This window comes from the organism of the source record quoted next, unplaced genomic scaffold, assembly GCF_019419815.1.
Source record: "Pyrus x bretschneideri cultivar Hongxiangsu unplaced genomic scaffold, Pyrus_bretschneideri_v1 Contig122, whole genome shotgun sequence".
In the NCBI taxonomy this organism is placed as follows: Eukaryota; Viridiplantae; Streptophyta; class Magnoliopsida; order Rosales; family Rosaceae; genus Pyrus; species Pyrus x bretschneideri.
The window spans coordinates 44,662-116,750 of record NW_025999416.1 but is presented as its reverse complement, the minus strand read 5'-3'; the positions used below and the strand labels follow the sequence as shown (position 1 = coordinate 116,750).

The following is a 72,089-nucleotide window of genomic DNA, read 5'->3' as shown; positions in this document are numbered from 1 at the left end:
AATTGTTATTTGATTTTGATGATGTTCGGTGGTTAAACTCAAAACTGGAAAAGATTTCATCTGGGTTTTGGTTTCAATGGATTAAAAACTCAAAACTGGGTTTTTTTTATTTCACCTGCGTTTTTGGCTGCAGTGACTCCCTTGTAAAGCATGGACATGGACTTTCTGCTTGCTGGGTGAGCAAGCTCCGATCAATAAATTTGCTTATGCAAATTTGATTGGTTGGTGGATGAAGGAAAAGGAAGACGATGATGGTGACGAAAGAATTTATGGTTTTTTATTTGCTTTTCGTTTTTCTTTTTTGGATTGTGAAATTTTATTTTTAAAAACACATTTGTAATTTTTTTTTTTTGGAATTATCAATTTAGAAATATTATTAACAAGTACCAAACACAAAAAAAAAGTACCAAATACAGTATAAATAATACGGTCATTAGTCTGATATTCACCAAACGCCTGACTAATTTAGTTTGTACTATCCGATGACTATTTATTCTATCAGACTGAAATAGTTAGTACAGTCCAAGCAGTGACAGCCCGTCCCGAATTATTCGTACAGTAGGTGTGAAATGACGATTTTGCCCTTGATGGGTGTTTGCCATTTTGGTGTGTTGTTTAGTTATTTTTGGTGGACTCTACAGAACACACACACCCATACCATACACTTCTATGACCTTTCTCTCTTTCTTCTCTCTCAGACTTCTTCCATTTTCTTTACAAAGTGTACGGACCATTTCGAAGACAACTATCCACGCACAGATCGAAGGTCTGAAGGTGGGTTTTGGACTCCTAGCAAGCTCAGGAACTCATCCATACCAAATTTTGGATGTGAAACCCTCGAAAACTTGAGAACCAGGGAACCCCGACTTGGTGCATTGTTCATGCACACGTGATCGTGGGGTTTTTAGATGTTTCTAAGGTCACAAGAAGCTTTAGAATACTCTCACGAAGCTCGGAGAAACATTTTGGAAGAAATTGGACATCAGGAGGCTAGGAGTGGCGAGTTGCCGGTTTGACCTGAATTTTGTGGTTTCTCTGGCGAGATTTCATGAAATTCAGGACTTGAAAGTGGTAAGGTTTTGTTCTACTCGTTGTAAGCTTCATTTTGATACAAATTTCATGTATTTTAGTTGAGAAATGAAGAAGATATGAAGTTTTTAAAATTTTCGAGTTTCTGGCGAGAATTCAAGTTGCGGACGGCGACGATCAGCGAGACTCACCGAAGAAGACAAGGAATATTCCATCAACTTTGACGGAATATACTAACGGCGTCAGGTATATATAACGGTATATTCTATTTTTGGACATAATATTCCCTGACGCCATTAGGGTTACCACACGTGTGCCATGCACGTGCCCGCGAGTGGCCGGCGTGTGGCGGCACATGAGAGGTCAGAAAATTATTTTTAAAATATGGGAATATTCATGAGGTTGAGTAGATCACGTTGGTATATCCAAACACCCTATTTAAGCATTGTATGAGAAGTTGTTATCTAGTTTTTGTTATGTGCTTTAAATTGACGTTTTTATAGTTGTTTCATATATAGGTGAGACCTATCCTGAGGACGAGTGCAGTCACTCAAGGCTCGGGGGTTACGACCCTTCCACATAACGGTGAATGGGCTTTTGGTTTTCCGTATATACTTATATACTTGAGATTTTTCCCAGAAAATGAAATTGAATGTTTATATGTTTTAAATGCCATGCATATCGTTTGCCTATTTTAATTATGCATTAGTAGTTGCATATATTTATGATTGGTGATGTGGACGCATAGGTAAGTGCCAAGTAAGGTTATAGATTACGGTTGTGAATTAGTGGTTATGTGAGATGTATGGAGAGCTCATAAACCTGCACCCCGGTGTTAGTGCTCTCGTCCAGAGTAGGGCATAGTCCTTTACGTGATGTTCACCTCTTGCACCACACGCTCATCTTGGATCCAAGTTAGGTGCATAGTTCTGTCGTACAGACCACTTTAGGTGGTTCCAACTTGTAGGTGACCCACGATTATTCGCACAGTCTTCACGTGATCGTAGCACTTGAACGTATTTATTTACACCCAGTCCTGTCGTACAGACCACTTTAGGTGGTTCCGACTCGTGTGCAGGTGTAGTGATTGAGTTGTGGATTTAAGCTCTAGATTCAACTGTACAGGTCACGTTAGGTGACTCCGGCTGACATATATTCTGCATTGATTGATATTACCTAGGTTACTTACATCATATGCTAAGTTAGTTGACATGGCTTACATACATACATATTGTGAATGTTGCTACTCTGAGCATGGTTGCGATATATTTATATATTCTATTTTCTAGGAAATTATACAGGTTTAACGGAGAGGGGTTAGAACTTTTAAGAATGAAATGATTTTGAAAAGCTTTGTTTTTGCCCCCTCCAGGTTCTAGTTAGAAGCGCTTTGGTGGCTCACGAGGACTTGTCGGTGGTTTTGACAGAATAATACAAATGTAGGATCACCTTTGGGTGTTGTGTAATTAATATTCGTTCTTCTGGACTACACTTAGGCTCTTTGTGCTCTGATTATGTTTATCACACTTAGTCTCGCACTAGTGTGTTACATTAACTAGCTTATTTAGTAGTTTGGTTTTTATTTATTCATACTTTTATTATTATTTTTGCTTCCACACTGTGCACATGGCTACGTTACCCTCACGTGATAGCCATCATGCCTTGATTTTGGTCAGGGTGTGTCAGTTTGGTATCAGAGCATAGGTTTGGCAGTTCTGCATATTTTGTGAGTGTTGTAATTATTTTGGTGTCTTCTGTCAGAACTATGTCGCCTCGTAGGGAACCACGTCTCTTAGCTGAGCCTAGTTTCCCCGATATGCTCAGTTGGAGGAAGATATTGCTACTGTTATTCAATCTGCGCTCCGCCCTCCTCAGAGGACTCATCTGGAGACCATGTATAATCTAAAGCTGGATAAGTTTGAGGGTCATGAAGGATATGAGGGTGCAGAGTGGTGGCTTGAGCATATTGAAAAGACTTTTCGAGTGTTGCAGAGTCAAGGGAATCTTCCATCTGAAAGGTGAGTAGAGACAACTTCATGGTTCTTAGGTAAAGAATCGACATCCTGGTGGGGACAGGAGGTTCGTCATTTGACCCTAGAGGAAGTGGTTGACTGGGAAGTGTTTAAGCAGTTGTTTCAGAAAAAGATTGTTCCCCCTGAGTATATTGATCGCAAGAAGCAAGAATTTACTGAATTGAAGCAGGGGAAGTTGACGGTGAATGAGTATTACCGGAGATTCACTAATTTGTCTCGTTATCGTCCGGAGGTTGCTGCTAATCCGATTGAGATGCTTCGTCGTTTCAGATTGGGTACTAAGAAGAAGTGGCATTCTATGGCGACCACTGCTCCTTGTGATACTTATCAGGAGTTCTATGAGATTTTGTTGAGGATTGAGGATTCTGAGAATATGCCTAGCGAGAGTGAGGAAGAAGAAAAAGATGGCAATCAAAGGAAAGACGATAAAGGTAAAGGTCAAGCATCTCAAGGACCTCACAAGACTCAGAGTTTCAAGCGAAATGGAGCCAGTTCCAGTTCTTCCAGCGAAGGTTTTAGTGCCACTGGTCAGGGAAGAGGTGGTAGATTTTCTAAGGGTCCCAGAGGCCAGAAACAGGGCGATACTTAGAGGAAAAGCTTCATTGTGCCGCAGATGTAACAACATGCATTTTGGAGAATGTAGGAGAGGCAGCAGAGGATGTTTTACTTGTGGGCAAGTAGGACATAGAGCTGTAAATTGTCCTCATAATTAGCAGAGGCCCTAGTAGTTTTTCTTACCACCACCAGCACCGATCCAGCAAGTTCCAGGGCCTGGTAGTTATGGTTAAATGGGTCATGGTGGTGCAGGATCCGTATCCCTAGGATCCTTATTCTCGGAGTGGGTATCCTCAATACTCCAGAGGTTATACGTCATATCCTCCCATTCTAATTGGTGGATCTCAGTGGTACCAAGGAGGACAGCCTCAACAGGGAGAGATTGTTTCTAGTAGTGCAGAATCTTCAAGGCAGTCTGGTCAGCCTAGTCAGGGGCGTACTATGCAGGGTCGAGGTGGTCAAACTAGCAGAGGTCGTGGTGGACGACAGCAGACCCAGGGGCGCATCCACAATATTTCTCCGTAGGATGATTAGAATAATCCTGAGTTGATCATGGGTACGTTCAATATCCTTGGTTATTTTGGTAAAGTATTGATTGATTGTGGTGCGACACATTCTGTTATTTCTCATACATTTGCTCAAGTGACGCAATTTCACCCTACACCTCTAGGGTATGATTTAGAGCTTGCTATGCCCAGAGGGGAGAGATGTTATGTCGATTGTGTGTATCTAGGATGTCCAGTGATGGTGGAGGATGTAGTTATGCCAGCTAACCTTATCCCGTCAGATATTGTTGATTTTGGGTACAAATTGGTTGCATTATAATCGTGCCAATATTGATTGCTACGGGAAAACAGTTACCTTCCATCGTCCTGGATTACCTGTGGTTACTTTTGTGGGTGAGCAGAGTGGGATGAGATATGGCGTTATTTCTGCTGTGAGAGCAAAAAGGTTGTTATCAAAAGGTTGCCAGGGATACTTAAATCATGTAGTGTTGAACGATGTTACTCCTAGTAGCGTGGAGGACGTAAGAATAGTCAGGCATTTTCTTGATGTTTTCCCTGATGAATTACCTGAATTACCGCCAGACCGAGATGTGGAGTTCACCATAGATTTGCTTCCAGGTACTAATCTTATATCCTTGACTCTTTATCGAATGGCTCCTGCTGAGTTGAGGGAATTGAAAATACAGTTGCAGGAATTAGTGGAAAAAGGTTTTATTCAGCCTAGTACTTCACCCTAGGGAGCTCCAATGTTGTTTGTGAGGAAGAAAGATGGGACTTTGAGGCTATGTATTGATTACTGACAATTGAATCGGGTAACAATTAAAAAACACTATCTATTGCTGTGTATAGATGATTTGTTTGATCAACTTCGAGGCGCCCGCATATTTTCTAAGATTGATTTGAGGTCTGGTTATTATCAGTTGAAAATTACTAGGGAGGATGTCCCTAAGATAGCTTTCAGGACTCGTTATGGTCATTATGAGTTTCTGGTAATGCCATTTGGATTAACGAATGCACCAGCAGCTTTTATGGATTTGATGAACTGAGTATTCCAGCCGTATTTGGATAGGTTTGTTATTGTCTTTATTGACGATAACCTGGTATACTCTAAGTCTAAATCTGAGCATGTTCGACATTTTACTTTGGTGTTGAAAAAATTGAGGGAACACCAACTATATGCTAAGTTTAGCAAGTGCCAATTTTGGTTAGATCAAGTGGCATTTTTGGGACACGTCATATCTGCTCAAGGTATTTTGGTGGATCCTCAAAAGGTAGCAGCAGTGGAGAATTGGGAGCAGCCACGAACCGTCACTAAGGTGAAGAGTTTTCTTGGCTTAGCAGGATATTACTGACGGTTTGTAAAGGATTTTTCCATGATTGCTTTACCACTGACGAGGTTAATTAGGAAGGATGTTAGATTTGAGTGGGATGATAATTGTGAGTAGAGTTTCCAGCAATTAAAGTATTGTCTCACTCATGCACTTGTTTTGACACTCCTAGATGATAATGGTAATTTCGAAGTCTACACTGATGCTTTCTTGAATGGTCTGGGTTGTGTGCTGATGCAACATGGTAGGGTGATTTCTTATGCTTTACGACAATTAAAGCCTCATGAGTTGAATTACCCTACGCATGATTTGGAGTTAGCAGCCATTATCTTTGCCTTGAAGATGTGGAGACATAATCTTTATGGAGAAAAATGTAAGATCTTTACGGATCATAAGAGTCTTCAATATCTTTTCACTCAGAGGGATCTTAATTTTCGTCAGCGGAGATGGTTGGAACTGCTTAGTGATTATGATTACAGATTGATTATCACCTGGTCGTGCGAATGTGGTAGCTGATGCACTTAGCAGGAAATCTCAGGGCCGTATTAACGCGTTGTATGCTAGTCATGTTCCTATTCTGACAGACTTGAGATCAGCTGGAGTGAGGTTAAAGGTAGAAGATCGAGAGTAAACCTTACTTGCTAATTTTTAAGTTAGGTCGATTTTAATTGATCGTGTATTTGAAGTACAGATGGTTGATGAAGAGACCCAGGAAATAATTCAAGCAAGGAATTATGGGAAAAAGAAAGACTTTAGAATTTGAGAGAGTGATGGCATGTTTATGTAGGAGGGTAGAATGTATGTGCCGAATAATTTGGAATTAAAGAAGTCAATTCTTGATGAAGCGCATATCTCAGCTTATGCAATGCATATAGGAGGTACTAAAATGTATCATACCATTCGACCATTTTATTATTGGCCGGGTATGAAAAGAGAGATAGCTGAGTATGTGAGTAGGTATGCCGTTTGTCAACAGGTTAAAGCTGAAAGGAAAAAGCCGTTTGGGTTGTTGCAGCCGCTTCCCGTTCCAGAGTGGAAATGGGGAAATATTACTATGGATTTTGTGTACAAGCTTCCGCGTACACATAATGGTTTTGACGGCATTTGGGTGATAGTTGATCGGCTTACTAAGTCAGCGCATTTTAATCCAGTGAGGGAAAAATATTCATTAAGCCGATTAGCTGAATTATTCATATCGAAGATTGTGAAGTACCATGGTGTTCCATTGAGTATTCTCTCGGATCGTGACCCTAGATTTACTTCTAAATTTTGGGTGGCTTTTCAGGAAACTTTGGGTTCGAGATTACTATACAGTGCGACATATCATCCTCAGACAGACGGACAATCAGAGAGGGCCATCCAGACGTTTGAGGATATGTTGAGATCTTTGGTGTTGCAGTTTGGCGACGCTTGGCACAAGCGGTTGGATTTAATGGAATTTGCTTACAACAACATCTTTCATTCGAGTATAGGCATGTCACCATTTGAGGCACTGTATGGTAAATCTTGTTGTACACCCTTGTGTTGGGCAGAGGTCGGAGAAAGAGTTGTGGTGGGCCCCGAGATTGTAGATGAGACTACTCAAAATGTTTAGGTAATTAAGTCTAACTTGAAAGTGGCCTAAGATCGACAAAAGAGCTTAGTGGATAGGCATGCCACTGACAGGGTGTATAAAGTTGGTGATTTGGTGTTTATGAAGCTTTCACCATGGAGAGGTATTGTACGGTTCGAAAAGAAAGGCAAACTAAGTCCCAGGTATATCGGACCATATCTGATCACCGAACGAGTTGGTGAAGTTGCTTACAGGCTTGAGTTGCCTTCTGAGCTGGCTAAAGTGCATAATGTTTTTCATGTATCCATGCTTCATCATTACGTTGCGGATCCATCGCATGTGATACCTCCTTAACCATTGGAAATAAATCCAGATTTAACATATGACGAGGAACCAGTAACGATTCTGGATTGGAAGGAAAAGGTTCTAAGGAACAAGAATGTAAGTTTAGTGAAAGTTTTGTGGAGGAATCACTCTGTGAAGGAGGCTACCTGGGAGACGAAAGACCGAATGAGAGATTTGTATCCTCGGTTGTTCTGTAATTACTAGTGGTTTGATTGGGTTGTTGTTATGAATTTCGGGACGAAATTTTCTTAAGGGGCTAGGTTGTGACAGCCCATCCTGAATTATTCGTACCGTAGGTATGAAATGATGATTTTGCCCTTGGTGGGTATTTGCCATTTTGGTGTGTTGTTTAGTTGTTTTTGGTGGTTGACTCTACATAACACAGACACACACCCATACCATACACTCACGTGACCTTTCTCTCTCTCTTCTCTCTCGGACTTCTTCCATTTTCTTTACAAAGTGTATGGACCATTTCGAAGACAACTATCCACGCATGGATCGAAGGTTTGAAAGTGGGTTTTGGACTCCTACCAAGCTCAGGAACTCATCCATACCAATTTTTGGACGTGAAACCCTCGAAAACCTGAGAACCAGGGAACCTCGATTTAGTGCACTGTTCATGCACACATGATCGTGGGGTTTTTAGATGTTTCTAAGGTCATAGGAAGCTTTAGAATATTCTCAAGAAGCTTGGAGAAACATTTTGGAAGAAATTGGACGTCGAGAAGGCCAGAAGTGGCGAGTTGTAGGTTTGACCTGAATTTCATGGTTTCTCTGGCGAGATTCCATGAATTGCAAGACTTGAAAGTGGTAAGGTTTTGTTCTACTGATTGTAAGCTTCATTTTGGTACAAATTTCATGGATTTTGGTTGAGAAATGAAGAAGATATGAAGTTTTGAAAAATTTCCAGTTTCCGGCAAGAATTCGAGTTGCAGACGGCGGCGCTGATGGTGGTGGACGGCGGCGACAGGCGAGAGTCACCTGAGAAGACAAGGAATATTCCGTCAACTTTGACGGAATATACTAATGGCGTCAGGTATATATAACGATATGTTCCATTTTTGGACGGAATATTCCCTAACACCGTTAAGGTTACCACACGTGTGCTAGGCATGTGCCCGCACGTGGCTAGCGTGTGGGAGGTCAGAAAATTATTTTAAAAATATGGGAATGTTCGTGAGGTTGAGTAGATCACGTTGGTATATCCAAACACCTCATTTGAGCATTGTATGAGAAGTTGTTACCTAGTTTTGGTTATGTGCTTTAAATTGACGTTTTTATAGTTGTTTCACGTATAGGTGAGACCTATCCTGAGGACGAGCGCAGTCACTCAAGGCTCAGGGGGTACGACCCTTCCACATACCAGTGAATGGGCTTTTGGTTTTCCGTATATACCTATATACTTGAGATTTTTCCCAAAAAAAGAAATTGAATGTTTATAAGTTTTAAATGCCATGCATAGCATTTGCCTATTTTAATTATGCATTAGTAGTTGCATATATTTATGATTGGTGCTGCGGAAGCACATGTAAGTGCCAAGTAAGTTTATAGATTACGGTTATGAATTAGTGGTTATGTGAGATGTATGGAGAGCTCATAAATCTGCACCCCGGTGTTAGTGCTCCCGTCCAGAGTAAGGCACAGTCCTTCACGTGATGTTCACCTCCCGCACGACACGCGCATCTTGGATCTAAGTTAGGTGCACAGTCCTGTCGTACAGACCACTTTAGGTGGTTCCGACTCGTAAATGACCCGCGATTTTTCGCACAGTCTTCACGTGATCGTAGCATTTGAGCGTATTTATTTACACCCAGTCCTGTCGTACGGACCACTTTAGGTGGTTCTGACTCGTAAATGACCCGCGATTATTCGCACAGTCTTCACGTGATCGTAGCACTTGAGCGTATTTATTTACACCCAGTCATGTCGTACAAACCACTTTAGGTGGTTCCGACTCATGTGCAGGTGTAGTGACTGAGTTGTGGATTTGAGCTCTAGATTCAGCCGTACATGTCACGTTAGGTAACTCCGGCTGACATATATTCTGCATTGATTGACATTACCTGGGTTACTTACATCATATGTTGAGTTAGTTGACATGGCTTACATACATACATATTGTGAATGTTGTTATTCTGAGCATGGTTATGATATATTTATATATTCTATTTTTTGGGAAATTATACAGGTTTTACGAAGAGGGGTTAGAACTTTTGAGAATGAAATGATTTTGAAAAGCTTTGTTTTTACCCACTCACACTTTCTGTTTTGTGCCCCTCTAGGTTCTAGTTAGAAGTGCTTTGGTGGCTCATGAGGACTTGTCAGTAGTTCTGACAGAACAACATAAATGTAGGATCATCTTTGGGTGTTGTGTAATTAGTATTCGTTCTTCTGGACTGCACTTAGGCTCTTTGTGCTCTGATTATGTTTATCACACTTAGTCTCGCACTAGTGTGTTACTTTAACTAGCTTATTTAGTAGTTTGGCTTTTATTTATTTGTACTTTTATTATTATTTTTGCTTCCGCACTGTGCACATGGCTACGTCACCCTCACGTAACGGCCAGCACGCATTGATTTCGGTTAGGATGTGTCACAAGCTGCCAAACGAGGCCTAAGAGACCTTATGTTCAGATGGTCATAGAGCCAAGAACGATGAACGTATTTCTCTGTGAGCAGGGAACTCTTGCATTTATAGAAGCAATGGCAGCTAACCCGTTGCTTCAAATCCTGATCGTGTAGAGGTGTTGTGATTAGTGCTTCCTTTCAAATGCACAATGAAAGTATACTCCTCAATTATAGGATGTAGCTTTCCACGTATCCATACTCTTATTAATTTGTATTACCAACGTATTATTTCTCCTATATCTTTAACTAGTTGAGTTCACATAGGATTCTTACAAAATACGAATACAATACTATTTCAATTAAATACTACAATGATGTGACGACATACAAATAACTAAAAAATGAACAGTTAAAATATAAGATCACACTGTAAAATATAAATAAAAAATGAGAAGTTAGAAAAATTAAAGGTAAACAATATTTTTCTTCTGAAAATGGTATTAGTCTTAAATATATGCGGCGCATAAAATTGACAAGTCATATATGGTTTGGTGATATAATTGAAGGGGTGTGATATTCACACACCCTTTTTTACTTCTTACACACCCTTTTAATTTCCAGCCGTCAAATCAGATAAATTGAAGAAGATCAAGGGACAGAAATCAACAAAAGGTGTGTGAGAAGTAAAAAAGGGTGTGTGGATAGCACACCCCTAATTGAATTACCTTGTTCTCTAATCTGTATTATCTGATGTAATTTGATGTCGACACTTCAAAATTGTGTCTAATTGGTCTTAATTTATCATGATTAGGTATTGCTCAATGGGCTAAACAATAATAATACTAATATTTACTTAAAGAAAGGTTGCTCGGGGTTACATATCCTTCCTTTCTTTTATATTATTGTACTCAAAATCTAACGTTAAATGGGACCAAAAAGTATAACAATTGTCAAATTTTGACCTAATGATATCGGAAGAGTTTTTTTTTTTTTTTCAATTTTTTTTTATCAAGGTTCACCGGAATTTTGTACTCCATAACGTCTGATGTAATAAGTTGATTATGTTGTAAGCATAATTTACTGAATAATTATGGTGACCAGAGAGAGGGGTATGGCACATAGAGAGAGAAGAGAGAGAAGAGAGATATGTAATTGTGAGGTGTGTTCTATTCCATCCCATTGTGCATTTATTTATAGTAGCAGAGAAGATTAATTCCTTACCCTTTTAGGTTACAACTCTAATAGGATATTAACTACTAAAGGGAATATTCAAAGATATTCCTAGATACACTAGAATTTACACAATCACATTCCTAATCTAATAGGACCGCAACACTCCCCCTTGAGTGTATAAATACTCAACTAAAGTGGCGCATCAGGTCTTCAGTGATGAAGCAAGTACAATTGATGAAGTTGTTGCCACAATAAGCGAATAGAAGTCTCAAATCAATGAAAGAATGCATAAAAAGTAAAACTCACAAAACCTCGCTATGGTAAAACCCAAGGTGGGATAAAAACTCATAGACCAAGGAGAAAAGTGAGAAGTTGCATTAAGTCAAAACCATACGCCTTCCGGACACAAGTAGAATAGCTCACAAGGGTACGACCAACCTAGGATGGGTGCCTCGTCAAAACCTAGTTAGGTAGCAAAAACCCAGTGGGAAAAAGAGTACATTAAGATTAAGTGAGTATATTTCTAGATACTCCCCTTAACAGAACTTCCAAATGAGAACTACAAGCATTGCATATGAATAGTTCGGCATACCAATTCCTCATATAAGCTTTTTGGAAGGTTGACTTCGGCAGTGACGTGGTGTAGACGTCGGCAAGGTTGTCTGGGATTGTCTTGCATGACTTCGATCTCCTAATACTTTACTGCTGTAGATGTAGACACAATATATCTTGGCTTTGGCTTTCATTGATGTATCATGTCTTGGTTGGGTTGATACATGCGACAAAGTTTTCATGGATTGTCGTTAGGACTTAACGATGGATGAAAACAACAAGTACTTCAAATATGCTCAACAAGAACTCCTAAGCATGTTTCACGTGTGGCGTAGTAAAGTAAGGTAAGTCTTGGAACGATTCAAAGATTTCGCAACTAAGGTCATAGCGTGGACCTCGAAGATATTGCGATATCCTTTAATGGTAAAGACATAACCATTCGGGGATGTGCCTTATGCATGTTTGATAAGTAACCAATGTCAGCATAACAAACAAGGCAAGCATCATTTCGAGGATTATGGGGGTTAGATCCACTCGAGATGTGTTGGGATTTGCCCAAATTCGTAGTACCTTCAAGGTACATCTTTAATACCAATTCAGTGATTGCATGTAGGCACGGTGCTACATCTTTACCAATAGATCAACAACGAAGGAGATGTCATGTCTAACGCAATGAGCTAAGTACAATGAAGCGCAAAGTTGAACTTAGACATGGAATTTCAGATTCCATAACGTATGGAGGATCATAGGTATACTCAAAAGTAACACCTTCAGGGTGTAGTTCGACTGGTAGACCAAAGTACCGTCAGAACAATGCTTCAACTTAAGGTCAAGGCATAAACGAGTTTTCCTAAGATCTTCCATCTTAAATTCCATCTTCAAGTGCGAGGCAATTTTCTCAAGCTCTTCCAGAGTTTTTGTGAGATTCATGTTAACAACATAAACGGTAACTCTAGCAATTTGGAATAAGACTTCATAGTTTAACACACAAGGGCATTCATTTATATCCCTGACTGATCAAATAATCACTTAGACGAGTATACCACATCCGTCGGATTGTTTCAATCCGTAAGTGAACGCCTCAAACAAGTTAAGAGGGTGTTCTGTGGTTTGAAACTATTTGAATCGGTCCATGTAATTCTTCAGGAACTTACATGCAAATTCTGTGTGTATATATCCCCATGGAGAAAACACTAACCACATTTCATAATGTTGCTATCAATCACATGACATTTGAGAGAAACTTTGCCACATAAGGCGTGCATCATATCGCACTATTTCATTCATCTTATTATGCTTCCTTTCCCACTTGTAACACAACGGGGTTACGTTGGGCAGTGTAGGAAGGATAGGTCCAAAACACACTTTGGTAAGAAAATTGACCTAGATTGTAATTTCGATTGTCCAATCAGTTCTACATTGTCACTTAATCAACGGAACACAGTTCGATATCGTTGCTTTTCATTTATGTCGGTAGCTACCATATAAGTGAAAACATCATCAATGGTAATCTCATTTCAATTCCATTAACTCATCCAAACGAGTATACTGGACCAAGAACTTCAAGTCTCGGGAACAATCCGGATTAATCTCATAAGATAGAAATTATTTGAGACAACGATCAAGTATAGAGTCATTGTTGTGTCGTGATCTTCCTTTTCTAGACCGTCCAACATGGGCGTCTAAACCGTCAAACAGGGACAGCACACCCTTTAGGGCTGTTGACTCGACGTCCGTTGAGTACGTTTATCCTTGCAAGCATGTTTGCAGCTGGTATATAATCTCGTCACTTTAGCTGGATCAAAGGAATGCGTCTGGAGCTACATTCTGAAAGCTAGAATTCATTGCACTTGCTTATCACATTTGTGCAGTACGAGGATCGAGATAAGACATAATGGGCAACATCCACGTAAATTCGTGCCTTTTTACAGGAACATTGACATTCTTATCTCCCCCTAACGGCAGGAAAACTGTCTCATTGACGTGACAATCCGTAAATGAACAGTAAAAAGATTGCATGCAAGGGCTCTAAGAGAGCTAGTGTGAAGGAGAATCATAATCGATAAATATTCATATCCTTACCCTTTTAGGATTACAACTCTAATAGAATATTAACTACTAAAGGAAATATTCAAAGATATCCCTAGATACACTATGATTTACACAATCACATTCCTAATCTAATAGGACTACAACAGATTATTGTTTTTTTATTTATTATTACAAATTTACAAGCAATATTACATTTTAAGCTACATTGAAAGAAATTTTGGATCCTCAAACGCATTGAGTTGAAAAAGAAAATGCAATTCAATAAGGCAATATTGCAATACAACTTTCAATAACTTGATTACTCTGAGTCGGTGTTTAAAATTTCTTCCATACGATCGATATTTTCATGGAAATATTCAAAAAATCAGAGAAATACATGAAAATGGGGCGTGAAGTCTCAAGTACACCTTATATTGGAGAAACTCTTAAGTTTAGGCTAAAATCGACATATATTGTCAATATTTTTAACACATTTGTTGAATATCGGAGAAACTCTTATATTTCGTCAAAACCAAATTTTGACAATCCCTAAAGTTTCATTTTAAATTTTCATCATTTCTATCGAAAACAACCAATATCAATATTGATATTCGATATATCCATTAATATTCCCATAAATTTATATATAGATATTTCTACATTATAAACATTGTTTTTAGGTGAATGATATCATCTTTTGCTCTCAGAAAACAGATGATTTATCTCAAAACATGATTATTTTTTGTACTCTAAATTGACTTATATTAACAAGTCGGTAGCGGTCATGGATGGATAGACAAAAGAAGACTTCGGGTGTGAAAGTATTTACGACAATTACTAAGCGTGATAGAAGTATCGAAAGTTCATAACTCGTAAGGGCAAATTAAGGTTTAGGTTTAGGTTTAGGTGGGTAGTATTTACTACGACCAAAGACTTTGACTTGCATAAAGACCTTGCCTGCCGACTGTGTGGTCTTTATGTAAGACATTTGACCTATTACCATTGACAAATGTTGCGATCGACATTAAGATGCAAGTTAAGTCGTCCATATATAAATGCACAAGTAGGGCAAACGCATTCGGAGTTGGGTGGCCAAAACATACACCACAAATGGTTTAATTCAAGCCCAAGAATATTCAATGATCGTTTAGTCATTTATATATATCAAATAAATTAATGGTGTATAGGCCTGGCAATTCCTGACACGATCCGATAACCCGACACGATACGACACGAAATTAACAGGTGTTCGGGTCGACCTGATAACGAATCGGGTCGTTATTGGGTAACCCAATAAGCATCTGTTAAGATAATGGGTTGATTCGGATATACACGTGGGTAACATGATACATGATAAGCAGAATATTATTTTTATAATTTTATAACCCTAAAAAAATACTTTAATAATTATATACATTAATTTAACAATTTTATACCCCTAAAAACTATAATAAATATATATATATATATATATATATATATATTAAATTAACTATAAAGTCTATAATAATTATAATAATTATATATACTATAATAATTATACCTCGAGAATATTAACTATCTATAATAATTATATATATATATATATTAAATTTTGAATTAAATTTTATAAAAACTATAATAATTATTAATTAATATGCATGATGCATGATGCATCCATTGATTTGATTCCATTCCATTCCTGCTGTCCTTTTTGAAGAAAAATGGAGGGAAAATGAAAATGATAAGAAAAGCTGAAAATGAAACAAAAAAGTGAGGGAATTAGGAAAAGATGCTGGAGGGAAAAGTGAAAATTATAAGAAAAGTTGAAAAGGAAACAAAAAAGAGAGGGAAAAATGAAAATTAATAGAAGTGGTGAGAATTTTTTTTTTTTTAAGTTATTAACTTTTTATCACACATATGACATATCTCACTATTTTTATAATGACACACGTGATGTACTACTCCGTGTACCAGTCAATTATACGTACAAAATAAATAGATTTAAATCTACTTAATAAATATATATATATATATATATATATATATATATACACACACAACATTGGAACTTGATGGGATACGAATTCTCCGAAATTAATTTCAATGATCCTAACGTCAAACTTGTTTGTATATGCTTTGAGATCACATCAGCAAAAAATCGCAAAAAACAAACATTCAGAGATCAAGTAACGGGACAAAACTTTCCAATGGTTATAAACGAAAAATCACGATTTAACGATTATTTTAACTTCGATTTTGATGATTTTTTATAGCTACACTCCTTGACCCTATATGAATACAATGATTGAATTCGATCTTCAATTTAAAATATTTACACAAGTGTATACCACAAAATTTTATGTTATACTTAATGAAAGTATAAATAAACTCTAAGTGTTAGTCGATCTATTGTTTTGATGGGATACGAATTCTCCAAAACTAATTTCAACGATCCAAACCGTCAAACTTGTTTGTATATGCTTGGAGATCACATCAGCAAAAAATCATAAAAAAACAAACATTTAGAGATCAAGTAACGAGACAAAGCTTTTCGACGGTTATAAACAAAAAATCACGATTTAACGGCTATTTTAACTCCAATTTTGATGATTTTTTACAGCTACACTCATTGACCCTATATGAATACAATGAATGAATTCGATCTTCAATTTAAAGTATTTACACAAGTGGATACCACAAAATCTTATGTTGTACTTAATAAAAGTATAAATAAACTCTTAAGTGTTAGTCAATCTATCGTTTTGATGGGATACGAATTCTCTAAAACTAATTTCAATGATCCAAACCATCAAACTTGTTTGTATATGCTTGGAGATCACATCAGCAAAAAATCACAAAAAACAAACATTCAGAGATCAAGTAACAGGACAAAGTTTTTCGACGGTTATAAACGAAAAATCACGATTTAACGGTTATTTTAACTCCGATTTTGATGATTTTTTACAACTACACTCCTTGACCCTATATGAATACAATGAATAAATTCGATCTTCAATTTAAAATATTTACACAAGTGGATACCACAAAATCTTATGTTATACTTAATGAAAGTATAGATAAACTCTAAGTGTTAGTCAATCTATCATTTTGATGGGACACGAATTCTCCAAAACTAATTTCAACGATCCGAACCGTCAAACTTGTTTGTATATGCTTGCAGATCATATCAGTAAAAAATCACAAAAAAAAAACATTCAGAGATCAAGTAACAGGACAAAGCTTTTCGACGGTTATAAACGAAAAATCACGATTTAACGGTTATTTTAATATATTTTTATATGGTATAGTATTATTATTTTATTTCTTTTCATAATTATTTTGGTAAACTTCTAATAATTTGAATGATTTTTAATGTTTGGTTTTTCTATACTAAGTTTATGCGGAAGAGAGTTCTAACGTGGAAGACCTTACAAAAAACATCTTCAACATAACTCTTGAAGGCAAGAGATCAAGCCAAAGTTCCAACACAATTTCATGATGATCGATGTAAATTGAAGATTTTGTAGATGGAGGTGTAAACTTTTGAGAAAGACTTACAATCTTGAAAACAAAAACTCTTTCATTTTGCATATCCTTGCACATTTAATATTTGTAATAGATTAGTAGTGTATGTATTATATTTTTATTAGGCTCTTATTTTCGAGTGTAGATATAGTACTTAAACGACAAATGTTTTAATGTTTTGAAATAATATTTATGTGGCAATGTGTGGTATGTGCAATGTCACATCCCGGCCCGGGTGGGACCACTTCCCGGGCCCGCTCCACCACCGTAGCACGATATTGTCCGCTTTGGGCTTACCATTCCCTCACGGTTTTGTTTTTGGGAACTCACGAGCAACTTCCCAGAGGGTCACCCATCCTGGGAGTGCTCTAGCCCTCTTCTCGCTTAACTTCGGAGTTCCTACAGAACCCGAAGCCAGTGAGCTCCCAAAAGGCCTCGTGCTAGGTAGGGATGGGAATATACGTTTAAGGATCAGTCCCCTGGGCGATGTGGGATGTTACAATCCACCCCCCTTAGGGGCCCGACGTCCTCATCGGCACATTTCCGGCCAGGGATAGGCTCTGATACCAAATGTCACATCCCGGCCCGGGTGGGACCACTTCCCGGGCCCGCTCCACCACCGTAGCACGATATTGTCCGCTTTGGGCTTACCATTCCCTCACGGTTTTGTTTTTGGGAACTCACGAGCAACTTCCCAGAGGGTCACCCATCCTGGGAGTGCTCTAGCCCTCTTCTCGCTTAACTTCGGAGTTCCTACGGAACCCGAAGCCAGTGAGCTCCCAAAAGGCCTCGTGCTAGGTAGGGATGGGAATATACGTTTAAGGATCAGTCCCCTGGGCGATGTGGGATGTTACATGCAAATTTAAAAAAAAATATTTATTTTTTTCTTAACAGGTCGGGTCACTTTACCGAACGGGTAAAATGACCCGACCTGTTAAGGACCCGTTAAGATAACGGATGTGACACGACACAACACGACTTGTTAAGATAACAGGTGTTACACAAAAACGACACGAACACGACCGACCCGTTTGCCAGGCCTAGGTATGAAGTAACATGCTAATGATGAACCATCCATTTACTTGATACATTTGAATGATGGTTTTTCGCAAGCATGATCTTCAAATGAAGATTAAGAAATTGAATGATTATGATAATAAGATTTCTACAATGAAAATACGTTATTTGCAAGTGGAGGAACAAACTCAACCTGTGGAAGCATAAACTAACTACATCCAATAGAAAAATGACGCATGGACTTTCAGCTCAATATGATAGTTTTTTTTCTTAATGTCATGAGCAGACCACTGGGTACCACAAAGGGCCAAGCATCTGCCTGCACTTCATGTATTGGGCATCTCGGTCAGTTACATATCAAGGTACCCTTTTAAGCCCATAATATCCCATCCTGAGTCTCCTTTGGTGCCTGATGTTACGACGTAGTTATTTACCAAAGACGTCCAGGACTATTCATGAGCAGTTGTAGAGTCGGGTCTTCATCACCTAGCAGAACATAGCAGTCTGCCTAGTATGTCCTGCGACCTCCTCTCCCAGCTACCTGCAAGGGTTCACTCCTATAAATAGCCAAGTTCAATAAGAAAACCAGTAATCGTCACTTTTTTACTTTGAATTCTCTATGTTCTAGTTTCTCTCAAACTATCTCTCTGACTTGGGCATTAAAGGCCCTTTGGCAAACAACTTCCCTTTTTTCTCGGATATTCGTCAATCAAACTAACGGTGTTTATCATTTTGTAGGTAGATTTTCATCAATTCAACATTGGACAAAATTTGCATCCACCAAAACCCCCCAAAGAGAAAAATATAGGTATAATATTGACAGGCATTATACCTTTTTAATCTATATTACAATTCCATTTTTGATATTCTGAAAAAAAAAAATAAAAATAAAAAAGGCAATTTGGGTCCTCGTCACAACAAATTGGTTAGAACATTTTTTATTTATTTATTTTCATTTCAAATTGTCGAGTCTTCAACACACACGGAAAAAGTGACCCCAAGGGATACATTCTCCCTCTAAAATCCTTCCATCTCATTCAAAACTCCCAATCAAAAGATAAATGGCATCTTACTTTAATTCCTTCTTTCTTTTTCCTTTTTTTTTTTTTTTTTTTTTGGCAATATGGCTTCTTAGTTAATAAGAAAATAAAAGAAAGGAAAATATTATTTTTTTAATGTATTATTTTTTTCATCTCCAGCAACATTTTTTTTCTTCAAATGTTCACTAGGATATTACTACCTAGTATATGGAGATATATTTTGCACATTTTCGAGCTAAAATGACCTTAAGAAAAAAAAAGGGCCTTTAGATCCGACTATATTTTTGGAAGAGTTAATTATTTCTTATTTCATTAGTAAGTAAGAATTAAATAAAAAATAATGATTTTAATCAGCATCAATTTAAATATTGTTAGCAATAAAAATGAAACAGATATTTGAAATTTGCTCCATCACCTTTCCCAGCTTAATTATTCTCAACGACGCGCGTTTCATTGACTTCTCCACCAAGGTAGTAAATCTAGCCCAACCAATAGTTCTATGCAAACTCCCAACTACACAAAGATTGAGATAGGATTACTTGCCACATAAGCCCATTTTTTCTTCACCTAATTTATATTATCTATATTATATCTACATCTATTCTATATTATTAAGAGAACACACCTTGTCAACCTTTTTGCCCTCTTTTTTAAATTTTGCTCCTCACTTTTGAATACATAATGTTGAGATGAGAAGGGCAAAATAGTAATTTTCTACTTTTTGACAAAATGACAATTATATCCCCTCTTTTCCTATTTTGTCCTCACTTTTGATACACAATATTTACATAAGGAGGGCAAAATAGTAATTTTGTATCAAAATATTTACATAAGATAAAGATATGCACGTATTAAGAGAAATTGTCCTACTATCAATTTTTCATACAGGTAAGTGAAATCATGATTTTTTTTTTAATAGTTTGAATGAACTGAAGCAGTTGCACTTGAGGAGAACTTGGGAGGAGGTGGGCGGTTGTTCACACACACAAAGTATGTGCTCTCTGTTAGTGATGATAATATTAAGATAATTTGGTTATCAAAAACCAGAGCTACAATGTAAGAAGTTACTTAGAAGGCACCCAAAAACTAAGGGAAGAATGGATTCATATGAATAATTAGAACAATTTATGTTTGTGAGGAATTTGATACCTGCATGAGGCTAATCAAAACTAAAATGGAATGGAAAACTGACTATTCAACTTTGTCATTATGCATGAATGACTGTCAACTATTAATGAGAAACCACACATTCGGTTGACTAACAAACGGTCAATTAGCAGATAAGTTCAACAAAATCTTTTTTGGGTAATTATGATTAAGAGAGGTTTTGTCTTCCAAATTTATTTCCTAACATAAACATCTTCTTTCTTCCAGCCTCCTCATAAGTAACTGAAGTATGACCCCAAACCCAGCACATGTTTTACTTTCACTCTCTAAACTTCTCTCTCTAGATTTTTTATGAGGTCTTTTGATATTGGTCAAAAGTAGCTAAAAATTAGAGCTATTTAAAAAGTTGGCCTATAAAATTAGACATATTTCAAAATTTTTCATTTTTTATTTATTTATTACAATGATACATTTCACACTACGAGAAAGTTGTAGTTAGGCTAGGTCATACAGTGGCAATCTAATTTGATATCAAATTTGCCATTCAGGATATTCGAGCATAAGATCTTTCACTTGTAAATGAAAAAGAATATTTTCGAAGCATACTATTGAATGTGTTATTTCTCCCCTCTTAATTTAATAAAGATACCAGATACTCATTTCTCCACACACACACACATAAAAACTCCCACCCACTCTCCCTCTCTTCACTGCAAAACCCAAACAAAGAAGAAGAAGACAAAGCTTCCCCTTTTGGCCAGTGCAGAAGAAGCCTTTGGGTTCCCAGAAGAAGAACATCCATCCCTTTCAATTTTGCACCCAGCAATCAAAAGATTCCATTTCCTCTGAAATGCAATAAAGATCCCTGATATTTCTCCGTGTACCCACTTCTTGTATAAACACATTTCAACTGACAATTCGATTTGGTGGGTTTGAATAGTAAATGTTTTAAATGAGGTGCAAGAAGCACCTCCCCGACCTCACCAGCACCCTCGGCGTCTGCGCCTCCTGTCTCCGGGAGCGCCTCGCCGCCATCATCGAGGCCCAAACCCAGGCCCAGGCCCAGGCCCAGCTCTCGAGACTCCACTCCCGGACACCCGCCGCGCCGCTCGATGAACCCAACCGCAAGTCCGATGCCAACCCTCGGCCGCTTATTTTCCCCCGCTCCGTCTCCCCTTACGTCTCTCGAAGAAAATCGGACGTCTCAACGTGGCACCAGCACCGGATTCGATTCTACAGTACGCCTCAGGTGGGCCCCACATATGCCACCGCCAACTCCACCTCCACCTCCACCATTGAAGGTTCGTGTAAGAAGAGCAAGGCCCGGTTTTCGCTCCTATCGAGTCTTTTTCGATCCAGATCCGTCAAGTTCTGGTCGGGTCCTAGTGATTCGTCGCTTCCGGCCATTTCTTCGTCGTCGGCTTCGTCGCCCTCGTGGTTCTCTTCGATCTTCGCCAGAAAAACGCGGAATCGGTCGAAGCATCTCTACGTCGACGAGTCATCCGGTTGCCAGAGACCTCGGGGATTGTCGCCGGACGTAACGCCCAATCGCTTCGAAGACTGCGATCGATTGCGGCCGGGAAGCGGTGACTCGTCGGCAACGACGCCGGAGTGGAAGAAGACGCCGGCGCTGGCCCCGCAGTCGACGCGGAGGGCACGTGCCGGGCAGGGAAAGAACAACATGTCGGGCCTTGCGTTTTGCCTTAGCCCGCTGGTTCGAGCCAGCCCGAACCGGCACTGGAACCAGAAGGGATTGCCACCTGAGATAGCCGGCGAGATTCGTGTCGCGGCGTCGTTCTGCAAGAGCCGGTCTAGGAAGCTGGCGGATTTCGGTAGAGCAAATCCTAACCGTTGATCGTGCAGACTGTTGTGGAGCCGTTGACAACCCCGCCGTTGTGTTTATGGCGTTCCTAGTACGAAAATACGATGTTGCCCCTCCACCCTTAGTGTTTTTATTTTTTTATTTTTAAACATATGGATGGTAACTATAAGTTAATGTTGGGTCCTCTTTTGTGTACAGTGATGTTTTTGTTACTTGTTGGTTATCAATATCACAGGACAGTTTTTTTTTTTTTTTTTTTTAATTATCCACACATCTATTTTTATTTCTCACATATTTCTTGTTGATTTATATTTCTTAATCTTTTTCAATTCATTCGATTCAACGGTCGAAAATTAAAAGAGTGTGAGAATTAAAAAAAGATGTGTGAATATCACGTCTCATTTTTTTCTCTTTTTTTGTTGTCGTATAATTCCAAAAGAGTAATGCTACATTTACAATCTATTTGTACCATTATTTGTAGTATTCATCTAATAAAGATAAGTTTTGTCAATGTATGTAAATCTCAACTGTATTATATAGACGATACAAATAAATGATAATAGTAGTATTTTTTATTCCGAAATTGCCGTCCATTCTGGAAATGGTGAGAAGTGCGGATGCTCCACATCAGAAAAGCACAACACTGAGCCCTAATGGGAAGGGGGTTGATCAACGGCTGGCGTGGGTCCAGCGAGCACTTAAGATTGGGGTGGCATCGTCGCCACTGATTAACTATTAGAATTGTGGTGGGTCCCGCTGTAGGCAATAAACTCCGCGTTGTGTCATTGCGCTTTTAAATTTGATGGATCGGATTCAGATTTCAGATGCTTACTTGTCTGCGGGACCCAATCGAAAGGGCCTCACCTGACCAAATCTACGGCTGCGGCTTTATTAACGGTCATGGAAAGAAGAACTCGATACATGCCGATTTCCTTTTTTTTTCTTTTTTTCGGTGACATTCTAAACTATTACAACATATACCGAAGAAAATTTGAATTCTAAGTGCAAAGACCGACATACGTTTTTAACTAATTGAGAAAGCAAACCCACTTTTGTGACAATAAACCAAGGTTAAACCTTTGTTATTCCCAACGTTGTTTGAATTTTTAAACAATCTTTGTAGTTTAATTTCTTACATTATCTTCGTTTATTTTTCAGTCTATCGAAGTAAAATTATGTCGGGAGTGGTGTTGTTGTATGCAGTTTGAAGTTTGAAGGGTGTGGTTTCCTAGAGAACTGGATTGAGTACGGTCAATGTCCTTTTTTTAGCTGTTAAAATATTAGGTTCTGCTACTTTTAGTTTTAGTTGCTCTTTTTTTAATTTTTTATTGTAGCTTAATTTATTTGATTTATAATGTGCTATTCATACATTAATTTTTTATTTTTATAATTTTTTAATTTCTGATTATCAGATCGGATGAATTAAAGAAGATTAAATGACATAAATTGATAATATGTGCGTGAAAAGTAAAAACGATATGTAAATAGCACAATCTTTAATTTAACGATTTATTTTGAATTAATGTGTTGCGTGTTTTGAATTTGTTTTGTGATTTGAAGTTAAAGCATAATGATGTTACTTTTATTTTCTTCCGTAACAAGTTTAAATCATGGTCTTTTTCTTCTGTGTTTTATTACTCATCATATAAAATAATAATTCTGTTAGTTGTGAACTAGTTTTTTTCGAGAACATGGAATTACAAGCAAAAACTATCATGACAACAAATATCAAGTATCACTCAATCCCCTCGCAACTTAATAAAAAAGAACACTACGTCATTGTGACGATAGAATGATCATAATAATTCATTACGAAAATGCTAATTAAACCGCACCTTTTAAATGACAGCAGATAATCTAATGATGCAACAAATACTGTACAATTATCACATGATTATCGTGGTTAGTTACTTGTAATCATATAAGTTATAGATCAGAATGCACAATTTGTTGAGAATCGAAATGATACTCATACCGTACATAATTATTCATGATAAGTACACGGTACTTTCAATTTTGATATTTGCCTGAGAAAAATGTATTCGTCACCAATTTTACTAATTGACTATTAGTTACACCTTGCTCACACAACATGCAAATTAATGTCAGAATATCAGTTGAATTCACCTTAAAATTTTGCTTGCTCTAGGCCAACGATAAACCCTACTAAATTTGTAATCTGTCAATTATAAATTGAGTTCAAATCTTCTGTATCTATAATGTGTGTGGTCTCTCTGTGGACTCTATCGTTGATTGACGTGTATTAATAAACTTAACCCTCCTTAACTTTGTAGTCATAAATGTAACATGTGTCAATTAATGATAGATGTCATAGAAAGGCCACACACAAAATATGTGCAGAGGATTTGATCTCTTATATAGTTTGGGATGTTGTTACAATATTATGAGATGAACTAACCTTTTCTCATTTCTAAGAATAATGCTTGGAAGACTAAATTTGTACATAAATATTTGTACACTAAATGACATGAAGGTTAACGATTGGATTATTACTTAAGCGTTGATAAACGTGCTCATTTCTTATTGTTGACATCAATAGTGGATCTAGGATTTCAAGATCGGGTGATCCCAAGATAAAAATTCAAAAATAAAAAAATATTAGACTAATTTGGTTTCATATCACTATTTTCTATTGAATTTGGTTCATTGAATAAATTAAGATTAATCTCAAAGGTAATAAAACCAATAAATTCTCCTTAGCAACATAACACAATTAGTGACTCTACAAAGATAAAATTTGTTAATGTAACATATACATATATATATATATATATATATTATTAATTGGGAGTTGGGACTAGAGTCTAGGATTAAAAAACTTATATGAGTTTGGAAGAAATAAAATTAGGCAGCTAAGGGCGGTGGAACGGCAAATGGTGGTGGGGGATAAGGTAAGTTAGGTTTAAAGTTGGAAGGTTGCGACGATTGAGGCTCGGAGTTCTTAAATATAATTTAGGGATACTGGAAAAGACCGGGATTCTCGGGCTCTGTAGAGAAAACAGAGATATTTTAGTTTTTAAAATTTTTATAATGACCTGGCTCAAAAACACTGTCGTTTTGGCCAGGTCTTTTAAAACAAACATTAAAAACCTCTTCTTCTTCTTTGTTATAAACACTGCTGTTTGCACATCCATGGAGGCAACAAGCCTCTCCACTGCACCTGCCCAAATTGTTGGGGGTCCGGAAGGTCGATCACAAGTGTTTCTTCGGGCTTCCGAATGATCAAAGGGACCTCTCGGGTCCCCATGTGGATCCGTCAGTGGATGACATATCATTTAGCATGTAAATTACGTCTACAAATTTAAACTCCCTAGCATTACCCATTTCTAAAAAAGAAAATGAAGAATATTGATGAGGCTGCCATTAATAAGTGCGAACGGTATCGATAAATGTGAGCCACATTGATCACCGTATATTGCGTGCATGTTAGCATCAAAGACATTCATTTCTTTGTAAATTCCCGGCAATTTATTCGTGTTGGCTCTGTTGTTGTCTTTTATTCTTAGGTCAATCTCGGAGCACCTCCAATTTATAAAATTTGGTGATTATACGTTTTTAAATCTTAAATGTCGAAAGATTAATTTCAGATAGACGTGTTGACTTTATTGTCCTCTTTTAGTCTTAGTTCAATCTTGGAGCACCCCCAATTTATAAAATTTGGTGATTATACGTTTTTAGATCTTAAATGTCCAAAGATTAATTTCAGATAGACGAGTTATCAGTCCAACACTAACCATGTTTGCATTTCATCAAACTTACAACAAGGAATGTGTAAGAATGTGGGTGAATTTTATCATGAAATATTTCGGTGAATTAAAAGTAGAACCACTTAATATATTTGAAGTTTATCAATATTTAGATGTGGGAATCTTGTATTGTACCCATTTCTTCTTACAAACAAACAACAATTTAAAAGTGCATAAAATGTTATTTTCATACTTTTAATGAGTTAGTTTTGTATGTGCTGGGTTGTGATTTACAGCTACAGAAAAATGAACTTTAAGATATAAAGAGCCAAGCAATGTTGAAACCAAATTTTCGCATCACTGTAGATGAAGGAGTGCAAGAACGGCCACAAAAGAATAAACAACCGTAAATTCCTAAGTATCGAGCAGAAAGAGAATAAGCTCACCATGTATGGACTGACCATAAATTGGTCAGCAACCCAAAAACAAAACCATGAATTGGTCGATTCGAATTGGGATCGAAGAGAATGTAGGAAAAAGAATTTTCTTGAGGTAAAATCATTATAAAATCATTCATCATATTTCATGTATCTACATATATGGAATATGGTGGTTGTTTGTATTCAGTTATATATATTTATATATACAAGAGATTTGTAAGTTATTCTTGTATTCTTCCATGCATGTTACTCTTGCATGTACTTTGCCAAGCAAATTAAATTAAAATAGGGGACATGTGTTAGGTAGACTTTGTTTTCAAAAGGGAAGACAGATATGACCAGTTTTCCCTCACATCGCTTTATTTCCGTCTCAACCAAAATGCTTATGTTTAGTTTGTTAATTTGTTAATAATTATTTAAAAATCATCTCAACAAAAAGTCAATCGAAGAAGAGAATATATTACTTGATATTCACATTGTGGGTTTGTTCTATATATTTAACTGCATAAATATATTACTTGATATATTATTTGATATTGTATACATGTCCTAGTTTAGGAACATTTATTGTGGGTTAAGAAAAAAATAACTTCACAATGAGTTGTTACTAGGTTACATCATGTGTTAGGCAAATTGGAAGTCGAACCAATTATTTAACTTCGTAGTGGTTTAGTAACCTTGTATTCAGGTTCTAGAACCCACGACCGATACGTGTTCCTTCCTCGGCCGTACTTGCTCAAGTGCAGAAGTCAGTAACGCATTCGACTCATCATATACATCTACACTCGCCTGACCGAGCTCAGTTACGAATTAGCATGTCCGCATTTACAAGAATGACGTAATTAACTCATACTTGTTCTACTTGTGCACCACATAAACATTGTAATTTTTAGGCCAATACCGAATCTCTTAACAATAATATTTTTTTTTTTTGTTTTTTCAAAGAGCCCGATTCCAAATAATTGGGTTTATATTTGTTATTTTTTATGTTCTTTATCGCCGGCGGCCTTGGTTTCTGTGGTGGATTGATCTCGGTCCACTTTTCTTGGACCTGTATAAATAAGGAGGAATCAAACTAATATATATTAGGCTTAAGTTAATCTTCACATAATTGTTTATGTATTTTTTAAATTTCTTTTGATTAAAATAAAATATTTTTGTTCTAACGTTGGATATAAAGCATTCTTGCCCTAGAAACTGACACCTAGTGCTAGACATTATATTCACAACCCAAAGTTCTTGCATTGAATAGTAACACATAGGAAGGAGGATGAGTTGACGATGAAATAAGTAGACTTTCAAATCTTATAGAAACAAGAGACAAATAAAATATAGTTGGGAAAATACGGAATAGGTATAGCATGTGATTATTCAGCAACTTTGCTAAAAAATTACTTTGAAAATTCGACCTTTTTTATTTATTTATATTGATTTATTTAAAATAGTTATTTATTTTTGGTTTTCAATTGTAAGTTAAATATACATATTGAATATGTGAATTTTATATGTATAATTAAAAAATATATCTAAATAATATGTATTAACGTGAAAAGAAAGTAAGTAAATATATGTTATGTGTATCGTATATTGGAGTTTTAAAAAATGTGCACCTTAACAAATCATTAAGACATGTACATAAAACAAAAGTATTTCAAAAAATATGTATGTATGTGTATAATAAGAGTACCATACGCAAACTTACTAACTATAAAAAGAAATTCAAAACAAAATGAAGAATTCCAGGTTAGCAAGCTAGTACACAAGAACTAATTTTTTTGTTCCAGATGTTTACACGTAGGCATAGGGATCATTGTATCGATGTTTACGCATAGGCATAGGGATCATTGTATCGATTTAAGTATTTTAGTTTATAAGTTTGCAAGGGGAAATGATAAACGCACACAATAAAGAGGAGTGTGCAAGGCCGGCCCAAGCCCAATGCGGGCTAGGCGATCATTCAGGGTCCAAAAATATTAGGAAGGTATATACATATATATTTTCATCAGGGTGTAAATTTTTAAAAGTTGGTTGAATAACAAAAGAAATTTAAGCAGAGCTGGTGGCTTTTGTTGTTTTAAATTAATGAGGAGGTTTGGATTCAAAACACCATGCATGTTTATTTATTTTTCAATTTTTACTAATTTCTTGTAATAAGAATACAAATTTATAAAATTTGGCCAAATGATCAAAAAGTTTGACCATAAGTGGTGATTTATGTTGTTTAAAATTATCAAGGAGGTCTTGGGTTTGAAACACTATGTGTCTTTTTATACTTTCCCGCTTTTATGAATTTATTTTCATAAGAGTTTAAATTTATAAAATTTGTCCAAACAATCAAGAGGTTTAATTAGAAGTAATGGTTTGCTGTTGCAATCATATTTAGAATAGGAATGTAATTGTGTAAATCCTAGTGTATCTAGGGATATCTTGAAATATTCTCTTTAGTAGTTAATATCCTATTAGAGTTGTAATCCTATTAGGATAAGGATTTAACTTATCCTACCATTATAAATAAAGGTACAATTGGGTGATACAACACACGAATATTTATCAAATATAGCCAAAAATTAACCCTTAATTTCAAAAATGTCACTTTTTATAAAATCTTTCAAATATATCTAAAATTCCATCTAAATAGACACAAATACCCTTAAATTTAACAATCAAATAAATTAAAGACTTTTTAGCCAAAATAATTCATGACATTGACATAACTCCTTAATCTTATCCTTAACAATAATGATAATCAATAGTAGTGTTCTTGAATTTGTTTATCGTGAATCATTTTAGTCTTTCCATGAATTTGTCCATCGTGTTCATTTTAGTTTTTTCGTGAAAAATCTGTTAATTGCTCTGTTAGTGTGATGATGTGGCGCCAATGTGGGCCTCACAAATACAATCATATAACAACATGTGAATTAACTTTAAAAACTATTTTATATTTAAAACTAAAAATGATATTAGTGAGAAAAAAGGCGTTGAATGCATGATTGAAATTATGCTGCTCCCACTTGTGGTAACCACAACGACACTCAATGTCGGTGATGGGGGGTCAAAGGGGATAGGGTTGTGGTGGTGGAGTGTAGAAGTGAAGGTGAAGTTGGACTGGAGCTTAAGGCGATAGTAGCTAAAAAGCCTTTAATTTATTTAATTGTTAAATTTGAGGGTATTAGTGTGTATTTAAGTAAAATTTTGTACATATTTGAAAGTTTTTATAAAAAGTGACATTTTTGAAATTAAGAGTTAATTTTTGGCTATATCTCACAACACACACTGCACAATTAAATCTCTCTCTTCTCTCTCTCTCTCTTGCCGCTAGCCCCTCTCCCCCTCTAGTCCTAAATACAATTCAGTCAAATAGGCCTACAATATGTGCATGTTTATTCTTTTCATTTTTACGAATTTCTATTTAGTTTTTAATTTCTTTTTAGTTACTAACTAGTAGCTATGTGGGTTGCAGTTTTTGAACATTCGTTCCAACTCAAGTCTAACCTTCAACAAAGAGTAATGCATAGGCAAAATTTTAGACCAAATTTGCAAATCCTATGACGTGTCACCAATAGGTTTAATTTAGTGTTCATTCATTGCTTATACATTTCAATTAAAGACTAGTAAACATCATTAATTTTTAGTCCTTTATTGAAAAGGTTAGCATATAAGAAAAAATACAATACGATTTATATAAAAATACTTTAAAAGTTCAGATAAAAAGAAAACAAAACTCATCATTTATCTACTTGTAAGCCCATGGTTTTTTTTGGTTCCATTCAAAATAAATTAGTTTTTTCATGTTTCTACATTATTGTGGTTGAAGTTAGGGCATATTTTTTGGTGTTGCCCCGAACCTCAAAAATGTCAAAACCGGCCTTGGCAGTGTGCGAAAGTTAAAAAACATGTGTGAAAATCAATCTCATCGGTAAATTTTGCCTCAGCACTCTAACGATTTTATTATTGTTAGAATGAATTAACTACGGCTTATTCGATAATTATTTTGTTCTTAATCTTCACTTTTATCGTTGGAGAGTTAGAGTGGTAATACATAGGAGAAAGGAGACATAAAGAAGAGCGGATGGAGGATGGTGAGGTGCAACCGTGCGAGAGCACCCCTTTGAATCCACTCTTATCCTACCTACTTATCTTCCACATTCCTGTCATCTTTAATTCTGCATTGCCAAAAGCACAGCCAGCAACATCCAGCCAAGCTTTCTAAAGAGCAAGAAAGACGAGGGTTCCATTTGAGCTCTTCTTATGCTCGGCTGGATATTGCTGGCTGTGCTTGCTTCTATCTTGGTATTTTCTTTGACAAATCCTTATGCAGCTCAAATGAATAAGACAATTACGAGAATAGGCTGCATATCATAAGACTCATAAACTTGTGTGGGATTCTAATGCAGGTCATTGACACAGATCATCAGGTAAGGGTCCCTATAATACATATTTAGACAGTAGGGTTTAGGGATCGAAATCAACATTACCTACGACACAAGAATAACTGCATCCCGTGATAGTTTCTGTCATAGTTTTATCTATTTTGACACAAAATAATTCTCCAACCAAAGTAACTATGAACAATATGCTTAAATGTGAGAATGGCATTGATCGAAAACTAAATGAATACATTTCTACAGCATTTAGTGAGATATAAACAATTCAATTCCTGTGCAGTTTTATCATTTCCATTAAGTAGAGGAATCATTTTATGGTTCCCTAGCATCAGGTAGTTTTTTTCTTGCCTTAGAATCATCGAGATAGTTCTGATAAATATAAGAGGCGAAACCCCAAAGAGCCAGAAGCATAGCAATTACCTTGACACCGTTCATCTTGTCATGGAAGATTATCACAGCGGCTATAGGAGTAACAGCCAAAGAGAGAGTACTGATTACATTGGAGAAGAGAGAAGAAACCACGAAAATTAAGCCAACGACACCAACAGAACAAATTTGCCAAGCCACAGCTGCCCAAACTAGGGTCATCACGTAAGAAACTTGTCCCTTGCCATAGTTTTCCATTTCCCCATTCAAACTCCTCCATTCCCCACTTGCAAAAAGACCTATGGTTGCAGCACAAGTAGCGACCAGGGCTGTATAGATTTGCATCTCCAGAACCACAGAAAACGTTTCCTTTTTCAAAACCTTTTGGAAAGAAAGCTGCATGAGGGAAAGCAGAAGAGAGTACAATGCAGAGGCTCCAATGGTACAGATGAAGCCAAGGATATATTTCCCCTTCGAGACTCCTGTTGGTCCTCCGGAATCATCATTGACGGCAATAAGAGCTGCTGAGAATGACACGATAATCACTGAATTAAGAATCAGCATTGTGAACTTCTGAGAGTTGAGGAAGTACGAGAAAACGGCATTAAAAGCTAATTGAGTTGCGCATATGAGGGAATAAGTAGAGGCAGATAGGTACAAGAGTCCGACAGAATACAACATGTTGTCACCAGCTAAGAGCACTCCAATAGAGAAGTAAACCAAGGCAAGAACTTTAATGGAAGGCGGGTTTGAAGAAATTGCTTGATCTTTGGATGAAGGAAGAAAATAAAGTGGGATGAAAAGGACTGGGAAGGCTGCAGTTTGGACAAGAGTAGCCAACCACTTACTATTACCTCCCTGGTCATAATAGAATCTTCCCAGTAAAACAGCAGCAGACTGCCCCACAAGGACGAAGAAGACGTTGAGTACCACCAAAAACCACCATTGCCAACGACCAAGTTTAACAAATAGTGTCTGCTCAATCACAGTTCCATCTCTGGGTAAAATTGATTCCTGGCTATCTGTATTTGCATACACACACGTAAACAAATTATTAAGGTTACAGTTCATCGAATGGTCACAACCAGAAACTAAAGCATTAAAAAGAGGAGAATCATGAAACATGTAATCAGAAAACATGGCATCTATACAGAGATTTTTATCTACATTTCAAGGTTTGGTACAAATCTGGTAAATATCAGAGCTAGAATTTATATAGAAATTATTGGTCGAGATGCAAGTAACATACGCTCTCATTTCCTCATACGTGTAGTCAATATAGTCCTTCCATAATCCTTGAAATAAATATGACTTACACTACTGATGATTTAAACTTTTGCTGCATCACGTTTCTTGCAAATACAAAAGCATATGCAAGTTAGCTTCTATCAGGTTGGCAAACAAATCACAAGCCGCAACATTGAACACGTTCCTTTTCAAATGACGGTGATTCTAAGATTCAAACAGAAAATAAGGGCCTTTCTATGGTCATCACTTCTTTCCATTCATCAAATGCCCGGGAACATTTTGATGAAGGGATACAATGGGATAATTAATAAGCACGCATGTACAAGCAAGGACTTAACGATATCTCATTCATAAGCACTAACATAAATGTGTTTGTAAAATTCATTTAGCATTCTTCAATTTCAACAACATTGCCTGCAAGTGCCAATTTAAGCGAGGCGGCGGCAAACAGTAATCAAATGAAACATTGAAAAGATCGAGACTTTCGTATAGGATATCTTTCAATCAATTAAACATTCAAGAGGTCAATTGTGTAACAAATACATGCGTAACAATAACCAGCTAAAAGCATAACAGATTCAAATCCAAAACTAACCAGCTAAAAGCATACAATAATCACCAGAAGCACAGAAAAGTTAGTAAATGAATTAAATTAACCAATTTGTCGAAAAAAAGAAGCGAAAATCGAAAACCCAATTGGAAGTTTCATGTGAGTGATTGACCGTAACTGGGAAAAAAAAAGAAAAAAATTCTTATATATAAGTGACCAAAATTTAAGCTTTGCATCCTATTCTGTTCTTCTATTCATACGTACAGTCTGCCAGCGAACCAAATGAAGCCTCAGATTCTGATTATTCTAAATGAAAACCCAATAACATATTAATCAAAATAAACAAAACCCAGATCTAATTTCTCCATTAATCTTCACAACTCAACACAAAAACATAAAATAATAAATAAAAAAAAACCCCAGAGAGAGAGACCTGGCATTGCCATGTTTGCTTAGTTGGGGTTAGGGTTAGGGTTGGCGTTGGCGTGACTGAATGAGAGAGCTTTTGAAGTGGTAGAGGTAGAGCGGCAGTAATCGGTGGGCAGTGTTATTATCATAGTTAAGACTGGAATTAAGAGGTTATTAACTTAATCTTAATCACACAAAATTTACAAAATTTTCACAATTTTATTTTGTTTATTTATTTACTGTTTTGGTGTTGTTCCAGAATCAGAATTTTAGACTTGTATCGAAAACAGTGGCGAGTTTTCAGAGAAAAAATAGAATCGTAGGAATATGCAACTTAAAAAGACAAACAAATACTGTACTTTACATACCTCTCCACCAATCGGATTCTGCCGCGTGTGAACCCATCAGATATCTGCGCGGCCCAGAGAAAAGCAGAAGAGAGCTTTTGAGAACTGAGGAGCGAGAGGGAAAGAAGAGACCTGCGAATCCAATACCAACCTATGATTGGGACCGCGGGGGTATTATTGGTATTTGATATGTGGCCACCACATAAACCAACTGTGACTAATGATTTGGGAGGAGAGATTTTGGTCACGTTCTGGATTTGTTTTGGTTGGATATTGCTTCTTGCTAGCTTTGTGTTATCCTAATTAAAAGCTAGTTTGAGAGTGCATTCAAAATTACTGAAAACGTTTAAAAGAAAATGTTTTTGAATCCTAGAAGCAAAATGTTTTATAATTCTAAAAGCACTTGAAGTGCTTTCTCTAGAAAAAATTAGTTATGTGTTTCTTGTAAGAAGCATTTCAAGACGCTTTTCCAAAATTTACTTGCATTTTTACTAAGGCTTAATCCAAAAACGCTTTGAACCATTTTAAAGGCACTTCAAATGTGTAAAAATGATCAGCATTTGGATTTCAGTAATTGAAAACAACTCAGGATACCTCTAAGTGAAGGAATTCCAGATAGAAGTCGGTTTTAAAGATGTTCCTCTTTACTTGTAAGCCGAAAATCTAGTCCGATTATGTGAATAATAAGTTCGATACCAATTTATTTTTCTAATTCGACAGTAATCAGCTCGAGCGCATGCCAATAACTAAAATAGTGCGAAACTTTCCGAACATACCCCATACAATACAACCATCCGAATTTATTAAAATTAGTTTGCAGAAAAAATATGTAAATGTTTCTTTTAATTACTTTAAACTGAGAGCCTGAAAGTCTGATATTCTAAGCTTACCCAAACAGTGTACACTTGCTTAACAATAAATCAAACACAAAACTCCAAATGCTACAAAATGGTGGAACCCGGATAGCAACTAACTTTACAGATAGCAGGATCAAAGCAGCATATAAGGAAAGGGGCAAAAAAAAAAAAAAATTCAGTTTAACACCCATGTAAAAATTAACAAGCGCATCCGCCTGACTGTGCCTGCGACTGTGATGAATTTGCGTTCGAAGACTTCAGGTTCACATCAACCATGTCCTCTTGCTTCGTTGAAGAAAGTGTTTCCATTCCTGGTAAAGCTGCCGCAATCTTCCGAAACAGTGCCTGTTGTGGGAATAACAGATTTAATTTAAATCTATGTTATAGCAAGTATTGAACAGTAGCACAATCACCAGCATTAAGGGAGTAGAGTATGATACAACTCGCTGAGCAGAAATGTAGCTTACCTTGATATTGAAGCCAGCCTTGGCACTGGTCTCGATAAACATAACATTGAGGTCACGAGCTTTGGCTTCTCCTTCCTCTATGGAAACTTGCCTGTCCATCCATCCACAATAGACCCCAAATATGAGCACCAGAAGTGGCAAGAAAAATCAAATGCAAGAAGCTAGCTAGCCTAACTGACAATCAGATACGATCATACGACCTGAGGGGAAAACTTGTACCACCCTCCTCGTTCCCATCTACAGTACCAAACACGTATTCACCATGCATGTTTTACGAATGAACAACCACACAGCTTGATAAAAAAACATCTTCTTAAAAGTGCTCAGATTGGTCAAGTATGCAAATGAAATAATAGGGAAAAGGTTGCACTAAATGAACAAGTCATCGTTGCCATGCAGACCACGTCCACGTGTACAGGACTATCAAACTAAAAGTGAAATTGCAGTTGGAAACACGAGAATCAACATTATTTATAACTTACTGCAAAGAAGAAAACAAATCACTACCTTTTGTCTACAAGATCTGTTTTGTTTCCAACAAGTACAATGATAACATCACTTCCCCGCTCAGTGCGAACCTCTTCAATCCACTTGGAAGTGTTTAGGAATGATTGTCTGCCTACACCATAAGAATGAGCCACAAATGGTCAGTGAAATTCATCAAACATGAAATCCCAGTCATTTAATCAGAAAGATACAAACTTCAACTCCAATAAAGTTACTTTTGAGAGAGAGAGAGAGAGAGAGAGAGAGAGAGAGAGAGATCATACTTGCAACATCATATACAATGACAGCCACAGAGGAATCCCTGATGTAGCTAGGAATGAGACTCCTGAACCTTTCCTGCCCAGCAGTATCCCTGTTCAAAATTTCTAAGAGTTTATGTATCACGCGATAAAAAATATTCCCACCATGCCAATCTTGTTCTAGGATGACTTAAGTAACCCCTGCTAATCACTGAGAGAAATATAAAACAACCCCACAACTTCAGAGCGAATGTTCAAAAATGAAATGTGAAACGTGGCTCGAGTGCTTAAAATGAGTACTACTGAGTGCCAAGAGTCAATATCTTGTATAAAAGAAGCCTAATAACCATTCATTTAAGTCAACAGTAAACTAACATAACATCATGGAATCAGAATGCCGAGCAAGATCATGTCAAAATGAAAATTTAACCTTATACATGAAAACAGGAGTTATACTCCATCAATTGGTCACAAAAATTAGGAAGAAAAAGATAACATCTACAGGACCAAAAACTAAATAAAGGGATAAAGACTAACCAGAGCTGCAACCGAACAGTTCGATCTTCAAGATACATTGTCTTTGACAGAAAATCAATGCCAATGGTAGCCTGGTTGTAATAAATAAACATATAAGCTTAGAAAGAGAAAACTCGAACAAATAATTCACAACATGTAGGTTGAGTATTGAGAATAGATATCAGTACAGTGCAAGAAATGTAAGAAAAATGAATGACATTTTACAAACAAAAAATTCACACAATCCCAACAAAAAAAAAAGGTAGTCAAGATATCTGACCAGTTACTAAAAGAGATAAGCAACAACCGAATACACAATATACAAATACAAACACACAAAGAAGTATTTTCAAAGGAGCTATTTTCAGGCTTTATACATTAACATTTAAGAAATAGTTCCTTATTTAAGGATCCAATTGCGGGAAGGGTGACACCCATTTTCCCCACATCCCTGTCAATGCCTGCCTCAAGTTTTTTTTGAATCTCAGCCCCACCCATACCGGTCAATAGATGTTTAGAATTTACTGTTGCAATATGCGAACAAAGTAGTAAGATTTTTGTTTAATTCTTCTTCCCCACTCCAAAGTGAAATAAATAATCATAACCATCTACAATTTTACACTAGTTCTACCCATTACAACCGCTACAAATCCAGTTGATTAGCGTCCATCTCCCGATCAACCTTTCTCTTTTACTTATTTATTTTCACATGTAGGAAATCCAATTAGCACATTTCAAGAAAAAGAAAGAAGAATGCCCTAATGTACTGAACCAGTTGGCAGACACAGTACCGCCCCAATCACATAAGCCGGCCACATCAGTCCCAGAACGAATTTTCGAAAACTACAAGACAGATTTCCGCCACTACAGTACAGCAACCAGTCTTTGGATCCCCACAAACCAAACCAGTATTATTCACAAATTTGACACATACATAACGCAATTTTCGACACCCGAAAGAAATTGAAATTCGACAGCAATCACAGCCCACAGTAGTTCGTTTCAACACTAATACCGTAACCGAAAGCAATCACCATCTAGAAACCTACCATCAATCAATACAAGACATTGCTGCAGTTCATAAATATTGACAGAAATGAAACAGAAAAAGGTTGAAGAATCGGAAGATCACACAGAAGTTGCAGAAGAATAGGAAAGGGGTGTAATCCGATTACCTGATAGGTGTTGTCGAACTTGTCGTACATGAAGCGAGTGATGATGCTGGTTTTACCGACGGACTGGTCCCCCAGGAAGACGAGCTTGTACTTGGCGAGAGCCGAAACGGGAGCCATGGTGATTTCGGATCTATGCGGATCGGATCGGGTTCAAGGTCGAGATCTCGCCTGAGATTTAACGGATAAATCGAGATCTCGGAGCCTCGTTCGAAATTCTCTATTTTTTTGTACTTTATTTTTCCTTTGATTTCGGTTGGGTGCGTATTTATATATCGGTGATTGGCCCCGAGAGAGGGGAAACGGAGACGGAGAGAGTGTATTTTGCGCGTGAAATTGGTTTGAGGGGAGGTTTTTCCAAGAAATGGAAAAATTATTTATGTCAAAAAATTCTTCTTTTCGTCAATATTAATAGTATATGGGCACACACAATGCGTGGAAAAATTTTTATTTTTGTTTTTGAAATAGAATGAGCGAGAAAGGGAGTGATAGAGAACGTGTGGGTGGGAATTTTTTTTTTTAATTAGAGATATATTAGGATTACATATAGGTGAGGCTTTGAAAAAAAAAAACAGCAAAATTTAGTTGTGTGAAATTACATTTATACCCCCATATTTTTTATTCATGTTCTGTTTTAATTAGAGGGTTAAACTGGTAATTTCATAAAATTTTGATTGACAATGAGTGTTTTATTAATTAGTAGAGATTGACATTTCTATCATAGGTTTGAATCTCGAAATGCTAAATTAGATTGTTAGCTTAGCCAAATTATTTCCTATTCTTAATCTTTTTTTGACAAAACTAAAAAATAAAAAATTCTTCTTTTTGCCAAAAATAAAAACAAAAAATTATTTTATCTCATGTAAATTAAAATGTAAAACGTATATTTAAATCTTACTGAACTCCTAAGTGGTTCCGATAATTAACAATTAGTTCTTGCATATAAAAATCTAACAAATTTATATAGGGGAGTTTAAACGAAAAGTCACAGTATTATTCACTTTAACGAAAAACTATACTTTTACACTAAAAAGTCAATCATGTTACTATACACTTTATCCTTTATTTTGTTCTTATCATTAAAATTCAAAGTTTTCAAACTAGCCTGACAAGGAATTCATTCTCGTGAACAAGCACAACTCCTACACACACAGGAGCCTTCATCCACGGAGATTGGTGGCAATAATTAGTTCAAAAAAATGTCCTTCAAATCACATGCAGTACATTTCTCATCGGTTTTTTGTTTTCTGATATGTAGCGGTTCCATTGCCATTTTACACGGTTCATTCTCTACACTATCAGCCTCTTCAATTTTTTGTTAGTTGCAAACAATTAAACCCTAACCCTAGAATATCACTATGAGGTAGATATTTGTACAACCTAATTTATCACACCAAGATAAGAAGAATGAAGAATTAGGGTTAGGTTTAATATACTTAACCTAACAAAAATTCAAGAGACTGAGTGTAGGATTAGATTAAGAGAAAATTAAAATTCGATGCCTCATTTTAGACTTTTGTAGACTAAACATTTATGTTTTTTGAGTTTTTTTATTAAACTTTTGAAACATTTGATTAAAATACTCAGACTTGAACTACTTCATATTAATTGAAATTAATTTACATTTAAATATCTGTTATATATTTTAAATAATGTCAACTATATTTAAGTCTAAAAATTTAAACTTTTCAAATCTAAATGTACACCCACGCCAAATGGTAACGTACCAACATTAAATGAAAACGTACCAACGTCAAACGAAAACATATCCACCCCAAATTAAAACGTACCCAATTATAAACTATATTAAAATGAATATTCATCTTTTTGTAATGTTTAAAAATATGTTTGATTCATACACAATGCTCTAGATAGTCTTGTTTTTTGGTAGATAAGTCTCTGGAACAACTTTTAGTTGATAAGAGATAAATCCTTATTATTGTAGATAATGCTAAATAATAACGATAAATCATATAATTTTGAATTAACAAAAAGGCAATTGTCCGTTGATTAATAACTCTTTCTATAAAAATAAAAATTAATTAATTAAAGTAATTCAAACTTTTACATTGTTAACGACTCTTTCTATAAAAACAAATAATTAATTACAGTAATTCGTCATTATTAGGACAAAAGTAATAAAACTTATGTTTTGAAAATAAATGTACCAAAAATTCAAATGTACCAAAAACTAAATGTACCAAAAATTCAAATGTACCAAGAAGCCAAATAGAACAAAAATTCAAATGTACCATTATAATCAAACGTACCAATATAACCAAACGTAACTAACAACGAGTTTTGTTAAATTCTATTTATTTTACTAAAATAAATATTTTAATAAAAACTAAAAAAAAAAATCTTAAATCATCATAATAAGAGATGCATAAAAATAGGAGGAAAAAAAAGAAATGCTAACGTGAATAGACTTCTAATGAAATAAAATTAAAGTACTAAAATTGTAGGGAAAATGTTTAATCAAATTTGCAAAATGAATAGATATTTAGTCTATGACATTTAAAAACAATGTGCTTATATCAAAATGTCCCTTAGATTAATTGCTTTGTTTTTATGTTCATCGGAATTAGTACTAATCGAATCAAAGTGACATGTAATGAAGACGTAAGAAATTCAAACATCAAGTCTTTTTGCCCTTGCATGTGATTTATTATCTTAGTGGATAAAGTGTTGGGGTTGCTACCCATACGTCCCGGGTTAGAAGTTCTCATTTTCTCAAAATTATTGTAATAGTTTCGAATCCTCTTCACTCTAATAATAGTAAAATTAACAAATTACAAATATAAAAATGGTTTTCACAACTGAATTAATTTAACAAATTCCTTTAGGTAGGTTACGGGTTACTAACTTTATCTTCATTAGACATAGGGAGCATTTTTGCTCACCATAATAACTAGGGGTGTATGTTCACATACATTTAATCAATTGACACGTGTCATTTCATCTAACTCTAGCTAACTTTCACGTTAAATATTTAGTTTTTTTCAATTTTGAAAAAAATTAACCAAGATTAAGTAAAATGACATGTGTCAATTGATTTGGTGTATGATGAGCATATACCATAGTTTATAGTGGTGACCAAAAATGCTCCCTTAGATTTATTGTATTTTATAAGTTAAAATCCACCTCATTTTCCACGTCATGTATTAATTAAAATGCTTCCACATCACTTTTATTTAGGACAATGGGTTACTATAAAATGGGGTTTTCAGATCTAGGTCCACAAGTGTAGGTTGTTTATGGGACTAGGTCCAGTTATCTAATTACATATTTTTGTATCAATTATTTGGTTTTCTTTTTAGATGAAATTTTTTTAAATTCATTAACTTTTGTGATAAAGATATATAAAAAGAAAAAAAAAAGTGTAATACAGTTAATCTAGGTTAGAGGTAGACTATGAACAAAAACCTTTGGCCTAGGTAGATAGACAATTAAATGTACATTCTACCTATAAGCAAGGTATCAAACCTAACTACAAAATACAAAAATATAATATCTGCAAGTAAGATACATTAAGCAGTGATACATGTTAATTATAAATATAAATATTTTATATAGGTAGATAAATGCAATCAACCTGTGATATGGGTTGATTATAAAAGAAAATTTATAAATTGGACTTATATCAAGTTTCTCCTATAAAATGTTGAAAAATATGTAAAAATATTTTTCAAAATGTATGTTCATATTTAAATATAGGAAGCATCCACCAAACATTGATGACAGACTTATTCCCTTCTTCATGGATTTCAGTACTACAGGAGGTGGTAGCGTATCGTTTGTTTTCAAATTTACACCATCCAATCTAACTAGTTATGGGCTTTGATTAGTGGTCCAGTTAGCCTAATACTCCCGTGTACTATCCTTGAATGAACCCTAATCTACATTGAAATATGATTTGGGTCAAAGTAATAAAAGATGCTAAGTGATAATCGGACGGCAAACAGAAGCTTAGCGCCTATACGAATTTAAATAAATTTATTATTATATCATATAAATAAGTATCTATTTAACCTTAAAAAAAATTATACTTCTATGAAGAAAATAAAGATAAAATGCAATAAAAGTCAATAAGCTCAATAAGCAAATTAACAAATTACCAAAAAAAAAAAAAAAACAAGGGTTTTTACAACTGAATTAATCTAACAAATTCCTTTAGATAGGTTACGCGTTACCCATATTAACTTAAATAATTAATTATAATAAAAAAAACTTGGAACCGCCTAGTCCCTCCTCAATTTTAATCACCATTTTGCCTATTGTCACAAAACCCCACTGTCGAGCACCTAGGATGATTTTTAGAACACTGATCAAAATAAAAAGAAAAAAACCTTTGGCATAGGTAGACAATTAAATGTACATTCTACCTATAAGTAAGGTATCAAACCTAACTACAAAATACAAAAATATAATATCTGCAAGTAAGATACATTAAGCAGTGATACATGTTAATTATAAATATAAATATTTTATATAGGTAGATAATGCAATCAGCCTGTGATATAGGTTGATTATAAAATCTACATGTTGAAAAATATGTAAAAAAATTTTTCAAAATGTATGTTCGTATTTAAATATGGGAAGTATCCACCAAACATTGATGGCAGACTTATCCATTTCTTCATGGATTCCAGTACTACATGAGGTGGTAGCATATCGTTTGTTTCCAAATTTACACCATCCAATCTAACTAGTTATGGGCTTTAATTTAGTGGTCCAGTTAGCCTAATACTCCCATGTACGGCTTACATTGGGTTATGCCAAGATCCTTGAATGAGCCCTAATCTACATTGAAATATGATTTGGGTCAAAGTTATAAAAGATGCTAAGTGCTAATCGGGTGGCAGACTGAGGCTTAGCGTCTAGACAGATTTAAGTAAATTTATTATTATATCGTATAAATAAGTATCTATTTAACCTTAAAAAAATTATACTTATATGAATAAAATAAAGATAAAATGCAATAAAAGTCAATAAGCTCAGTAAGCAAATTAACAAATTACAAATAAAAAAATGGTTTTCACAACTGAATTAATCTAACAAATTCTTTTAGGTAGGTTACGGGTTACCCGTATTAGCTTAAATAATTAATTATAATTAAAAAAAACATGGAATCGCCTAGTCCCTACTCGATTTTAATCACCATTTTGCCTAAAATTGTCACAAAACCCCACTGTCGAGCGTCTAGGATGATTTTTAGAACACTAACCAAAATGAATCGATGTCATTACGGCCGTTAATCGAGTTATTATGATATACGCTTGATCATGTTTACGACTAATACAATAGTGTGGTCGCACCAATCTATTCAAGTGTAGAAACAACTTATTCAAATCCCAAGGTCACAACTTTGGTGTGGTACATGATGAGTCTCAGAAATCAAGTCATGCTCAAGACTTTAAATTAAATGTTTGTCAAAGTCCGTGGTCCAGAAACGAAGAGACCTTGAGAAGATCCTCGCATGGAAAATCTCTAATTAGCAAGGATCAAGGTCGGAAGAGTAATTGATCTCCAACATGATGCAATCAAGGTTCATGCTTCACCAAAGAAGAAGGTCCACGGACGTTCTAAAGAGATCTAGAGAAGATTAGCACGTGGAGAAATTCACAAAGTTAAGGATCGAAGTCAGTCAATCCAAAAAGGGATGAACGTTCTAAAATGAGTTGATTTTGCAAACATCATATCCCAAGATTAGAGCGGCCGCTGAAGGAATGTTTTTCGAATGGTTAAAACTCACGAGCCAGACAAATGGTCGATCCAAGGCTAATATTGCTCTATATGAAGTTGCAAATTTCGTACACAGCTGATTTGACGAAATTTCACATGCAAAAGAATGAACAATGTCAGCCTAGTTGACGAACATCCAGAAAAAGGGAGGAGGATGTTCGCCAAAGGGTCTCCAATGCCTACGTCAGAATAGTATAGAGAGAAAAGAGAACTTGAGATAGTTCTAAGTAGTAAGTGGCGATTACCGTTTCCTCTATTTTATCTGGCTATTTATAGGGAAAAAACCTAACAGACAGGAAGGGAAGTTGCAAAGCATACTAGGTAGTTCTTGATGATGCATGCCTGTCTCGAAAATCTTGCCAGCAAGTAGTTATGCAGGTCTCTGTTGTTAAGAGCGCATATGCACTGGATACCGAAAGGGAGAATCTATAGCGTCGATGCTCTGCCACATTGAACCTAGGATGGCCCAATAGCAGAATGTATTATGGGTGGTTTAGAGAGCCTATTATATATGTTATGGGCAGCCCAGATAACCCATGACCCGTACCATGGATGGTGCGCAAAGCCCATGGTCCTTTAGTTGCATAAAAGCCCATGACCCGTACCATTCCACTTCAATACATATCCTAGGAGTAGTGTAGTATAATTCATAGTCTAGTTTTTACCTTTTTGCTTTAATTTATCTTACATACATCGTACTACTCTAATTTACTTTTTTGTTCTTGCCTTGCAATTACATTTAAATACAAGTCCTAGTTAATTTCCACTACTTTTATCAATCTAATTTACTCTATGCAATTTAATTCATGCACTTGTCTTACAATCTTTTATTTTACGCATTCTACTTTTCTTATCGTCTTATCAATTCTAATTACTTTCAAAGCTCTTTTATTTCATGCATTTGTTCTTATTTAATTTACTTTTCCCATAATTAAATTAATTTTACCCTCTTTTATTTACGATTTCTTTTACTTTCATATACTCTCATTTTCACCGCAACCCATGCATTTCATCATTTGGTTGTTCGCTCAAAGCCTTGAATCCGAGTTAGAAAAAGAACCCAGGCTAAGAAGAGTTTCCTTGCTTGACAACACAATCGTTTGATTAAAAGTTAAATCCGCGACGTAAATGCAAATACACTCACATATATTTTCTATGGCTATTAATCTAGGCCACGTGGTGTCATACTTGTGCATCTAAACCAAAGAATGACCAAAATTGCTTATGGGCCTTGCAATCCGGTCTAAAATGGTACGACAAGGCAGAACCGATAGCCCAACAAATGAACTATGAGAGTTTGAACTCAGGTTGGGTGTTTCACACCTTTGCTTGTTTTCAACAAAACAACCTTTTTCTTTTTTCTTTTCTTCTTTTGCATAATCCCAATTTATTTATTTTCTTCCAAGTACATTAATTAAGAACCAATTTGATAACCTCGACATCGCAAGATTTTATTTTGCACCCTACATGGTAAGTTGACGAGGACCAAATGTACAAAATGGATATTTTTGGTTAATTGAAAGGTTTTTATATTTCCTATTATACACAATTTCCTATATATATATATTTGGTTTCTTTCCTTTTATGTTTTATAGGGGGGCTGCATTTAGAGAAGTTTCATTATTTCTTACATAAAATAATTTCTTATATGTACGAAAATTGGTATAAATATGGAATACATCCAGCCAACAAATAGGTTGCCAAAACCTCCATAAACCTCCTTCCAAAACATGCATTCCATGACTCACTATAAAACCAATAGCCACAACCCTAATTTTTGCACAATCAAACCTCGGTTTTCTTTGACCCCTGGCCAAAAGAAAAAAGAAACCAAGGGTTTCGTTTCTCATGGCTGATCTCATGAAGAAAACCTTCTACTACAACTTTTACCCAACAAAGGAAGAAGAACTGGAGGAAGCTGTAAAAGGCGGCAGCATCGGAGATGTACCCCGAGTTTTGGTAGAAATCGCCGACATTCATTATCAGCCACCATCCCCACTCATAATCAGCGATCCGCGGCACATAGTAAGGGCTATATCTGCAAGTGAAGTCATGACGGGCGTGCTTTTCTTGCCTTTCAAAGAAACATTCGAGCATGTGTTCCGTTACTGGTCGATGGAAGAGGCAAACATTGTAGTGAATGGTCACAACAAGTTCCCTGTTACAGTGTGGGATGTTACTGATTATAATCTCCGCCCTCCTATTGTGTATGGAAAGGATCATGGAATATATTTCCAGAAGGGGCATATGGATGAGTACTATGTTCTTTCCTGTGTGGATGTGATCCGTAACAGGCGTATCAAGGTTGGTGATGAAATTGGGTTAGCTTGGGATAGAAGTAACGGAGTAATGCCCGGAAAGTTCCTGTTCAAGCTGCTGAGCAGAGCCGATGGCGCCAAGAAAGGATGCAGTCTGAGTTTAGGTTAACTCTCGGCTCACTGAGAGGATGCCAATCATGTTAGGATTTTGAAGGAGTTCAAAAATAAGAGTGTTTTGTTCACCAAATACAAGAGTTTTTTGTACACCAAAACAGAAGTGTGTTCTTTTTTTCAAATCTATGTTTCTTTGTTTTAGGGGTTGTGTTAGTTCTTGTGAGATTTTACTTGTCTTCTTATTAAGCCTGGTTGATTTGGATTATCAATTTAGTTTTTAAGTTTCATTGATTTGAGTTTGATTGATATGATGGTATTTTAGTAAGACCATCTTTAATGGAAGGCTAAAATCTAAAATTCCACCCCCCCGGCCTAAAAATGTCACATCCCGGCCCGGGGTGGATCACTTCCCGGGCCCACTCAACCATCGTAGCACGATATTGTCCGCTTTGGGCTTACCATTCCCTCACGGGTGGATCACTTCCCGGGCCCGCTCCACCACCGTAGCACGATATTGTCCGCTTTGGGTTTACCATTCCCTCACGGTTTTGTTTTTGGGAACTCACGAGCAACTTCCCAGTGGGTCACCCATCATGGGATTGCTCTCGCGCGCTACTCGCTTAACTTCAGAGTTCCAATAGAACCCGAAGCCAGTGAGCTCCCAAAAGGCCTCGTGCTAGGTAGAGATGAGAATATACATTTAAGGATCACTCCCCTGGGCGATGTGGGATGTCACAAAAAATCCATTCCAACCCATGACCTAAAATAAACCTAAAACCTAAAACCCAAATGGGAGTCAAATTCCGGCCCAATTTTAGGCCACAAAGCAAAATGGACCTCACCAACTGATACCGAAACTAGGGTTGTGAAGCCCACTTCCTAAATCCTACACGCCTACACGCTGCATGCGCTAGGGTTTGCTGAAATATGGACAAGCCCAAGTGGGGGTGTTCCCCCGGTTGTCAAACCATCAAGTAGCCCAAAGGCTACTTTTTATCATCCAACGGTCCATGTTCAAATTATTTTTTTTAGTTTTATATTTATATATTTATTGAATCCAATAGCTTAGATCGAATATAATCAAATCTAACGGTAAAAAAAAAAAGATTTAACAGTCCAAATTTAAATCCAACGGCTAAAATAATTAAAAAAATTATTTAACTTAACATTCAACCAAACACTCTATAAATACCTATGTATTTGTTCAAACATCCACACAAAACTCACTTTTCTCCTACAATTCTTCCAATTTTTCTTTCTACCATTTCTTCTCATTTCCAAATTTTTCAAGACGGCAAAATAGCATGTTAGAGGTTGTAATTGGACCTTTGACGAAGATATTGCTTTATGTTTGGCATGAATTTCTGTTAGCGAAGATGGTGATGTCAACACGAATCAAAATAGAGAGGTTTTGTGGGGTAAAATCGTTGATAAGTTACATGAAAACTCCAACGCCGGTCGAAGGGAAGTTGGTGGTGTTTATGATTGATGGAAGATTATCAACAAAGCATGCACTTTGTTGAAGGGAAGCTTGGAGAGAGCCACGGTTGACATGCCTAGTGGAAAGGACGCCTCATAAATTGTGAGTTTCTTTGTTGATATTTTAGTTGTCATGTAAATAATAGTATTTTGCAACTAATTGTTTTTATGTATTTGTTGCATAAGGTGACAAAGCAATGACAATTTACAAGACAAGAACTACACCAAAAAATCAAGCTTTTAAGTTGCATGATGCTTGGAACATCCTCAAGGATTGTCCGAGGTGGGGAACCGATACGAACCAACAATGTGGAAGATTATTTCATAGTGAAGCCCCACCCCTAAATGATGTCAATGAAGGTGTGAATTTTGCCGACAATGAAGGTGTCGAACAAATGACCCCAACTTCTTCTTTTGCAAGGCCTCCAGGTAGAGATAAGCAAAAGGAAGCAAAGAGAAAAGGGAAGTCCCAAGATCCGATAGGTGCACAATTTGCTAGCGAAATGGTAAGATTGAGTGAAAATCATATCTCTCGGCAAGAAGAATCGGCCCAAATGCGTTTGGCCATGAAGGAAGAAGGGGATAGGGAGCAAGAAAGGTTCAAAGTTAATTTGATGATGGAGGACCTCAACAAATACATCCCAGAGAGAAAGAAATACTTAGGTGGTAAGCAAAAGGACATTTTACGAAAGAATGTCACAAGGAGTATATTTCAAGATAATGATTCATCTCAAAACTATCACCCAAGTCCATCATCAAGTCAAGATGGTGGATACCATTATTAAGTTTATGTAGTTTATGAGTTTTTTATTGTATTAAGTTTATGTGATTTATTAATTGTCATTTGTATTAAGTTTCATCAAGTCAAGATGGTGGATATCATTATTAAGTTGATGTAGTTTATGAGTTTTTGATTGTATTAAGTTTATGTGGTTTATTAAATGTCGTTTGTATTAAGTTTATGTGGTTTATCATGATTTTCATGTATTGATTTAGTGATTTTTCAAAATTTATCGGAATTTAAATATTTTTAGGTTAAAATGTTCATATAATTAATTTAGGATAGTCTACATAATTTTTTTTTAAAAGTTAATTTAAAAAAATATTAGCCTTAATTCATTCTTTGATAATCTCGGGCTAAAATTTTAGGCCAGAAGGGTTGGAACAGAACAATTGTTTCTGGGCTAAAACCTAAATTTTCTGGGCTAAATATTTTTAGGTTTTAGGTCCCCATTGGAGATGGTCTAATGGTTTTTGCTCTATGCAAATGGAAATGCTATATTTCATGTTGATTTATTTTGTCAATGAAATTTGATGAGGGATGGAAAAAAAAAATGAACTTATTGCATTGTTCTTTCTTATAACATAAGGGGATCCAACCATTGACCTATTCTTGTTCTCATATGATAGCAATTTAATTCAGTTGTGTAATAAATTAATAATGCAACTCAAGTGCAACTTTTTATAGCAAAGGTTTAATTTTTTTTTTAATTTATAAAATAGATGTATTTGTTACATAAATTAACATTATGTACAAGAAACGAATTTCAATATCATTACAAAAGCAATAGTTCGAATAGGCTATAAACAAAAGAATAACACTGATAACACAACTAAAAAACACGCAACACCTAATATAACCGTAGTCAAGCCCATGCACTCCAAAACAACCAAAAACCTAAATTAAATAATAAACCTAAATCATGACTACCAAAATGAATCGTGGCCGTGCCGCCAATGAAGCCACCGCATCTAACCAAGAAGAAAACGTGGAACAATTAGTGAACCTGATAAGGATTAGTCTCCAGCCATTCAACTGCACATGATGGATAGCTCTGCTATGAGTTCTCATTTGACAAGATGCCTATGAACATGAGCAAATAGCATCGATGTCCTTCAAATCGGGCTTTGATGGAAGAAGTTGAACGAGGGATATTGAAATTTGAGCATAACTCAAATCAAGTCGCCGCAAGGGACTTGATATCTGTTAGGACAAAGATAAAAAATAAAAAAAAAATGAATGGGGAGGGGGAAGAAGGAGAACAAATATTTGTTATTCCCCCTCCCCTATAGCGGCCGCGGGTTTGATTTTGTCTAGCATTTTATCTAGGTATTAATTGGGTTCGATATACATTGCATAATAAAGGTTAATTATACCTTGGAATATTCTATACTGAAAACTCGGTATGGTAGTGCATTTGACAATTAAGTGAAGTATTTAATGCAGAGCGGAAATAGCATTGACTAAACCAAATAAGTATTTAAATAGAATTTCATTTGAATAATAAAAAAAAAGAAAAAAAAAAGAAAAAGAAAAAAAAAGAAGAGCATGCCATTGCTAGTGTTTTGTTTCATACAATGATATATTTCAATTACGGGTTGAGGGAAAAAATTAGGATTGAACTCGTCATTCACACGGTTCAAACCTAAGAATCTGAATCCTCTTTGTGAGGATTCTAGAAATTCGGAAATTGTGTCCATTCATCGTACGTCGTGGAATCATAAATCATTTTAAATATTTTTATTTAAAGTTAAACACAAACAATATCTAATAAAAACTGACCGCACGATATACGATGAGCGAATCTCCAGGATCCTCACCAAAAGGATCCGGAGAGGATCCTGTTGGCAAACCTAAGACTTCTCACTTTCAAGTGAAGAGTAATATCACTAAATCGTAGTATTAGGTAGCTACCATTATTGGTGTTTTATTTCAATTGTAAAGACAAAAATGAAAACCCATAACCAAATAAATTAAGCATAAAAAGCCTTGTCATGTGAAGCTATTTTATGTTTCCACATTCCTTTATTTTTATTTTATCTCCTTAAAGAGTTAGCGTTAGTGAGTTTAGTAGTTAGGTTTTTTTTTTTTTTTTTTTTTTTTTTTTTTTTTTTAATTTGTTAGGATAAAAAGAAATCAGTGAGAATCGAATTTGCATCAATGTGCATAAACCTGATCGCTTTATGACACTGTGATAAAACATTGTATGCCTTCATTTTTGTTTTATCATCACTTATATATATGTAAACACTTTTGCCAAATAGACATATACGAAGAATTAATACACATGTATATGAAAATAAAATTATAAGCACTTTATTAATGATTAAGTTTGTAACTGAGTTATAATTGTTACTAAGCAACAATTACAATATTGTCAATGATACACATTACACGCAAACAAAAAAGTTTTAGCAAACTTAATATTAGACAATTTAGAGACGAAAGTACACATTAACAAAAAAGGATGTTGATGCTTTCATAGGTTAAAATTCATTGATATTATATTTTTTAGTTCGTTTAGTAATAAAATAAAATAACAATTCAATATAGATCATCTATATTATAGTCACTCGTATGTAAATCAAAACACACGTCATCGTAATGAGCCCACTAAGCTTCATGAAATCTCAACAACACTTTAAGATAAACAGCACGCTAGAAACTCGGTTTAGTTGACTAAAAAGTCAACCATCGATCAAGATCGAGGATAGGGTTTACAACCCTAGTAATCTAATCTGGAAGATCTAATTATCAGATTTGTGATCCGTAACTTCCTAAGAGTCTTGTTACACTTCTAGAACAACATACTAAAATTTCATTATGATCCAACGGTTGGATCTTTCCACCAATCACAAATTCAAGTGGCAGTCAACGTTTAATTTTACAAACGGGTGAAGATCCGTACGTCGGATTCTTGATCCATAAGTTCCTAAGGTCCTCAAATATTATGTACTATTAATTATTAAAGTTTTGTGTCAATTCAGTGGTCGGATTGTCAATTCATCTTATAATCAAGTGATGGCTAACTAAGCGGTCAACTACGGAACTATATTAAAACATCGGAATTTCACTAAACGGATGTCAAACATGGAATCAGGGCATCAAAATTAGCCTAGAAAGGTTAGGTGGGGTCTCGGCCCACGAGCCGCCATTGCGCGTTGCCGCATGCAACAGCTAGCCGCCCGACTCTTCGGAAAATTTAACAATTTTCAAAAATTACCAAAATTTTACCAAAATGTAGATCTCAAAAAGTGGAGCAAGTTTCATACATGTGACTAAGACCAATTTGGTCGGAAAAAGCTCCAATTTCCCTCGAACCCGCCGGAAACCTAAAATTTGGGTGTCTTCCAATTCGTCAAATCTACAACTCCATCGCCCCCAAACTTGTTTGGGCTTCAATCCATACCTCAAAGGGAGTTGGACAAGGGTGGTGGTCGTCGACGATACCTACAAAAACGGCGGAATTGCAGCCGTAAACCCATGGATAATGTCGAAGTGTTCTTCACCAAAGTAAAGCCAAATTCCTCCTAATTTTGGGGGGAAATGGAAGGGGAAATGATGCTGAATTATTTCCGGGTGATGGATGGCTGCGATTCACCAGAAAAATCGCCTAAAAAGGCGTTGGAAACAACTAGGCAGTCGGGTTGAGTCGAAGTGGAAGACCGGGTAAAAGGATCCGGTGTCCCCCCTCCCCTCCTTTCCTCTTTTCCCATTCATCCTTTCCCTTTCTCCCCTTCCCTCCTTGGCCTATTTGTTCCCGCATCTCTCATTTTTTTCTCAGTTGTCCATCTTTATCATTTCTCATATTTTTCCTTTCATCTTAGCCACACACGTGGCACATCTCATTGCTCCAGAAAATCCAGAACCGTCTAGATTATGATCAAATGACCATTTTGCCCCTATCTTGGTTCGTTTATATCTTTTTCGTTATAACTCTGAATTACATTCCGTTTACGCTCACGCGCTTGTATCGACGAGTGCTATCCAAATACATAAAGAAAAATGGAAAAATACATACACATCAAATATGTCCTCGAAAATTCCGTTTAGTCCATTAAGGGTGTTTTCATCCTTTTACTAAAAATTATGTGCCGCAAATATAAATGCGTCAAAATTATGGCGTGTTCACGAAACCAGAACTTAAAATCAGGAATTGGATCCTTAAATCTCCCGGAATCGAATCCCCTAGATGGAGGTGATATTTGGATTCCGGGGAGAAGGCTCTTCTAGGAAGCCAACTTTTATACCCAAACTACCCTTGTATCTTATACCTGCCCCTTCATACCTATGACTCTCTTTGCCCAGTCTATTGACTCCCTTGCACGTTCACCACCTTAATCACGATTCTGGATGATTTTGTGCCATGATGGGCTGCGAAGACTAAGTTGGTGGAATGGGTTGTCGTTGGCGAAGAACGAATTTGAAACTCGTTCAGTGCCGCATCTGCCAATTGAACGACGCTCTTAACACCTGGAATTGAAGTTGCAGTGTCGGTGGATCCACTGCTATAGTGTTGTGGGGTATATTGCAGTGGCTGTGTGGTTGGAGAGAGGTGGAGGGAGATGGAGAAGTAGATGGAAAAATAAAAGGGGGAAGCTGAAGATAGTTTGGGTATGAGGGCGGTGTGGACTTTACGAGAAAGAAGAAAAATGGGGGATTGGGAACGTAGCAAGGAGATTTGATGGGGTATAATTTAATTAATTAGTATGAAAATAATTTATTTATGTAAGGGTAATTTAGTAATCATACTAGTTTTAATTCTGATTGAAGTGAATTAGTAAACAACTTATATGGACTCTACATCATTCCTACTCCGATTTCAGACGGTTTTAGTAAACAATTTCAATAGGAATCTGAATCTGATTCTGATTTCATCTCATTTCAATTCTTCATCAATCTAATTCCTCTCAATATGATTACGGATTAGTAAACGCACCCTTAATAATAAAAAATATGTAATTTTAAATACTGACATCCAGGTCTATCATCAACATAGGATGTGAAACCTCTTATGTTTATAAAATTAAAATAAATAAAAAATAACAAATAAAAAAAAACTCAAAAGAAATAAAAAGGTCAAGAAAATGATAAATCACGCCCCAAACACGTGATTACTAAGCTTTTGTTCGATACGCCATTTCCCTAGAGCAACCAAATAGACTGAGTTTATCACAGGACCAGAGGGAGGAGAGAGAGATGGCGCTGAGAGCAGCCGTACTGCGGCACGTGCGAGTTCCGGTAACCCTAAACCCGGCCCTAACCCTAACTGGAGGCAAATGGGCCCCACCCTCTCTCCGATGGATGTCATCGCACGGCGACGATCATCTGACGAAAAGCGAGGTCACCGACAGAGTCCTCTCCGTTGTCAAGAGCTTCCCGAAAGTCGATCCTTCCACGGTCAGCCTTCTTTTCATCTCTACTTTCTGTTTTTTTTTCCCGGGAAAATGTAAACATTATATCACAAATCCGAAATCCGAAATCCGAAATCCGAAATCCCAATTTTTGTTTTTATTCCTTCGGTTTTCTCGGAAACCAAAAGGTTAATTAGAGCTATTGATTGCTAGATTACTTCGATTTCAATTTATTCTTTGGTACATTGTAGTTTTATCAGTCAGTTTATTATTTCAGCTCAATCTCCCCCATGAATTTTCGAAATAATTCAGGGTCGATTTGGGGTTCCAATTTACAGAATAATACCAGAAGAAAAGAAAAGAAATGAGATTTTGGATCCATTTTTTGTTTGTTTGCTTAGGGCTGGTTTGGGATTGCTGAGCTTTGAAAAAAAAAGTTAATTATGCTGTATTGTGAAATAAAGCAGCAAAGTGTTTGGTAAACTGTTTTTGTAAAAATGCTTTTGAAAAAAAAAAATAGTATTATAGTGTTTGGTAAATTTTTATGTAAAACAGATGTAAAAAAAAATCGATTTTTCAAAGCTGGGTTTTGCAGCTTTTTGTTTTTGGCTTTTTTTTCACTCAAAACTGTTAAAAAAAGCTGAAGCTGAATGTTTACCAAACACAAAAACAGCCCCCAGCTTTTTTTTGATATCAGCTTTTTTCAGAATCACCTCGTACCAAACCAAGTCTTAATCTTTCGCCCTTTTTGGGCATTTGAATTATCTTGATTTTTGTGTAATTTTTCTTGGTATCAATACAATGTAGAAATGTTGGTGTAATTTTTCTCTTGAATTCATTGTTTTCTTTGTTTTCAACAATCTTTAAATGGCAGTAGGCTAAGTAAGTATTACGTACCTCTACCCGTGCCGTATCGTGGTTTTTTTTTGGTGTGTGTTTGATGGTAATTCGGAACTTTGATGAGACATCATTGGTAGGACTTGACCCTGCAGAATAGGCTTTCAGGGTCAGGCTGCCGAAAGAGTTCCCATAGGCTAAACCCACTGCTAGTCCTATATTTAGCTGATATGAGAAAGCAAGAGAAAGAAAACAACTTTTGATACTGATTGTTTTTTTGGGGAGGTAATGCACATTTTCTTGGTATCAAATGCTGATGTTGTACCATTTCTTCCTTGGGCTTGCACGGGTTGGTGAGATGTTTTTGCAAATCTTCCGAGTAAAGGTCACATGGTTGTAACTTGTAACTATGACCTTTTGACATATTGTCAGCTCACAGTTCTGGGGCTGATTGGGCTATTTGAACCGCATAGGACAGTTGGTGAGGCAAATCCTCTTGATTAATGAAAGAGATCAGGCATGATAAGACTTAAGATGATGATATGCTTTGGTCCTTTGTAACTATTAGCCAAGATCTGAAACTTATTGGGTTTTACAGGGAAAAGTTGGTTATCAATGGGACGCTTTACATAATCTAGATTGAGCATTTGCACAGTGACTGCTTTGATATTTTTATGTTACAATCATGAACAAAATGTAGGTTGTAGCGGTTAAGAATGTAAAACCGTGCCTGTGGAATATGTTTTAGTGCTTATATTATATGTTTGGAAACCTCATACGAGCAGTGGCATGATTGCTAATCTTCCATATTCAATAAATATAACTTTGTTTCTCCCTTTCAGAATGTTTTTCTTTTTCCATTATCAATTATCAAATTTTTTTTAGCTGAAATTTACTGGGAGTAATGATTTTTTCCGTCAATTATTGGCAGGTGACTCCTGATGTACATTTTCAGAAGGATTTGGGCTTGGATAGCTTGGATAATGTGGAGATTGTGATTGCTCTAGAAGAAGAGTTCAAGCTAGAGATTCCAGATTTGGAAGCTGTTAGGATCGACTCCACTAATCTGGCAATTGAGTACGTCTATAACCATCCAATGGCTGCGTAACTCTCTTTAGCAGCAGCGTTTTCTCTTTGCATGAACTGTTTGAACGTAATTTTGTTTCTGCCTATACGACGCTCGAAGAAATTTGATCACCATGTTGGTTGCAAATAATTTGCATCTTTCTGAAAAAAGAGTTGTTCTTCTGGAACTAAAACCTATCAATGTCTTTGCAATGCTTCAATTGTTAACACTGTTAACTTCTATCCAATCAGTCTGATTGGTTGTGTTCCTTCTCAATAACTTAAAATTCATTTTTTATTACATGGTTTCACGTTCTGATTTGTATGGATAACATGTCTCTGAGTTGAAACTGTATACTGTGTATCATTCATTACAGGGTTTCCGATTGCTTTAGATTTGCGAATCCTTGTTTCAAGCATCATGGTTCTGTTGGCAAGCATTGTAACAGTGAAAGGCACGCTTCTACTGAAGTATTATTGTCCGTGTCTAAGACGTGCACTTTTGTTCCCTATAAATGCACCTGTTCTCTTAGGAACACTTTCTGTCATTTGGTCTGCCTCTAACAAACCCTTTCTAAATCCAAACTTATTTTTCTTGATTTCATCCGTACACTTTCTGTCATTTGGTCTGCACGATGTATGATGAACGGTCGCGATCACGGGATCTCTAGGATCTCCAGAAAAAGGATCCGGCGAGGATCCTTTTCCCGTTAGAATCCCTCTCTCTCTCTCTCTCTCTCTCTCTTCCAATGCCACTTGTCAGGTGACCTGTCCGAGGCGATATAGGAAGCGAGGAACATATCTCCGGTTGTATACACGATTCTGCCTTGGTCAAACATATCTTGTGCTAACGCAACAAATATTGGAAATTATATCTACAAACGTATCACATTGTGAGGAGGAAATGCTATTTACATGTAGGAAGACAATATTTTCCTTTTAGTATATTAAGTTTTGGCATTTTATTATTTTCTATAATTTATAATTATCGAAATAATTATTTTTGGTGATTATTTAAGCTTCAGAATATCAACCCATCATGTTATGAGGGGATATATTGGTCACGTTGTATTCGAAAGTCATCATGTCCTTCACTGAAAAAGAATTGGCCATATTGTTTTGTCATGTAACAATTAAAGCACCACATAAAGTAGTATTTTTGCACCAACACCTTAATTTCATCCATGACGCAATCTACTTATTTAGTAAACAAAAAAGAGTAGTTGTTGTATACAAGCCACAAGGCTCCACATACTTCACCAAATTTCTATTTATTTTTTATTTTATAATTGTCCAACTTAAAGGACGGGAATCAAATATGAGACATCTTCTATACGGCTAGACCAATAACTAATTCATTATGAGATGGTTGTAATTGATAGTTGTTGAGGTAATAAGATCAACATTGATCAACGTCTAATGGTACGAGGTGTTAATTAGCCGGGAAATTTGAAGCCTCAGTCCATTGCAAACAGAAGATTAACAAATAACGTATATAACACGACACCATGCGAACACGTTTCGTGTCCCTAACATTGAACCTTCTAGTTTTCTTTTCCATTCCCAATACCTCTCTCTAAAAAAAAAAAAAAAAACTAATTTAATATAATAGGATTAATTAGAAGCTACTCTTTCTTGATGTTATCTTCAAGGCACACCATTACCAATTTCCAAATCATATCTTCTGATTAATTAAATTTTTTTACACTACATATACAGCTAGCAGAATTCAGAAAGGAAACCTTGCAAACAACAACATCTAGACAATCAAACAAGACAATGAACAAACATAAAATCTAGGTATTGCAGAAAACACACCGGATAATTAACTACAAATGAATAATAAAAACATACAAAATACATAAATAATTCATGAACAAACACGGCTAAATATACTCGTATGTGTGTATGTATGTATATATATATATATTTATATATATGTATCTCTTTATTTGATTTAATTTAGTGAATTATGCAGATTGATAAAAGACAGTGCTATGATCGACAACTGAAACGTATAGTTGTTTCGCTTCGTTAATGGCGAAACCAACCGTCCTTGCTTGAATCCATCTTCACAAGTTATGGAGGCATCAATGACAGAACTCACTTCAATGTTGGCGGCGTTGTATTTCTTGGACTTGTAATTCATGAGGGCTTTCTTGATGGTTGGTATGGCGTCCGAGTAAAGCTCCAAGCAGTCGCTCAAACACGCCCTTACGTAGGGGTCGAGCTTTTTGTTTTTCAGCAGGTGTTTGATGTAATGCCTCGTGTCCGTCGCGTTGTTGCGGATTAACTTGATTGAGATTATGCCGAGTTTGTGAAGATCGGTGCGCTGGCTTTTCGTCGCTGCTTGCAGAGAGGTTACGCAGAAATTGTAGCTTAGGTTTGGATCGTATTGAGCAAATTTTTTGCAGGTTTCAGGGATGAGGTTTTTGGCAGTTATGGCATTGAAGGAGAAGAAGAAGAAGAGGAGGTAGAGAGGGAGAGTTGTGAAAGAGAATGTGGGAGTTCTCATTTTTTTTGTGTTATGGTGGGATGAGAACTATGCATTTTTCTGAATTGGGTATTTATAGGTAGTTTGGCTAACTTTATTTTTTTGAAAGGAAAATATTGGTGTGACAATAATTTTATATTATGTTTTGTAAATTAGATGATGTGACGCTTGATGATTGAATTTCTCTTTTACGATTTAGGAAAAATGATAGGTAGACCACTTTCATGTACCGTTTGATGCGGCAAGAGATGTGTACATGTCATCTAAATTAAGTAATCCAACTCTCAACTTTAAAATATAATCTTTCTAGCATCACCCTTTCTGAAATTATGGGAAGGGATGCTTGCACACTTGGATTGAAAATTATTAACAAACTATATTATTCACACTAAGGAGAATGAGTGAACTTAATTTCATAATGGATTATCAAAAATGTGATTCAAATTAGTATTTGACGAGAATCGAACACAAAATATCTCATTTACAAATAAAAATAAATATTATTTCACCGCAGTACTAAATGACTTGGATTGAAAATTATTGTTTCAATAAAATAGACTAGATGGAGCGGTGCACCATGTGTGTAAATAATAAATATAAAAATTTAAACAATAAAATATATAGGAAATAAAGAGAAGTTGGAGAGAAATGTGGGATATGAGAAATGTGGGATATAATAAATCTTTCGACAGCCAACAATGGTGAACCTGAGGACGGCAATGGACTCAGCCTTCTGGGACTCGGACGTTTCTTCGCCTCAGACCCTTGAGGGCTCCGCCAAGGCCGTTCCCGGCGACCCATTTCCTCTCGACGGTGCTCGAGCCAGCCGAGCCCTTAGGATTCAGCAACTCTCTCTTCTGGGAAATGGGTTCCCCTTGGGTGTTATACCTTCCTACTCCCCCACTTCTAACAGGGACTTGGGTTCTTTCTCTCTCCAGTCCCTCTTGCTCAGACCAGCTACCTCTAAACTGGTACACTGCTACAACTTCTTTGCTTGGCTATTGGGTTTTCTCAAATTTATTTTATTTTTCGTTTAATGGATATTCTTTTTCGTTTTACGTGTTTCCGTGGATTGGTTTGTGGTTTGTATGGTTACTGAGAAAATGATGGGAAATGGGTGTGATTCGTTTGTTGTTTGTTTGGTTGCCGGGAAAGTTTGGAGAGAAAAGCAATTGAAATTGTTGTTATGGGGTTGAATTGGGTAAAGGAAAAAGGTTAGGAAAGATAATTTGTCTCCTGTTTCCTGAGAAATGAACATTTTTTTTGTTCTCCAAATTCGTATTTTTGTAAACGATTTTTATGTTACTAATTGCTAAGGAGCCTCTGCTTCTAGGTTTGGTTTGTTCTTTGTTTGATATTTAGGAAGATGTTGGTATATTTTATAAACTTTGGGTTATTAGTGAATTACTTGATGTGAGAAAGAGAGCTTGAATGGAAAGCTTGACAGCCGAACAAAGCTTGTTTGCCTAGTTCTAGTGGTGTAGCACATAAAGCATGAATTTTTTGTTGCCTTGTTATTTTACTGATTTGCAAGCGGGTTCTTATGTTTTCCAGAGCATCAAAGCTTTATCAGGTTTATCAGAGCACTGGTTGGGATTATCCAATTTTTTTTTAATTTTTTAATGGGATTTCTTAGGTGAAAAAGTTTGTTTCGATGTTTTGAAATCTGAACAATATCCTCGCTAATGAATGTACTGTGGAAATGCATTGTATTTTTGAAATTACTCTTCCAAATGTGTTGAGTTTAATGTCCTAATTCCTTGAGCATGTTTTCTGTTGGAGGAGTGAATTAAGAGTTACTATGCTTATGCTTAGACCAAAGTCATCTCACATTAATCAAATCCGGTTAGCATTCTTAGTTGTCCGACGTACTAATTCCCTTGTTACAGGATCTGCGTGAAAATAGGTGGCTTGGATTAATTGGGCAGTTCTGCCCGAAGAAACTCTTTTCTTCTATTAAAGCTGAATTTATCGATGAGATGGAGGTCCCTACATTGAAAGATGTGGTGAAGCATGTCTTGGACAAGTCACTTTATTCGTTTGGATTAGGCAATATGCACACAGCTTCTTTTGTCTCTGTCATCATCCAAATTGAGCACAGAAGGGCATGGTGAGAAAAAAGGACGCCGCAACAAATTGATGCTCTTTCATAAGGCATGCATTTACTTTCCTGTTTTGACCTTTAATCAAATGTTTAAACAGTCAGAATTCCTTTTGTCCCTTGTTTGCAGGGTTTTTGAAGCTAGTTTGAGGGATTTATGGGTGTCAATTTCTTCATTTTTTGTACAATTACTATGGCTAGGTGGATAATTTGTTTACTGATTGGAGTTGTTAGGTTTAAAGTTCTTTTTTGGGTTTGTTCATGCCAGGTTGTAGTATCATCCAACTGCGATTTTTTTCTTTCTTTCATATGACAAATTTCTCTTATAGGAATTGAAGTAAAAAATAAGTAATTATAGGGATGTATCACTTGAACTTTACCAGATTCTGTCAGCATGTATAATCTTAAAGTATTGTTTCCTAATTTCTTAATTGTTGAAAAGTAAGGCCTTGTTTGATCTCTAGGATTGGAATGGAATGGACAAACAATTGAATAAGATGGAGGTGAATGATTTTTCATATTGAGGTGATTAGAAGGGATATGAAAAATAATCCCTTCTGATCCTTACCATTTTGGTGGCTTGGAATGGAAAATAATCCATCTACCTTCAAGTAGGCCACAATTTTTTCATTTCCTTCGTCAACATACCTCGAATATAGTGGGTTATCCATATATATCAACATGCTTCAAACATCTTAATTTACAAGTTTCTTCTGTTTACCACTTTTATTTATAGGTTACATGACTTTATAACATTGCACGTATGCACTGCACGGAACATAGATAAAATTGGAAAGTTTCAGGTTTATAAATTAAGAGCCATGTACTGAAAAAGTTAATATCTGTACCTTTAACATTGCACATGTGCTGCCTAAGCTGTTTTAGTGAATAAGTTCATGTCTGTACCTTTATTTCCTTCATTTATCTTCCTGTTTAAATTATGAGCCATGTATTAAATTTTCTCAACCTTTAAAGTGTTTGCAGCTTCCTTACCATGATATTACACTTGAGGCTGCATGGCCTGAAGTGTCCGTTGACCATAAAGGAAAATACTGGGATGTGCCTGAGTCAATTTCCTTAGATATGTCATCACTTGTTTCCGAATCTGGATTGCGGTACCGCATTGGTGTACATAAAAACAGTGGTCATCCCCAGGCAGTTAATTCCATAGATGATGAGGCACCTACTTCTCTAATGCCTGGATTCTGCGCAAAGGTTGCCTTTTCTTATGGAAAAAGCCAAGATCTTTGGAGGCAAAATGAGGCACGAAAAGACATCATGATACAGAAAGAAAAGGGTTGGTTTTGGAGGCCATCTTATGATGTGCGTCTTAAAGAACCTCATGCTGCATTATCTGGATTTTTTGGTAATTTTACACGTTACTCATACTTTCTGTGACAACTTGTATTATCTCGTTACAGTTGTTTGGAAGTTTCATACCAATACTCAGGTGTATCTTATAATTTTTAGCTTATACATGTATACGTGTTTTGGTACCTCTTAGTTTCATTTATATTGTATGTGTGTAGCTTATACATGTATACCATGTGACTGCGGTAAAAGAAAATAATAGTAATAAAAAATAATTCTAGAGACAAATTCTAACAGAACAATTCAATATTTTTATTTTGTGTTCATGAGTCTAGAACCGTTGCCGACAGTATGCAGTATCTTTAGGTTTTTAGTTTAACTACTTCTTTACGTTTGCCCCTGGTAAGGCCAGATACGAAATTCTATTATTGTCAACATTAATCATTGTTAGTGATATAGTTCCCTTTTGTTTGCAAAATGAAATTGTAATGCCATTCTCACTTCTTCTGGTCAATGGTGGCATTACATTTTAGGTGGAAGCTGCACTGCCTGGTTTCAGGATGGGTACAACCCAGTGGCAGTTGATATGAAGGGGGACGAGGACAATTCTAGGAGCAATAAGAAGAGAAGTCCATTCAGTGCTGATTTTTTCGGCTCTCTCTGCTATACTTTCCAGCACGGGAAATTTAGAGAGTCTACGGTTATCTGACCAGGATTGATGCTCGGGTGGATATTTGTTCTGCTTCAGCTTTGGCTGAAAGGGTGATTAATGGTTTGAAGAGTTCCTCTGCTATTAGTGCAAAAGATCTGATGTCCTCACCTAGGATCAATCTAATCTTTCAGCAGCAGGTATTTCTATTTATTCCCTAACTTTTTAAATGTTTCGCACCTTAAGTTGTAAGAGAGATTTTAAATGCAGTTATGCACAATGTGTTACAAAGCCTGCATAGTCATTTGCTAATTGGTACTTGTGGAAACGTGTCTGCCCTGTCTGATTTCGATAGTCTGCAATCATTTTTGTGCTGATGTATCTGTACGTAGTTTTACTGCTCATGTGCTTTAATGTATGACTAGTAGATCAGCGTAAACTTTAAAATGAGAGGATGAAAAGCTGAGCTCCTTTATATGGCTATTAACATGCGCGGCTTGGGTGAATGTTTTGGTTACTGGGATGAAAATCCGATTGTTATTGACACATTACCTTTCCTTTGTAGATTTATGGGCCTATTGTCTTTAGAGCTGATTCCAAGGTTGCACTTGACTCTTTGCGCGGGAAACAAGCTCCGCATATTGAGGATTTCACATACAGCTTGAGCTACTCCTTGAGACTTTTACGATAAGGGAAGGTCGTAGCTTGGTATTCCCCAAAAAGAAAAGAAGGGATGATTGAGTTGCGCTTATTTGAGTTTTAACTCTCGATTTTCATTTACATGTTGGAAATGTATGTTTTGATGTGTATCGCATTTAGGTAATTTAGCTAGACAGTAGAAAGTGAGAAGGCTTCCGGTTCAGAATGTAGTTACAAAGATTTGAGTAATACTGTTTTTATTGATCGAAGGGAACAGATTGTAATCTGCGCGCAAATAGTAATTCTGTGTTTATTGATCAAACAAAATACCAAGGAAAAGTTAGTTTTACATAAGAAACATTACTAACTTGACATGCCAATGCTGCTCAGTATGCTTCTTTCTGATCCGAGACAATTGTGTCGCGTCACTAGTGTCCAGCCACTCTCTAGGCAACTCTGCAGAGCAAGCAACGCCGATTTCTAAAATCGAAACAATGATTTCTTCAAATTATATGCCAATGCTGGTGATATCCTCATTAATGTGATGACTAGCATTCATTTGATCACCCTCTAACATTTTCTTGAACAAGAGAGGGATCGACAATATCTACCAGATGCCTTAACAAAGTTATGCAGGTTCGAAGATCGTTGAAACATGTTATCTGTTGGTCTTTAAACATTTTGCAATAAGAGAATGCCGTAGCTGCACACATCGCCTCGTGTCCAAACTTCATGTCCCATAACATATTGTGCTTTAATCCATAATTAAATTGATCACAAACGCTAGCTAGTTAAGTTTTCAAACAATTAACATACAAAGCTAAGGTTGGGGACGTCTTCAGCTTTCGAAAGAGACCTTTTGAGACTAAATCGAAGTTGATTTGGTCAGTCAAAAGTCTGATTTTCTCTGCCGTCCGAACGTCTTGGTAGAAAAATCTGGAATTTTGACACATTCATCTTGAAAAACTTACGAACATCCTCAAATTAGACTCACTCCAAAATTCGTCCATTTGTTCACTTTATGCTCAAGAGGGAGTTGCACGTCCTACATTGAAAATACATAACAAAGTATCAAAATTCTACCAAAATAAGCAATAAAATAACTAAGAATAGGGTAAAATATATGATATAAATTGATTCATCAACTACAATGAAACATTTGCATCAGTTTAGAACTTAGATAGCTTTGGCTGCACAAAAGGGATGGAGTTTGTTCTAGCTAGATGTGAAGTTTGTTTTCCTGAATGAAAGAAGTGGTGTTCCACTGTCGTCTTAACAATCATATGTAGTTCTTCCAATTACTTATGAATTACCCATGCATATTTAAGATTAGGTTTTCCTAATATATGTCCTATTTGGAACCTCTAACATATAACGTATATCTAACATGCAACCTGTCTAGAAGTTTGGATCAAATATGAATATAAAAGACTCATTAAGCTTTATGAAAACCTTTTGAAAAACTATGCAACAATTATTAACGATAAGAAGCATTTCTGAATTTCAGGGTGACATTCCAACATAAATTGCATCCAAGTACTTATCTAAACATCCTAATGGCCGTGAATCATTAAGACACAAATACAATTTAAACACAAAGACAATTTAAACACAATGATTAATAATTCAAAGCACGCATGCATAAAATCATAAACAATTAAATAAAGACTACATATTCATGCTAAGGCTCAAGGCACTGCTCTAGCAAAAGAAATTAGTTACAAACAATTATAAAACAAAATATTATTAAGAACATGGATAGAAAACACCTTGTAGGTAAAAGATCTAAAATTCTCCAAAATAATGCATTTGTAACCCTAATGGCTAAAACTACAAAATAAAAGACTACCTAGAAAAGGTATAAGAATAAAAATAGGAAACATAATAAAAATAATAAACTAGCAAATAAAAGATTTTCTATTTGAACTGAAATTCGGACTTCTCACAAAATCAGACTTTTGGCCAACCAAATCAACTCCAATTTGGTCCCAAAAGGTCTCTTTTGAAAGCTTAAATCGTCCCCATGAAATCCTCAGAATGAATCTTCCTCCAAATATTCCATCTTGACCTCCAAAATACCCAAAACATTCAAAAACGTCAATTTGGGAAAGCTGCGCACTGGGCCTTTTTTCTTCGCCATGGTCAAATGGCTTGGTAGAAAAATTTGAAAATTTGAAACAATCATCTTGAAAGACTCACAAACATCCTTCAATTGGAATTACTCTAAAATTCATCTGTTTGATCACTTGTTGCTCAAGAGGATGTCGCATGCCGTACATTGAAAATACATAACAAAGTATCAAAAATCTACCAAAATGACCAATAAACTATAACTAAGAATAGAGTAAAATATATGGTATAATATGGACTCATCAAATACCCCCAAACTTAGCTTTTTGCTTGTCCTCAAGCAAAACAAAACTCAAAAACAAAAAAATAAAAACTAACAAACTAAAAACTTCAACTAAACTTGATTAAGACAAATTTCACCTTCAAGTTGCAATCCATAGAAAATGTTAAAATTAGAACATCTTTTCAAAAATTCCAACCAATACCACCACAGAGTCTAAGCCATTTAGAATTAATTAGAAAAGAACTCATGAACTTCCTTTGGTGTAAAGTGAACTAACATGGTTAAAGAGACTCGACTAAAACTCTTACCACTCGTCCTTTTTATTTAATACTTACTAACTTCAAACATAAATATTTTTTTTTCTTCTTTTCGATTTTTCAATTTTTTTTATAGTAATAGTGGTGGTTTTGCAATGTTAGTTCACTTAAACTTTCGATCCAACCCATGTAATGAGTTTTAGGTCAATGACTCCCAAACCACAAGGGCTTTAGGGCACTAGTGTAGAACATCCCTAAGGACTTACTAACTTGAGTGGAAAAGGTTACGAAACCAACTAACCACCTTGCCCCATGCCAAGATTTTACTATTTGACGCAATAATCATTGTTGATTAGGCATAACTAGCCCGGTTACTAAGTAAAGCCTTGGGTGGAACAATTATTACTCTAATGAAAAGCAAGTGCTTCAATCTTACCCCCACAAATCATGTTGTTGTGAACGTGCTAATTGTGAAATGATAACTCATGAATTAGTGCCTAAACAACAATAAATAGAAAAGACTCTATTGTGGGATTTATCTCCACCATATCCATTTGTTCTAAATATTGGGAAAAGAATCAGAATTTCATTGCTCTGGAGAGTTGAACCCGTGATAAGGAGCATGAACCAGTGGCCCATTTCTTCATCTGTCCTAACTAGCGCCGTTTGGGAACCTCTCTCTGACTACCCACGAGCCCAGAACTGAAACCCTAGCTTCTATCTTCAACCCAGAACGTCAAAACATGAATCCATCTCCGTCTCTGTCTGTCACCATCGTGCATTCCTCTGCGAAAACCGAGGTAAAGTAAAGAGCTCTCATTCTCTCTGCGATTATGGTCTCCACTTGGCGATATCTGAAATAAAAATGCATCCAACCAATTCTCCCTTTCGTTTTCATGACTAAAGGTCAAATGAAAACGAAATTCGACTAATGCATGTATGTTTTCTGTAGGTAGACTTGGAGATCCGAGTAAGGCCAAGGGGAATAGGAACTGCAAGGAGCAATGGCTCACACATGGAGCTGCTGTACACACAGCAAAGATGGCTGCAAGAACTCGGATCTACAAAATGAAAGGTCAATCAAATCCCTCCACTGCGTTAAAATTAAGCATGGTTTAATATCTCTGAAAGTCATACGGATTTGTGAAATGTTTCTCTCATGCATTCACAGACCTAAAACTTCGTCAATGCTCATGTAATTTTCTGTGTGCTTGCATGCCTCCATGTGACATATATTGAGCAAAAATACTGGATCTGTGACATGGATTTGATGAATGTCCACCTCTGTGTTGCCTGGACCGGAAAGGGATCCTCTGCGGATCCCCTCTTCCTAATCTACCAAATCAGGGGATTCATGCCATTGAAATTTGATCAAACGGTTGAAGTTATTATAACTTTAAATGGGCCCTAACCGTTAGATCAAATTTCAATGACAAAAATTTCCTGATTTGGTGGATTAGGATTCCTTTCCTCCTGGACCACCCCCAAACTTATATGTGAAACAATATTTTAATGAAATATGAGAGTGAGTGAGCGAAGGGGATTTCCAAGCACCACAGGGGTCTTCTCGGCAATCCCCACTGTAAGTATGACTGAACTCAGCCTCAGATTATTTTCTGCATTCGTGTAGATGATGAATGCTCAGATAAATGTTGATGAATGGATGACTGATGAATGCATATTTTTGTATCTTTATTGTTTCGTTTATAGAAGAGTAAGGATTATGTCCCCCTTATTTTTCCTGTATTTTTTATTCTTTTTTCTTGTATTACGAGGAGTTAGGTTTATGTTTTCCTGCTTAGGTGTAATTTATTTTTTGTTATTATTAAAGTTTCCCTCGTACTGTCGAGGTTTTTGAAAAAAAAAAAAAATAGAAAAGAAAGAAGCAATAAACTACTATGGAACATTTTCATATCAACATAGAGCAGGAACTCCAACATAGGTTTGAAATTTGATGAATACTTTCCACAACTTTGTATTTTAATTTTAATTTTTAATTCTTTCAGAGCGTTCGTCCTGTAATGTTTGGCAAAGCTAGAATGTCATTGTTCAAGCATAATTCGATGCAAATAAGTTTGCTTGGCAAGCATTGATCAACAAATACGATAACGCTTTCACACAACATCAATACTATTACATACTATACCACATATTAACAATAAGCTTCTATTCACATATGCCATTTGCTCGAAGTTTGTTTCTGATCCAACACATATGTGCCACAGCATCACAGATGTTCGATCTTTCTCTAGGTAACTCCGCTGAGCAAGCAACACCAATTTCTAAAACAGAGATTAAACTGTCTATGATTAGGACGCGATTCCTTGCCCTTCCGGCATTAGGATGATTGATCTCTTGAACAAGAACGGGATCCAAAACCTCTTCCACTTGCTCAGGCAGAGCTGCCTTCACAAAGCTATAGAGGTTTGAAGTTCCCTGAAACATGTCATCGGTCGGTCTTTTTCCTGTAAATATTTCCAACAGGAGGATGCCAAAGCTATACACATCACCTTGTGTCCACACTTCATGTCCCATGCCATATTCTGCATTCCACAATTCAGAACATTAGATTCTAATTTTCTAGTGAAGTGCCTAAAAGCTCATTTCATGTTTGAAAAATTTAAAATAAATACTTCCCAATTTTAAAAGACTAGCTAGGAAAAAATAAACTACCAAGTGTATTTACCTGGAGGAGCATAACCAATAGTTCCCTTTATCCCTAAAGAACTTGATTGATTTCCCGAAGAATTTTCTGCAGCTTTTGGTAGGAACCTCACCAACCCGAAGTCACCTACATGCGCAACCATGTCCTCATTGAGAAGAATATTGCTGGGTTTGAGGTCGCAATGAACTATTGGTGTCTCACAATGATGATGGAGATAATCCAATGCCATAGCAACATCAATAACAATGTTCAACCTCTGAGAAATTGTTAAGCTCCTTGGCCTCTCATTTGTCTCACCAATTGTATGAATTGGATACAACCATTCCTCCAAGCTCCCGTTAACCATGAACTCATAAATTAAGGCCTTGAAGTCATGACCGCGATAATCAAAACCAGAACATACCGAGAGTACCTTGACAAGATTACGGTGTCTAATATTTTTGAAAGCCTCGCACTCAGCAATAAAACTTTTGTAACCTCTGCGACAAACGAGGTTGAGTACCTTGATGGCAACTGGAGTTTCACCTTGCTCAGGTAGTCCTTTATAAACGGACCCAAAACTGCCCATACCGACCAAGTTGGTTGAGGAGAATCCATTTGTTGCCTTTAGAAGACTTTGGTAAGACACCTGGGGAAATTTGTCCGAATCAGTTGTAGCTTGACCCTTTTTGTCCCTCCGTGAGCAATAAAGGTACAAAAAGGTTAGTGCAAAAATGACTCCAAGAATCCCACAAACGAGGGAGAGAACCAATTTCATGGTTAAGCTCAATCCTTTCTTTTTTGCATGCTGGAGTTTGCACTTTGGCAAATGAAACTCAGGTATGCCCCCACAAAGCTTGCTATTTCCTTCAACTGATGTCGCCGTTGCATTCTTGAACGCTCCTTTGATCGGCAACATGCCCTCAAAATTGTTATAAGATAGATTCAGAGATTCCAAAAATACAAAACGTTCTAAGAATTCTGGAATTGTGCCAGACAAGTTGTTGTGAGAGAGAGACAATTCTGTAAGACCTCTTAGTGAACTGAAAGTTGATGGAATCGTCCCGTTGAAGAAATTTCCATGCATGTCTAGGTACTCTAATTTTATACAACTAACAAGACTTGCCGGAATTTCACCGAATAGCATGTTATCAGAGATATCTAAATACTCTAGATCTATTAAAACTCCTATGTTCTCTGGCAGGGAGCCTATAAAATGATTTTGAGGTAAACTCAATATATACAAGTTCAACAGGCCAACGATTTCTCGCGATATGATACCGCTAAAATTGTTAGCACCAAGAGATAAGATCCTCAAATTCTGACACTCAATTAAACACGGCAGGATATTGCCTTGAAGTTTGTTGCCGTCTAAATATAACTCATTTAGTTGACTTAAATTTCCGAAAGAGGATGGAAGATTGCCACAAAGAGAGTTCATACTCAAATTTAATTGATATAACTTGTGCAGCTTTCCTACACCAGGGGGAACGTGACCTGATAATTGGTTCTCAGACAACAACAAAACCTCTAAGTTAGCCAGATTTGCAATCTCATTCGGGATACTTCCTAATATTTTATTTTGACCTAGAAGGAAGGTTTGAAGAGAAGAAGACAGGTTTCCTATGCATTGAGGTAACGTGCCCCCAAAGTTGTTGGTAAACATTTCGAGAGTTTCTAAATGGGTGGCATTGCTCAAATCGCAGAGAAAGGTCAAGTCATCAATTCCCCCACTTCCGAGATGGTTGTCAGCAAGGACCAACCGCTTAAGCTTATGCAAATTCGTCAAAGGAGGGACCTTTCCATGCAGGTGGTTACCTGCCATCCCCAATCTAATTAGATTTGACTCATTTGATAATGAAACAGGAATAGATCCACTGAATTGGTTGCCGTTAATGGAAAATATTTGGAGACTCGGAATGACCATACCAATGTTTGAGGGCAGCGTCCCTTGGATTTCATTTATTCCCATAGAAAGGACTGAGAGAGAAGAGAGATTAAAGATTGAGGGAGGAAGCATACCCGAAAAGCTATTTACATCGAAGGCAAGAAAGCTAAGATTGGTCATTCGGCCAAAAATATCCGGGACAGTGCCACTCAAATTATTAGAAGTTGCGGAGAACACTTCAAGAGATGATAAATTGCTAAAAGAAGTAGGGACTCCTCCAGTAAAGTGGTTAAAGTGGATGGAAAAAACTCTTAACTTTGACAAGAGGCCAAGCTCCTTTGGAATCTTTCCCATCAGTACATTGAAACCAACATCGAGCCCGAGGAGCTGAGAGCAACGCGACAAGTTAGTGGGAATTTCTCCACTCAGTGAATTGTTGTTTAACCATAGGTGTTGCAATCTGTGCAGGCGGCTGAATTCTGGAGGAATTTCACTGCCTAAGCTGTTTGCTTCGAGATCAATGACTCTCAAAAAACTCAAGTTCCCAACATGTGGCGGTATAGATCCTGCAAGTTTCATGGACGTTAGGCTCAAGCTTGTGACCCTCTTATGACGACGACCACATGTAACGCCGTGCCAAGAGCAAAAGTGGATGGTTTCATTCCATGAAGTCAGGACTTTAAAAGGGTCATGAGTTATGCTAGCCTTGATTTCAAGCAAAGCGAGTCTATCTGTCTCATTTCCCGGAAGGGCGAAACAAGGAAGGCAAGAGTGAAGAATGAAAGCATGCATAAAAAAGGATGACAAAAACACTGCAGAAATGGAGTTGTAAAACCCCATCCCCATGATGATGATATTTGTTTTGTGCGAAAGTAGAAATGGAGTTGTAAAAAAGTTGAGCTGTATTGATTGTTTGTCTAGCAGCTTTAGCAGCATCCAATTTATAATCCGAATCAGAGTGCTCTGTACCTAGTGGATCAGCCACCACAATCGCTATCGTACTCGATGAGGGATGTCCTGACAAAAAAATGTATCTTTTCTCTTAATTTTATGAATAAATTCAATATAAATCTAATTTTGTGAACTAATATTAGGAATGTTCACTTTTTTGAAGTCATTGTATTCATTCTTTAACCTAAAACAAATGAAAAAAGAGAGATATTAGTTTTGTATGAAATTTTTCTCTTTGATTACAAACCATATGACATAGCGACTAACTTGATAAATGTGTTGTTCTTGTTAAGAAATTTTTATGGGTACCAAAAATACAAGTTATGTGGCGTATTATTCTACGTGTTATAATAAAGGTGTGGAAGACAAGGTTGATATATCTTACTTCTTATGTATATTGATATAAAAAATATAAAAAAATAAAATAAAATAAAAAACCAAATTCACAAGTAACAACACCATATCATGGTATTCGAATGCATAAAAAATTGCTCGTTCCTGTTCATATCGATAGTATGCCAATAAAACAATAGTTAGCTTTCTTATTGTATAATGACAATTCCTAATTTTGGTGTATTATTGTGTCTTTTGTTTATGCCAACAAATAATGTTCGTCCTGACTCCTCTAGTTCCAGATTGGGTGCGTGCTTGCGTCTTGTGAATGGATTGAGGATATACACAAAAGAATAGGTAATGGGAACTTAGGTATGAGCAAGGCTGAGATCAAACAACCACTGCGGCAGAGGCGGCTTTGGGGGACCAAAAGGTGCTATTGCACATGGTCCCAACTTTGAAGGGACTTTTAAATAATGTTTATATTAAAAAAATTAAAAACTTAGTTTATTAGTACTATAAAATCTCATTGTACACTTCTTATAATATACCGCCGAGGTTCTCTAGAAAAAAGAAAAAAGAAAAAGAAACAAAGAGAGATGGAAGATTATAGCAAGTGAAGAGAGCTATCGCTTAGCTGTTCACGTATTACTCACGAAAGTCGTATTGTCTAAAGGGGTAAGACGAAGCTAAGGGTCCTGAGGTTAGCATTCAAAACTTTCTATGTACTTTTTTTGACATAGCATTTGGTCTTAGGATTGGTACTGACCAAGTGATTGGAGCCTCTTCCTGTTCTCTAGCCACATCTGACCACTATGAGTCATTAGAAAAAGATCCAACTTTCTTTTTTTTTTTTTAATAAAAGGGGACAAGTTGGTGACTGTACCATGATAGTTCATCCTTCCGGAGGCAGGTAAGACTCATGGAGGCATTTCAGCCTCCCCTGGCCACCATCGTGCGATTCACCAACGCCTGGAATCGAACCTAGGAGCCATGTAGAATACGGGCCTAGAATTCATCCTTAACCGTTGGGCCACCCATAGTGGTTGAAAAAGATCCAACTGAACCACCTGAAGTTTAATTCTTTATGTTTCTTCGTGTAGCTCGTATTGGGAAAGAAAGACATGTGGACTGCTATCAAAGTCTGAAATACTAGTAAATAATAACATAACCAACTTCCATAAATAGCCAAACGAGGCATGCCCAAGTCGCTGATGCCTTAACTAAATCTTCTTAATCTTGTCACCATTCCCACTGCGTACATGATTCACTTTGCTACAACCCACATCGTCGACATAATACAACCCCCTTCTCTTAGTACCATGCCTAATTACAACCCCAGTTTGGATATTTGGAAGTAATCAAGAAAATAGAAACATTAGTATGATATAACCCAATCGATTGGTAATTTGATTGACTGATAAAATATGATTTGATAATTCCGGAAGAAGCAAGGTACT

General features: G+C 36.3%; 6 protein-coding genes and 1 pseudogene across 7 annotated transcripts; 3 read left to right on the top strand and 4 right to left on the bottom strand.

Moving 5' to 3' along the window:
- The first annotated feature begins 20,837 nt into the window (after positions 1-20,837).
- LOC103929740 lies at positions 20,838-22,415 on the top strand. Its single transcript, XM_009338965.3, has one exon. The coding sequence runs from the start codon at positions 21,298-21,300 to the stop codon at positions 22,198-22,200; it is 903 nt and encodes a 300-aa protein (XP_009337240.2). The 5' UTR covers positions 20,838-21,297; the 3' UTR covers positions 22,201-22,415.
- An 8,473-nt stretch (positions 22,416-30,888) lies between these two features.
- Positions 30,889-33,793, bottom strand: LOC103931826 (probable purine permease 11). Of its 2 annotated transcripts, none has more exons than XM_048578534.1 (2): positions 33,640-33,793; positions 30,889-32,087 (listed from the first exon to the last, which is right to left on the bottom strand). In XM_048578534.1, the coding sequence occupies exons 1-2, from the start codon at positions 33,674-33,676 to the stop codon at positions 31,012-31,014; spliced, it is 1,113 nt and encodes a 370-aa protein (XP_048434491.1). In that variant the 5' UTR covers positions 33,677-33,793; the 3' UTR covers positions 30,889-31,011. The 2 variants fall into 2 exon arrangements, with proteins under 2 accessions (XP_048434491.1, XP_048434492.1); XM_048578535.1 differs by lacking the exon at positions 33,640-33,793 and adding an exon at positions 33,297-33,624.
- A 651-nt stretch (positions 33,794-34,444) lies between these two features.
- LOC103931830 (ras-related protein RABH1b) lies at positions 34,445-37,607 on the bottom strand. The gene is made up of 6 exons (XM_009341358.3): positions 37,380-37,607; positions 36,226-36,296; positions 35,713-35,801; positions 35,450-35,561; positions 34,943-35,033; positions 34,445-34,820 (listed from the first exon to the last, which is right to left on the bottom strand). Exons 1-6 carry the CDS (start codon positions 37,494-37,496, stop codon positions 34,674-34,676), a joined length of 627 nt encoding a protein of 208 aa, XP_009339633.1. The 5' UTR covers positions 37,497-37,607; the 3' UTR covers positions 34,445-34,673.
- Positions 37,608-52,937: 15,330 nt separating this feature from the next.
- Positions 52,938-55,310, top strand: LOC125474628 (acyl carrier protein 1, mitochondrial-like). The gene is made up of 2 exons (XM_048578531.1): positions 52,938-53,153; positions 54,876-55,310. Exons 1-2 carry the CDS (start codon positions 52,953-52,955, stop codon positions 55,050-55,052), a joined length of 378 nt encoding a protein of 125 aa, XP_048434488.1. The 5' UTR covers positions 52,938-52,952; the 3' UTR covers positions 55,053-55,310.
- Positions 55,311-56,948: 1,638 nt separating this feature from the next.
- Positions 56,949-57,540, bottom strand: LOC125474627 (putative invertase inhibitor). The gene has a single exon (XM_048578530.1). The coding sequence runs from the start codon at positions 57,522-57,524 to the stop codon at positions 56,967-56,969; it is 558 nt and encodes a 185-aa protein (XP_048434487.1). The 5' UTR covers positions 57,525-57,540; the 3' UTR covers positions 56,949-56,966.
- Positions 57,541-58,159: 619 nt separating this feature from the next.
- On the top strand, positions 58,160-62,532 carry LOC108865369 (annotated as a pseudogene).
- Positions 62,533-66,890: 4,358 nt separating this feature from the next.
- Positions 66,891-70,361, bottom strand: LOC125474626 (probable LRR receptor-like serine/threonine-protein kinase At3g47570). Its single transcript, XM_048578529.1, has 2 exons — positions 67,500-70,361; positions 66,891-67,356 (listed from the first exon to the last, which is right to left on the bottom strand). The coding sequence occupies exons 1-2, from the start codon at positions 70,279-70,281 to the stop codon at positions 66,980-66,982; spliced, it is 3,159 nt and encodes a 1,052-aa protein (XP_048434486.1). The 5' UTR covers positions 70,282-70,361; the 3' UTR covers positions 66,891-66,979.
- Between the last annotated feature and the right edge of the window lie 1,728 nt (positions 70,362-72,089).

Coding starts and splice junctions, on each gene's coding strand:
- LOC125474626 (XM_048578529.1), bottom strand. CDS start 70,281: ATGCTGCTAAAGCTGCTAGACAAACAATCAATACAGCTCAACTTTTTT. Junction 67,357..67,499: donor TATTGGTTATGCTCCTCCAG/GTAAATACACTT, acceptor TGTGGAATGCAG/AATATGGCATGGGACATGAA.
- LOC125474628 (XM_048578531.1), top strand. CDS start 52,953: ATGGCGCTGAGAGCAGCCGTACTGCGGCACGTGCGAGTTCCGGTAACC. Junction 53,154..54,875: donor CGAAAGTCGATCCTTCCACG/GTCAGCCTTCTT, acceptor AATTATTGGCAG/GTGACTCCTGATGTACATTT.
- LOC125474627 (XM_048578530.1), bottom strand. CDS start 57,524: ATGAGAACTCCCACATTCTCTTTCACAACTCTCCCTCTCTACCTCCTC.
- LOC103929740 (XM_009338965.3), top strand. CDS start 21,298: ATGAGGTGCAAGAAGCACCTCCCCGACCTCACCAGCACCCTCGGCGTC.
- LOC103931826 (XM_048578534.1), bottom strand. CDS start 33,676: ATGGGTTCACACGCGGCAGAATCCGATTGGTGGAGAG. Junction 32,088..33,639: donor AGAATCCGATTGGTGGAGAG/GTATGTAAAGTA, acceptor ATGCAAATACAG/ATAGCCAGGAATCAATTTTA.
- LOC103931830 (XM_009341358.3), bottom strand. CDS start 37,496: ATGGCTCCCGTTTCGGCTCTCGCCAAGTACAAGCTCGTCTTCCTGGGG. Junction 35,802..36,225: donor ACTGTTCGGTTGCAGCTCTG/GTTAGTCTTTAT, acceptor AATTTTGAACAG/GGATACTGCTGGGCAGGAAA. Junction 34,821..34,942: donor AGGCTGGCTTCAATATCAAG/GTAAGCTACATT, acceptor TTCCCACAACAG/GCACTGTTTCGGAAGATTGC.